The sequence below is a fragment of the Odocoileus virginianus genome, chromosome 15 (assembly GCF_023699985.2).
Source record: "Odocoileus virginianus isolate 20LAN1187 ecotype Illinois chromosome 15, Ovbor_1.2, whole genome shotgun sequence".
NCBI lineage: Eukaryota > Metazoa > Chordata > Mammalia > Artiodactyla > Cervidae > Odocoileus > Odocoileus virginianus.
Window position 1 is genome coordinate 19,921,761 of NC_069688.1, and position 72,089 is coordinate 19,993,849.

Sequence of the window (72,089 nt, forward strand, 5' to 3'; positions counted from 1 at the left end):
TGATCTTCTCTCCTGAGAAACGGGGCAGCTCGGGACTTGGCAGAGACAATGCTGGCCCTGCACACATCACGGTTGACCTGACCTCTGTGGTCAAGGACGGGACAGCCCTGGTGCTCGTCTGCCCTTCAGGAAGCTGAGTGTGAGCCTGAAAGTGTGAGACAATTGCTGTCAGGTTCCATCAGCTGGACATCCAGTGCCCTGATAACAGACGAGGTGGCCTGAAAATTGCTCCAGTTTCTCCACACACCCACACACGGGGTGAAATCTAGGCTGGACTCCAGTTTCCTCATAAATTAAGAAACCACTGACTTTATAAGTGGCTCCACCACTTAGTTTCTGTGTGACTGAGGATCAGTTGGTTAACATTGTGAAGCCTCAGTTTCCACCTCTTTAAAATGGGGGTAATATTGATAAAAGTCGGTTCTTTCATGGACTGGAGTATTAAGAAGAAAAGGGGGGACTTCCCTGGTGGTTCAGTGACTAAGACTCCATGATCCCAATGCAGGGGACCTGGGTTCGATCCCTGATCAGAGAACTAGATCCCACATGCCACAACTAATATTTCGCCAACCGAAAGTAAAGATTCTGAGTGCTGCAACTAAGACACGATGCAGCCAAATAAATAAATTTTAAAAAGAAAAAAAAAAGAATGTGGGAAGCTCTGCTCAATGCTTGGCACGTACTAAGTACTCAATAATTGTTAATGGTAATTAATAATGCAAACAGCAGAACAAAAATCTTAAAAGTGATGTGGAAAATCCAGCAGCTTACAGCCTTTATTCCTAGCTTGTCTTGAGGGCAGGAAGAGTGCAGCTGGTGTCACAGTATTAACCCTTGCACAGCATGGTCTTCCTTTTCCAGAAACCAGTTTAATCAGCATTCAATGGCCAGTGTCTCTTCCCTTTTGTATGTTTGTGCTAAGTCACTTCCCTCCTGTCCTACTCTTTGCAACCTCCCCTGGACTATAGCCTGCCAGGCTCTTCTGTCCATGGGATTCTCCAGGTGAGAATACTGGAGTGGGTTGCTATGGTCTTCTCCATCCTTTTGTACAGTTTACAGTATATGTCAAACTGTCCTTAGCTGTTTTGAAACAAATAAGCAAACACACAGAGCATGCCTACTTGCAGGAGCCTAACGGCCAAACCTATTGACAAAGAAAGCTGGCTTGTGGTCCGGATGAAATCTTCTGCTCAGTCACCATTCCTGCTCTTTGCCTGCTAGACTTGATGTTTAAATATGAAACAGAATGTGTACCATGAGGCCCAACAGAGATCCAAATATAACTGAAGTTTGGAAGTGACTCACCGCTGCTACAGACACTGCCTCTTCACCCCACGTGGCCCTGACAGGCTGTGTCACTGGGAGCCCTCTGTCTCCCTCTCTGCCCCATAGGCTGGCCCCGCCCCTGGTCTCCCTCCGAGCTGGTCCTGCTGGACATGACCCCACCCTCTCCCATCTGCTTTGCTGGGGTGTTGACACCTCCCCCTTACTCCTGTTCTTCCCAAACCTCCCCTGGCCCACAGATCAGCCCAGTTTCTCCAGGGCAACCTCTGTGTTTCTGCAGCTTGCACCATGCTTATAATTACTCGCTTAGAGCTCACCTTGCCTGGGAGGTGTGAATTCCGGCCCCAGGGACCATGTCTTACTGTTCTTGTTTGTATACCATATCTGGTGTTCCCTCCCATGACGGCAGACAGGATCCAGGGCCAGGCGTGGACTCAGGGCCCCTGTACAGTCCTACACACCTATATGGAACTGGGGCAGTGGGAGGAGAGGAGATGGTTAGGAGAGAAGGGCCAGTGAAATCAATCAGTTCAGTCATTGTTTGTCAGATGGGGTAATGGTACCAGTTTGCTGGATCTGCCAAACAAAGTACCATAAGCTGGATGGTTTGGACAAACTATTGTCTCATAGTTCTGGACCTAGAAAGCCAAGATCAGAGTGTCCGTGGCTCTGGTTCCTAGCCAGGCCATAAGGGGAGGGTCTGTTCCCTGTCTCTCTCCCAGACTCTGGGTTCTGTGGGTAGCCTTTTGCTTGTAGACACATCTCCTGATCTCTGCCTTCATCTTTATATCGTGTTCTCTATGAGGGCCCAGGACTGTCCAAATTTCCCTCTTATAAGGTCAGCAGTCATAATTGGGTTAGGACCCACCCTAGCACCTTGTTATAACTTGATCATGTGCAAAGACCCTGCTTTTACAGAAGGGACCGTCCACAGGTACTAGTGCTTGTGAGGACCCCATCAGTCCACAAGGATGGCCAAGATCATCACCTACTGTCCTCTCTGTTGAAGGGTGACGCTCCTTACACACCATTTTTAGAATCTGGAGCTTGCGTTATTTTCCTGGGTTTAGTCTTATTTGGTGTCTTTTGTGAGAAAGAATCATAAATCAGGAAAACTTGGGTTATAAACTAAGAGGCTAGTTTTCTTGGATAATTGAGCTTGTTTGGAAAATTGTCTTCACGTGGTGCTCTCGACAGACATTAGACCTCTTAGCTGCATACTTACCAAGAAGGGCAGTCACGGAGTTCCCTCCAGTCTCATGGATCAATAAACAGTTATTTAGGGAAAGTGACTTTGCCCATGATTTAATGAAAGTCACCCAACCTTTGAAATGAGAAGCAATGCAAGTTTTGCCACATCTTCGCTGTGTGGCCCCTGGCGAGTAACTTCATTGTCTGGATATCAGTGAGTCATCTGGAAAGTTCTGGCTTTAAGGACCCCTCTGACTGGAAGCTTCTTTGGAAGATGTGGCTCTTTTAGAGTGGGAAGCATTAACGTTCTGTAAGGAATTGGAACTGTGACCTTGATGCTTTTGAACTGTGGTGTTGGAGAAGACTTTTGAGAGTCCCTCGGACTGCAAGGAGATCAAACCAGTCAATCCTAAAGGAAATCAACCCAAAATATTCATTGGAAGGACTGATGCTGAAGCTGAAGCTCCAATACTTTGACCACCTGATGTGAAGAGTTAACTCATTGGAAAAGACCCTGATACTGGGAAAGATTGAGGGCAGGAGGAGAAGGGAGTGGCAGAGGATGAGATAGTTGGATGGCATCACTGACTCAATAGACATGAGTTTGAGCCAACTCCAGGAGATTGTGAAGGACAGGGGAGACTGGCGTGCCGCAGTCCAAGGGGTCACAAAGAGTTGGACACAACTGAGTGACTGAACATCAACAACAATAAAGTATAGGAAGGGATCAACCAAGCACTTTCCTGTCCATTATCTGCGGTGGACACGAGGTGGTTCTGACCTTAGCCAGAGGGAAGGGACTGGTCCCTGCCTTCGTCTGTTTTAACGTGCTCAGCATCTGCTCCTTGCATGGGACAGCCCAGCACAAGGGACACATGCCCTTTGCTAGGGTCACTGCCCCCTCACCCATCCCAGGGGTCACTCTCTGCTGGGCCTGTGGTGTCAGAATTCTCAGGGGTTGAATGTGTCATTTTCATCCTCACAATGACCAGCTTTTCCAAAGAGTTATTTCTGTAAGTATCTGATGACATGATGAACAGCCAGATCCGAGTTTTTACTTGTATTACGGAGCCTTCAGGGTGTCTTGATAATCTTGGCGTAAAAAGTCCTGCTAATAATAGCATCATTACTATAAATAGAGATTTAAGATGCCCTCTCCTTCTATTGTACTGCCTCTTACAATGCTCAATGCATCTTAACCTTTTTTCTTTATTTTGTCATAAAACTGTGACCCTTGATGGTTGGGAGCATACACAATAGACCAGATGTCTTAACCGTGTTTGGATAAATCAGTCATCACCTTCTTTTTCCAAAAAGAATGGGGCAGAGCTGCTTGAGTGAGGCGTCGACTCTGCTTTCCATTTGGTCTTTCCAAAGCAAACAGAAAAAAGACGTAACCGTCCTCTAGCTATGCCGGGTCAGTGGTAGGGAATCAGGGTTAAAGATTCGACCGTAGTTATCATGAAAAAAGAGGAAGGTCAATGTTTCGTCTCACTTAAAGTTGGGGCTGAAAATAACTAACTCAGGAGAAAGAGGATTGATTAATGGACTGAGTTCTAGTTTAAGGTTTGAGGGGAATAGAAATTTTATATGAAGCTAGAGAGACAAACTCTCAATACAGTAGCTTTTCCTTCAAATTGAAGAATGCTTACATTTGCATTTATTTTTATTAAATTTTTATTTATTTATTCACTTTTGACTGTGCCAGGTCTTTGTTGCTGTGAAGGTGCTTTCTCTAGTTGTGGCGGGCGGGGGTTACTCTTTGTTCCAGTGCTCGGATTTCTCACTGCAGTGGCTTCTCTTGTGGAACACAGGCTCTAGGGCGTGTGGGCTGGGTAGTTGTGTTGCATGGGCTTAGTTGCTCTATAGCGTGTGGGATCTTCCTGGACCAGGGATCAAACCTGTGTCCCCTGCATTGGCAGGCGGATTCTTAACCACTGGACTACCAGGGAAGTCCAGGGTGTGTGTTAGGAGTGTCCAACTCTTCTTGACCCTATGGACTTTAGCCCACCGGGCTCCTCTGTCCATGGGATTCTCCAGGCAAGAATACTGGGGTAGATCTGAAAGAGACACGTGCACCCCAATGTTCATCGCAGCACTGTTTATAATAGCCAGGACATGGAAGCAACCTAGATGCCCATCAGCAGACGAATGGATAAGGAAGCTGTGGTACATATACGCCATGGAATATTACTCAGCCATTATAAAGAATTCATTTGAATCAGTTCTAATGAGATGGATGAAACTGGAGCCCATTATACAAAGTGAAGTAAGCCAGAAAGATAAAGACCAATACAGTATACTAACACATATATATGGAATTTAGAAAGATGGTAACAATAACTCTATATGCAAAACAGAAAAAGAGACACAGATGTATAGAACAGACTTTTGGACTCTGTGGGAGAAGGCGAGGGTGGGATGTTTCAAGAGAACAGCATCGAAACATATATATTATCTAGGGTGAAACAGATCACCAGCCCAGGTTGGATGCATTAGACAAGTGCTCCGGCCTGGTGCACTGGGAAGACCCAGAGGGATCGGGTTGAGAGGGAGGTGGGAGGGGGGATCAGGATGGGGAATACATGTAAATCCATGGCTGATTCATGTCAATGTATGACCAAAAACCACTACAATATTGTAAAGTAATTAGCCTCTGACTAATAAAAATAAATGAAAAAAAAAAAAAAAAGAATACTGGGGTGGGTTGCCATTCCCTTCTCCAGGGGATCTTTCTGAACTGAAGGATGGTTAGGGGTCTGATAAGAAGAAATTCTGGTGGGAGATGGCTTTCCAAGCAGGGAGAATGATAAGCAAGAGGCATAAAAATTGAAGCCTTTTGGGAATTCCCTAGTAGTCCAGCAGTTAGGACTCAGTATGTTCACTACTGAGGGCCCAGGTTCCATCCCTGTTTGGGGAAATAGGATCCTGCAAACTTTGAGGTGAGGCCAAGTTATAAAAGATACAGTCCTGAGCTCATAGATTGGCCCTGGGAGCATTACCATGCAGGAATTTCAGACTTGGGTGCACAGCTCTGAGAAGCCTGGGAATGGACTTCACTTAGTCTGTGACGTTTTGTTGAAACTTTGAGTGTATGTCCATGTTTCGGATATTTACTGCTACATAACAATTCCAACGCTAACTAAGACACGAACTGGCCTAAAACAGCAGCAACTTACTGTTTCCCATGATTCTGCAATCTGGGATTGCTCAGTCAGGAAGTAGAAATTTGATCCCCAGCCTGGGGCTTGGGGCCTGGTTGTCTATTTTGGGGCCTCCTTTATGTTTAGTGTCTGCCCTCCTGCTGAGAGTTTGAAGCAACATCTACCCTGTCAAGGGATTCCTCATCAAAGACCAACTCTGGGGATTGTTCCACAATTCACACATAAGTCCCCATTGCTGTCAAGCACAGACTTTTTGGAAAAAAGTGGGCATCTTGACCACCACTTTGACTCAATATCAGTAAGAACTTTCTTATATATGAAATGAAAGTCGCTCAGTTGTGTCCGACTCTTTGTGACCCCATGAACTATTCAGTCCATGGAATTCTCCAGGCAAGAATACTGGAGTGGGTAGCCTTTCCCTTCTTCAGGGGATCTTCCCAACTCAGGGATTGAGCCCAGGTCTCCTGCATTGCAGGTGGATTCTTTACCAGCCAAGCCACGAGGGAAGCCCTTCTTACGTATAGAGCTGTCTAACCATGGGCTTTGTCCTAAGTCAATTCACCTCCACTCCTAGATGAAGTGAAGCAGTGGATGCACGACCCTGGCTCCTGGATTCCGCAGGATCAGTTCCACCATTCCAGGACTCTTTTTCACTGGATAGTGTCTTATGATGACTTGGAATTAGGGGTCCTGAGTTAGTTGTTCCCTGAAGTACGAAAGGGGCTTCCCAGGTGGCGCTAGTGGTAAAGAACCTGCCTGCCAATGCAGGAGACATAAGAGATCAGGTTTGATCCCTAGGTTGGGAAGATCCTCTGGAGGAGGGCATGGCAACTCACTCCGGTGTTCTTGCCTGGAGAATCCCATGGACAGAGGAGCTTGGCGGGCTACAGTCCATGGGGTCACAAAAGAGTCAGACATGACTATAGCAACTTAACACACAGAACACAGTGTACCAAAACCATGATGATGGAGAAAAGCCGATGAGGGGTCTGGAAAGTGAAGTGCACTTGACAACTGGAAGCACAGAAAATGTCTGTTTCCATAGCACTGTGATTAATTGGAAGGAGGGGAGTTCTTTCTCACCCGAGGGTGTGAACACAGAGAAGGAAGACTCGTTTCTCAATCACTCTTTGCAGCATTAGGAAGTTCTCAGCTTATGTGCTGTGTGCATGTCCTAAGGGGAAAATGAATGACTGAGTGTCAGCCTCTTACCACTGATCAATGCTGGTGATCAACCTGCAACAGCCACTGTCCTGACAACTTCATTAGCAGCCACGGAAGTACATTCTTGCTTCTCTTACATGACTAAGCAGCAACCTAATTGACACTGGGGCTTCTTTGGTAGCTCAGTGGCAAATAATCAGCCTGCTAATGCAAGAGATACAGTTTTGATCCCTGGGATAGGAAGATCTCCTGGGGAAGGAAATGGCAACCCACTCCAGTATTCTTGGCTGGGAAATCCCATGGACAGAGGAGCCTGGTGGGCTACTGTCCATGAGGTCACAAAAGAGTTGTGTATGACTCATCAACTAAACAACAATAACAACAAATTGACGCTGAACCTCTTCTCATGCTTTAAAGACATTCTTCAAAGGCATGTTCGGTACCACAAAAGTCATCGTCAGCTATGTTTAAAAAAAAAATGATGCCACATGGGTGACAATGACAAGATCCTACAGGCTCCCATTTTTGTTTGGGATAAGAGTATAATTGCTCATCTTTGTGATGGATGTGTGACACTTCTGGTCATATCCAAAACTGCAGGGAGAATGTTAGGAGTCTGGAAGTGAAAACATCGGGAAGTGATTTATTCCAGGGCCAGAGTTAATCTCTTTCCACTTTGGGTCCGGAAATTCACAGGCTTTGTTTCCTTGATAAGACTTGGGGCATCATGGGCCAGTAGGGATGTGGTCGTGAGGCAATCGAAGGTGTGGACGGTGTTATCAACGGCCCCAGGTTAAATGTGACAGACATTTCTGAAAACCCAACTTGATTCAACTGATCAGAATATGTTTTAGATTTCTTTGCAATGCTACTACTTCTAGTAGCTCTATTTACTCCTCTATAATTTTAAATATGAAATGAAAACTTTTTTAAATAAGAGAAAGCTATCTGAGTGGATGGGAAAACACTGCCTATTTTTGGTAGAAAATTTGTCTATCATTTACTTGTGATTTCCATGTAAGGGGGAAAATGTCACTGTCATTGTATTGACTAAAACATAAATGCTAGGAATAATGAATCTGCATTCAAAATTTATAGCCTGTGTGATTTTCTTTATATGAAAAAATACTTTTTTTTGCTTATGCAATGGTGAGAAAGAAGTATTATTAAATTCACATTCCCTTCTTACTTGGTACACATGTTACCAAACAGTCATAAATGTTGTAAGTTGCTTATTAATAATAATTTTGGCTAACATGATTCCTTAGTTGGTATTTTGACCTAGGGTTTCCCAGGTGGGCTTGGATGACCTCCTACTTGGATAAACTCCATCGATGAGAAGCTTTGTAGACATTTCCAGAAAGGAGAAGATGGCAGAATTTTCTAATTATAGAGAGAGGATTGGCTCCAAGTAATCAACTAATTTCTTAAAGCATCTTAGCTGCCACAGATTAGTGGGAATTGTACCAAAGCAATTCTGCATTCCATTTCTTTTGACCTCTGACTTTTGCTCTTGGAAATGAAGTATTTTAGAATTTCTAACCAGTATCCCAATATGCTGCTGCACTTTTCAAGTAAAAACGCCCTCTATTACAGCTTCGCAAAATGAGCTGCTGAGTTCTTGTGTCCTGTTAATCAAAGGACGGACTCTAGTTTGTTAAGCATAAGACACGGGGTTGTACACAAGTTACTTCATTGAAATCTTGCACGCACCATGTGAGCTGGTGTGAGTGTCCATATTTTGCTGGGAAAACAGCCTCAGGGTGGGTGGGATTCCAACTCTGCCACATGCCTTTCTTAGAAATAGACTTATTTTCCCTTGAAAAGTGAGGGAAAGACAATGATTTCCTCAAATAAGCAGATTCTTAATTAACCTTCCAATTCTGTCTCAGTGCTTCCTCTCAATAGTTGGGTTGTAAGTCCATGTGAGTTCCAACTCAGAATCTGTTGCATTTTGGAAAAGCTGCCTGGTGTGTTGTTTCAGGAACTGTTGATGTAATCAGTGTAGCTTTGTCTGGGAGGCTGGAATCCGGGCCCAAAGTGTCCAGATTTCCACCCTGTGTTATCTTGGTAGACATGCAGCTGTGAATCAGTAGTTCCAGGCAGGCTCCTTTGATGGTTATTGACGTTTCCAAATGAGGGGGGCATGATGCAAGCTGCTGATGAATTTAGTCAGCACATTCACTCACAGATTCCAGAAGCTGAAACGTAGGCTGAAGTCTGCAGGCTAGAGATCCAGGGGCAATCAATGACTCGCTCTCCTCCTAGGCTGGCTCCTGCCCTGTCACTGTGGTTAATGAAGGTTGGGTGTTGGGGAATTGTACCTCCCACATTGTTAAGTCTCAGGCATTTGGGATTATCAACTCAACTGTAGAAAGGAGTCCTAGCATTCCTCACAGGGCTTCCCAGGTGGCACTAGTGGTAAAGAACCCATCTGCCAGTGCAAGAGACATAAGAGATGCAAGTCTGATCCCTGGGTCAGGAAGATCCCTGGAGGAGGAAACAGCAATGCACTCCAATATCTTTGCCTGGAGAATCCCATGGACAGAGGAGCTTGGTGGGCTACAGTCTATGGGGTCGCACAGAATTGGACACGACTGAAGCGAGTTGGCATACAGGCACACAGTGCCCAGATCAGGGAGAAGTTCTGGGCCAGGTTCTTTAAAACCCCAGTCCATAGTCAGGACCCATGTTTGGTTCCTGCTTCAAAGCCCTGGAGGGCTCCAGGGTCCCTGAAGCCACCGTGGAGGGGTCAGCAGGCTATATGTGGTTGCTGAGTATCAAGTACAGTGCTTCTTCATCCTGCTTACTCCCCAGTTAGGGCAGCTGGGCTCTCTCTCCCTGACTTCATATCCCGGTGTCCACCAAGACTGCGTCTGGGTTCCTCATTCCTCTGAGTTAATGCCAGGCACCAGTGTCTTCAAAATCGGTTTGCAAGACTGCCCCTTTGAACCCCCAGAGCAGCGCATCTCCTGGGGAGCGTAGAGCTCTGTTGCCTTCTAACCTCACATTCTATCTGGTTCCAGAGATACCTGCTGTTTGGACAGGACCAGGTGCTGACCAGTGCGGTAGCGATCACAGCGTGCGGTAAGAAAAGCCAGGGTCCCGGCCAGGTGGACTTGACCGAGATATTGGCTCCAACCTGCCCTGAACTCGTTGTTGGACCACAGATGAGGCTGTTGACCCAGGGTTGTTTTAAGGTCAGAGTTGAAGTGTACAAAGCCCTGGTGTGATGTCTGGCAGGTGTTAGCTACTGCTAGCTGATAGTGTTGAGTCTTTCAATGAACTCTTTGCACAGTTACAAATACAACTTAGGCCTTCTTTTTCATTTCAGGTCTTAGCTGCGTCATGCAGGATCTTTCATTGCAGCCCATGGACTTTCTAATTACGGTTCAGTAGTTGTGGCGCACAGGCTTAGTTGCTCTGTCACATGTGGAATCTTTCCAGACCAGGGATCGAAGCTGCCTCCCCTGCATTGGCAGGCATATTCTCAACCACTGGACCGCCAGGGGAACCCCTAACTTAGATCTTCTTAAGTCTCTGGGATGGTTGGTAACATTGGAAACACAGAAGTCGGGACTCACATTCCGTACCTGCCCAGGGGATTGAGGGGGTCCCAAGGAAGCCAGTCATTACCTTAAGGTCAGAGTCAGGCATAGAAGAGTAGTTGCAATATTCTGATCTCACCAACGTAGAAAGCAGGACCAAAGAAGGAGCTGGACAACAGCCTTTGGCAAACAAAACTGCTTTGGCCACAAAACTGACATTTCAGTTTAGCATGAAGTTTTTTGCTTTCATTTATTTTCCTGAAATATGGTTGATTTATGATGTTGTGCTCATTTCTGCTCTACAACGAAGTGATTCAGTTACACATATTTGTTTCACATTCAAACCATTATGGTTTATCATGAGATATTCAGTATAGTTCCCTGTGCTGTAGAGTAGGTCTTTGTTGTTTATCCATTCTATATATATTAGTTTGCATCTGCTAATCCCAAACTCCCAGTCCATGCCTCCCCAAGCCTCCTACCCATTTAGCCTGTTAGATCAGAAGCTGGTGTCAGTAGTGGGAAGGTGCAGGTGCAGGTAGGTGAGAATGTTTGGGGAGCGTCCTGAAGGGGCATTCATGGGAACAAAGGCAGTTGCTTATTTTATAGCAGCTCCAGCTATAGGTCTATCTTGATTTTAGTACCCCTGGGTTTTCAGCTTTTATTCTGGATACTGGGTCTTCTGTCTGGAAAGGAAGATGAAAGAGAGCGAGACTAACCCTCATGAAATGTCTACTGTCTAAAAAGTACTTAGCTTGGCACTTTACACACACTCCTCATCTGCTGTTGCCCAGCCTATGAGACGCTTGTCTTTCCCTGTATTTCACAGAAGACAAGCTAGGTAAGTTCACCCTGGGGCACATGAGCGGCTAGTGGTGGGCTCTAGACTCACTGCAGGGTCTGCATGATTCTCACGTCCTGCTCTGTTTGGACTGCAAGGAGATCCAACCAGTCCATCCCAACGGAAATCAGTCCTGAATATTCATTGGAAGGACTGACGTTGAAGCTGAAACTCCAATACTTTGGCCACCTGATGCGAAGAGCTGACTCATTGGAAAAGACCCTGATGCTGGGAAAGATTGAAGGCGGGAGGAAAAGAGGGTGACAGGGTGAGATGGTTGGATGGCATCACCAACTCAATGGACACGAGTTTGAGTAAATTCTGAGAGTTGGTGATGGACAGGGAGGCCTGGTGTGCTGCAGTCCATGCGGTCGCAAAGAGCCGGACACAACTGAGCGACTGAACTGAACTGAACTGAACCTTGCTCTGCTGGCTGCAAAATAGGTCAATAAATCTGAGACACAGTGGTGAGGCAAGGAAGACAACTTTATTTGGGGAGCCAGCTGCCTGAGAAGATGACAGCCTAGCACCTCAAAATAACTATCCTGTGGGGTCTGGAAGCTGGGTTGCTTTGTAAAGTTAGAGGGAAAGAAGCAATGAGGAACTATAAAGTCAAAAGGCAGAAAGAAAGGGAGAGGCAGTGAGGAAGTAAATTGAAAGGATCTTCAGTCTTGCAAAACATCTCCAAGGAAATGGCCAGCCTTTGGAAGAGGTGTGTTAATCTGTTCACAGGTGGGCAGAGTCAGATCCTCTCTCTGAGCTGAACAAAGGCACTTTAGTTTATGGTTAGGCAGGGCCCAGGGCCCCCTGAGGCAGGCCATCATGTATGACTGTAATAACAAAAGCAATCAAAAGTAAGTCAAAGAAAACAATTCCAACATGGAGTCAGCATTGGCTTCTCCCTGTAACATGCTTGCCAGCTACAGGTTGCTTCCCTGAGTGTCTGGTGGCTCCAGCCATGAGCCCTGCACACAGCACCTCCCAGTATCACTACCTGGCTTCCAGTTCTTCTTTCTCCTTCTCCTACCAGTCTCTTAAAATCCTCCCCTCCCCCTACTTTTCTTATGCTTTAAAATAGACTTTACTTTTTAAGCACTGATGAACAGAAGGGACGGAGGTTTCTCATTCCTGCCCAGTATCTGCCATCCAAGGCCCTGGCTTCTGCTCCTGCTATTACCAGGGTGGTCTCACCACAGGGTCACCCTGAGTTCCTCACCAGAACAGCTGCAAGCCCCTCACCACCGCCTGGGGACCTAAACAGCCCGGGCGCCTCCTCTTCTTCCTCTGATGTTGCCTTCACTTTCCACTTGGTTCGTGTCTTTCAGCCTCTCTGCCCTTATTTCTGTCCCAGGGCCTTTGTTCATGCTACGCCTTCTTTTTGGGATATGTTTCTACTGCATCTGGGAATAGTTTATTCTCCTTCAGATTGTTTCACCTTAAACATCCCCTTCCCAGAGAGGACTTTCCCAAGAAACTGACTGGCTTTCATCACTTTTCTGCCAAATTACTGTACTTTGTGAGTGTACTCAGTCATCAGTCATGTCCGACTGTTTGCAACCCCATGGTCCGTAGCCCGCCAGGCCCCTTTGCCCATGGAATTCTCCAGACCAGAATACTGGAGTGGGTAGTTATTCCCTTCTCCAGGGTATCTTCCCAACCCAGGAATTGAACTCGAGTCTCCTGCGTCTCCCGCATTGGCAGGAGGATTCTTTTTTTTTTTTTTTTAAATTTTTATTAGTTGGAGGCTAATTACTTTACATCATTACAGTAGTTTTTGTTATACATTGATATGAATTAGCCATGGATTTACATGTATTCCCCATCCCAGTCCCCCCTCCCACCTCCCTCTCCACCCGATCCCTCTGGGTCTTCCCAGTGCACCAGGCCCGAGTACTTGTCTCATGTACCCAACCTGAGCTGGTTATCCGTTTCACCCTAGATAATATACATGTTTCAATGCTGTTCTCCTGAAACATCCCACCCTCTCCTTCTCCCAGAGTCCACAAGTCTGTTCCATACATCTGAGTCTCTTTTTCTGTTTTGCATATAGGGTTATCGTTACCATCTTTCTAAAGTCCATATATATGTGTTAGTATACTGTAATGGTCTTTATCTTTCTGGCTTACTTCGCTCTGTATAATGGGCTCCAGTTTCATCCATCTCATTAGAACTGATTCAAATGAATTCTTTTTAATGGCTGAGTAATATTCCATGGTGTATATGTACCACAGCTTCCTCATCCATTCGTCTGCTGATGGGCATCTGGGTTGCTTCCATGTCCTGGCTATTATAAACAGTGCTGTGATGAACATTGGGGTGCATGTGGCTCTTTCAGATCTGGTTTCCTTGGTGTGTATGCCCAGAAGTGGGATTGCTGGGTCATATGGCAGTTCTATTTCCAGCTTTTTAAGAAATCTCCACACTGTTTTCCATAGTGGCTGTACTAATTTGCATTCCCACCAACAGTGTAAGAGGGTTCCCTTTTCTCCACACCCTCTCCAGCATTTATTGCTTGTAGACTTTTGGATAGCAGCCATCCTGACTGGCGTGTAATGGTACCTCATTGTGGTTTTGATTTGCATTTCTCTGATAATGAGTGATGTTGAGCATCTTTTCATGTGTTTGTTAGCCATCTGTATGTCTTCCTTGGAGAAATGTCTGTTGAGTTCTTTGGCCCATTTTTTGATTGGGTCATTTATTTTTCTGGAGTTGAGCTGGAGGAGTTGCTTGTATATTTTTGAGATTAATCCTTTGTCTGTTGCTTCATTTGCTATTATTTTCTCCCAATCTGAGGGCTGTCTTTTCACCTTGCTTATAGTTTCCTTTGTTGTGCAAAAGCTTTTAAGTTTCATTAGGTCCCATTTGTTTATTTTTGCTTTTATTTCTGAAATTCTGGGATGTGGGTCATAGAGGATCCTGCTGTGATTTATGTCGGAGAGTGTTTTGCCTATGTTCTCCTCTAGGCAGGAGGATTCTTTACCATTGCACCACATGGGAAGCCCTACCCTACATTATATTTTTCAGATCACTTCTGTACCTGAAACTATTTTACTAATTTTTTTTTCTTTTTTTCCCCCTGTTGTATGTAGCTCCATCAGTTAGCTTTTACCACAAAAAAATCTTCCCCAAACTTAGTGGCCAAAACAAGTGTTTTAATTGAGCTTACAGTTCTTGGGTTGGACTAGGCCCAGAGGGGCGGGTTTTCTGGGCTAGGCTATGCTGCTGCTATGTCTGTGGTCAGGGAGGTGGCTCGGCTTCTGAGGGTCAGCTGACTGCAATGACTGGGTGCCTGGCCTACGTTTCTCGCATCATCTGTCAGGCCAGTCCGGCTTATTCACACGAGGTTTCCCGGAAGAACTGAGTGTACCTCTTCTTGGGGTTCAGTTTTGGTATTGTTATAACGTTACCCCACTTCATTCTATCATGCAAAGCCGCTCAGATTCAAGCGGTGAAGAAACAGACACGACCTGTGCTGGGAGGTGCTACAGATGACACTGTCAGGAATGTGAACATAGGGAAGGAGTCAATTTACTCATTTTTGTAAACCATCTACCATAACAGTGTATATTTGCAATTGACTTTAGATTATGTGCATCTGAGGGTTCTTCTGAGTTTGGGAGATTACCCACTTTATGAATCTTTGTAGACCAAAAAGAGTATTTCTTCCTGTAGAAGTCAAACAAGCTACTTATTTTCTATTTTTATTATGTGTAATATAATACACTGTACACCATCATTTTATTTCAGGCCGATTATTAAAGATTTGTTTCCATGCTGACCTGTTTCTGTGCTATATTTCTCTTCCTGATCTTTCCCATCCTTGTGTACATTACATTCTGCCACTAGAATATTATCTTGAATACCATTTTTGTCTTGTGCTTTTTCCTTCTCAAAAATCTGTATTAGTTATGTCATAGTAAACTCAAGCTTCCAGCCTAGGATGCAGCTCCTTGCACTAGCTGTTTGTTACCTCCTCACATCAGCATCTTAACTGGTAATCACTCCCCAATCGGCTAATCTCACGGCCACCTGGTGTCCGCGGCCATATCTGGGGTGTGCAGGGGACAGGCTGCAGTGATCCCTGGGATAAGGGCACAAGTCTGCACAGGGAAGGGAGTAAGCCAGATCTGATTCAGGGAAGACCCCCAGCTTTAGCACGGCTGCCATGCTGCTCTTTTGGAAGGGGTGGGCAGTCACCATTCACCTTGACCTTGTGTTTAGTCGGCAGTCTCCTCAGTAGAATTTCTATCAGACAGGAAGTCTGGTTGGGCTGCAGCAGGCAAAGGCCATCTTAGTCCAATCAGTGGGGTACACGGCAGTCTTTTTACCCCAGAGACGTGGAGCATGAACCAAGGTCAAGAACTGCAGATTGAAATACAGACTGGCCCACAGGGAAGCCTGAAGTTCAGGGCCATGCAGCTGAGTAGGCACTCAGCCATTCTTAATCCCTTGGAGAGGATGAGGCACTGGGCAGTCAGAGCGGGGAGGCTGAGTCTGCACTTTGCAGACTTTGGTGTCCAGACTGTGTCAGGCCAGGCTGGGGACTGGCAGCCTCATCTGCTGGCCTTCTTCACTCTACTTTGATGAGTGTTCCACTTTTTGCTAGAAACATATTCTTTGCTGCTGTGTTTAGAGGGAGACTCTGAAAACCCATGGTAGACAATTCTGATACCTCTCAATTTATTTGATGAAAAATAATTTGAACCATTTTTACAATAAAACATTACAGTTACAATATAAAATTGTCATGCTGTTTTTCAGGCAAAATTAAAATTTCAACTTCAGACTTTGATTCCAGCTCCAGTCTGTGATTATATATTCATTTCCCCCTCTCTTTAGAGGTACTAGGATGAGAAGAATTCAGAAACACAGAATCTTAAGGCAAATAAAGGGCCACTAGAAGCACTGCAATTATTATGAAGGTTAATTAAAGACATAAGTTTTCTGCACCCCAATGTTCATTGAAGCACTGTTTACAGTGGCCTAGACATGGCAGCACTCTAAATGTCCATTGACAGAGGAATGGATAAAGAATATACCGTGTGTGTATATATATATCAGAGAAGGCAATGGCAACCCACTCCAGTACTCTTGCCTGGAAAATCCCATGGGCAGAGTAGCCTGGCATAAAAAAGAATGAAATAATAGCCATTTGTAGCAACATGGATGGACCCAGACATTATCATACTAAATGAAGTAAGTCAGAGAAGGATAAATATCATATGATATCATATCTGGAATCTTAAAAAAAAGACATACAAATGAACTTACCTACAAAACAGAAATAGACTCACAGACATAGAAAATAAACCTGTGGTTACCAAAAGGGGAGGGGGAGAAGGATAAGTTAGGAGTTTGAGATTCTTTACCATCAGAGCCACCAGGGAAGCCCAATATACACACACTTAGTTCAGTTCAGTTCAGTTCAGTCGCTCAGGCGTGTCCGACTCTTTGCAACCCCATGAATCGCAGCACACCAGGCCTCCCTGTCCATCACCAACTCCCAGACCTTGCTCAAACTCATGTCCATTGAGTCGGTGATGCCATCCAACCATCTCATCCTCTATCATCCCTTTCTCCTCCTGCCCCCAATCCCTCCCAGCATCAGGGTCTTTTCCAATGAGTCAGCTCTTCGTAAGAGGTGGCCAAAGTATTGGAGTTCCAGCTTCAGCATCAGTCCTTCCAATGAACACCCAGGATTGATCTCCTTTAGGATGGACTGGTTGGATCTCCTTGCAGTCCAAGGGACTCTCAAGAGTCTTCTCTAACACCACAGTTCAGAAGCATCAATTCTTCAGTGCTCAGCTTTCTTCACAGTCCAGCTCTCACATCCATACATGACCACTGGAAAAACCATAGCCTTGACTAGACGGACCTTTGTTGGCAAAGTAATGTCTCTGCTTTTTAATATGCTACCTAGTTTGGTCATAACTTTCCTTCCAAGGAGTAAGCGTCTTTTAATTTCATGGCTGCAATCACCATCTGTAGTGATTTTGGAGCCCCCAAAAATAAAGTCAGCCACTGTTTACACTGTTTCCCCATCTATTTGCCATGAAGTGATGGGACCAGATGCCATGATCTTAGTTTTCTGAATGTTAAGCTTTAAGTCAACTTTTTCACTCTCCGCTTTCACTTTCATCAAGAGGCTTTTTAGTTCCTCTTCACTTTCTGCCATAAGGATGGTGTCATATCTGAGGTTATTGATATTTCTCCCGGCAATCTTAATTCCAGTTTGTGCTTCTTCCAGCCCAGCGTTTCTCATGATGTACTCTGCATATAAGTTAAATACACACACTACTGTATATAAAATACATAGCCAACAAGACCTACTGTCTAGCACAGGGGACTATATTCAATATTTTGTAATAACCTATAAGAGAAAAGAATCTGAAAACATATATATATATACACACACACACACATATACATAAGACTGATTCACTTTGCTGTATACCTGAAACTAACACAGCATTGTAAATTAATTATATTTCCATAAAAATTTTGCTCTAAATTCATAAAAAGTATGTTTTCACTTATATGTGGAATTTTTAAAAAGCAAACGTGAATCAACAAATATAATAAAATAGACTCACAGATACAGGGAGCATTATAGTAATTGTCAAAGGAGAGAGAGGTGGAGGGAGGGATATAGGTGAAGGTGACAAGCTACCAGTTATAAGAGAGATAAGTCACAGGGATGGAATGTACAGAACAGAAATTGGTGGCAGTATTTTATAATAACTTTGCATGGTGTGCAATCCCTGAAATACCAAATCACTATATTGTACATCTGAAACTAGTATAAGATTGTGAGTCAACTATAGTTCAATAAAAAATACATGTGCTAAAACTTCAGAAATTTCCGTTTTTAGAATGAGTTAAAAAGACCATGTTTGTGACTTTTAAAAATATTCTTTAACAGGAAAGGAAAGCTCTTGATGACAGGATTAGTGGTAAGGATTAGGATAAAACTACTATCTGGAGAGAATATCCAAATGTCTTCTTTTTTAAGGCAAAAGTGTCGTCAGTCTAAAAGAATTCCAAGGTGTTTTTCTCACTTTAAAAAAATAACCGACAACCATCTTAAAATAAGTAAATCCTTTTGCATAGTATGATTTTATTCAGGAAAGCCTATTTTCTCTAAGCAATAAAGATCTTCCAAACATTTTAGAATAACTTAGTCTAATCACACAAATGAAATGGAATTTTCCACTGTCATCTCTTCATAGAAAGTTGGAATCTTTGAACAGCTAAATATTTCCCCATGGCAGCATGCTAAGAACACTCCATGGTAGATTTACCCGAAATCACTTTTTAGAAACTGGCTGTTTCCAATAACTGATGTAAAATCCAAGAGCTGCTTATGAATGGAGAGAGAAAAGTATAAACTGAAAGTCTACTTACCTGATTTTTCTAAGCAGACATATTGTTTATTATGTTAAGAAGTTTGGGAATACTGTTTTTGAATTGACTGGCTTCTGACCTTAGCATGTGAAGTGAATCTCTGAGTCGTGTCTGACTTTTTCGACCCCATGGACCATACAGTCCATGGAGTTCTCAGGCCAGAGAATTCTCAGGGCAGCCTTTCCCTTCTCCAGGGGATCTTCCCAACCCAGGGCTCGAACCCAGGTCTCCCCCATTGCAGACGGATTCTTTTCCAGCTGAGCCACAGGGAAGCCCAAGAATACTGGAATGGGTAGCCTATCCCTTCTTCAGTGGGTCTTTCTGACTCATGAATCGAAACAGGGTCTTCTGCATTGCAGGCGGATTCTTTACCAGCTGAGCTACCAGGGAAGCAACCTCAGCATGATTATACATGTTTTGAGGATAGCTGAATTTTCTTTGACTAATAGTGAAGTTATTTCTTTTTTGGTAGAGTAAAACATATCTCTTTATAGTGTTTTGAACACTCTTGAAGACATTATACAAAAGATGGTTTATCTCCGACAGACACATTTTTTGGAGCAACTCATTTTTTCCCCCAGTTTTTCATTTAGTAAATAGTACTTACCAGATTCTGATCAAGTGATTATAACTCGTTAATTTGTCCTGAATTAAAAATAAGTATTAGTCACAGAAATGATGAATTTCATCTTGGTATAGTTTAAGAAATTCTTGGAATGTATAGCATTCTGTTTTAATAATACTATTTCTCCATAAGGCTATAATAGACTTGAAGATATTTTAATCTGGATCATTTTGAATTTTAATTTTTGGTATATCTAGGTCAGTTTCATCTGATCAGACAATGATGGAAATGTGAAATTCCATTGTGAAATTGGGGACTTTTGGTTATTTCACCATAATTCTGACTATTGTGTTGATTATAGGATTCTGTTCACATCACAACTGTAAATACTACATAACTTCCAGAGTCTGCCCATTTCATAATGTGAATAATAATATTCACTGCTTTCACAATTCTTTCTCTTGGTGATCCCGACACACAAATTATAGCCCCTCCTTGAATGCCTCTAAAATCTCTCTTTTATTCTGACCTCTCTCCCAATGTTCAATGTTATATTAATAACTGCTTTTTTGCACACCACTACCTGGATGTCCTTCTATGACCTCAAACTAAGTATTTAAAAATGGAATGGATTAGGACAATTCCTGACTTCACAGTCTCTCCTCTTATGTAGCTTGAACAACTCGAGTCATTCATTTAAATGAGGACACAGCAAGTATATTTGATAAAAGCCAATTCCTGTTGTCATCTTTGTTCAGCCTGCTTCATGCAATTTTGCTGAACTGTGCTCTGCACTGGCTTATTTAGTTATAGTAGATTATTCATTTAAAGGATTAAATAAATTACCTACCTCCTTGCCTTCCACAGTCGACCTATTGTTGTGTTATTTCAGGTTTACCTCTGAAACTTTTGGAAATAATTTCCTTCCTTTCTATTTCTATTCTCATTACTCTAAGTCAGGCCCTCAGGAGCTCTTGATTTAACTATTTTTAGGGCCACCCCCCCAGTTTCTGTCACCACAGTCTCCTCCCTGCAAGTCATCTGACATACAAAGTCAGTGAAAAGTTCAGTTCTGATGTCATTTCTGCTCAAAAACTTTCAGTGCATTTCCATGTTCTACAGAATAGAATCAAAACTCCTTAGCCAGGCATTTAAAAAATTCTTTTATTCAAGTATAGTTGATTTACAGTGTTGTGTTAATTTCTGCTACACAGCAAAGTGACTCAGTCATATATATATATATGGTTGCCTGTCACTACTCTGTAAATATACATTTCTTTATTGATTCAGTTGCCATGTCTGTGTGGATGGTGATGTTATAAATGGAGGTTTATAACTATCATTTCTCATATCTACCCTCCCTCCTTTCTTTCCTCCCTCCCTTTCTTACTCCTTTTTGCATTTTTAAAAATTTTAATTGGAGGATAGTTACAATATTGTGTTGGTTTCTGCCATATGTCAGCATGACTCAGCCGTAAGTATACCTAGGCCCTCTCCCTCCCACGTCCCACTCCATTCCAGCCCTCTAGGTGGTCACAGAGCACAGGATTTGAGCTCCCTGGACCATACAGCAAATTCCCACTTGCTATCTATTCTATGTATGGTAATGTATGTGTTTCAATACTTCTCCCTCAACTCCTTCCACCCTCTCCTTCCCTCACTGTGTCCACAAGTCTCTTCTCTGTGGCTGCCTCCCCTTTGCTTCCCTTGCAGTATAGGTTCATCAGTACCTTCTTTCTAGATTTCATATATATGTATTAATACATGATATTTGTTTTCTCCTTTTTCCTTTTAATTGGTCACTTGTTATAAAGTCAATATTTACAAGGCAAACTGTGCCATGTCATCACCTTCTTCCTTTAGTGATGTGTTTGGAGGTGACACTTAGGAGCACAGGGTTTGAACCAGGTCCTTCTTTCCCAGAGCACCCCTCCCGTTGTTTTTGAGGTTCAAAGCTGAGTTGAGAAGCCCGGTAAATCGATTAGGTGGGAGGCATCTTCAAATCAGATTAGACTGCAGGTAGCTGTTGGAGGCAGTATGTGTCATTTGGGGACTGCGTGTGTGACACAGTCCTGAAACACGCTCAAACCCCTGATGACTGAGCAGAGCAGTGGGAGAGGCAGGGTGTGTGGAGGCGTAGCACCCCTTCTGCGTGGCGCCTCTCGCACTGTGCTGTGCTGAGCAGATGGACTGTTACACTTACAGCCCTTTTTATAGAACTACATCGATGCCATAACACTCAGGAGTGCTTGCATTAAAAACAAAGGGCTTAGGCCCTTTTCTTTTTAATGACTACCATGAGTAAATACTAACTCAGAACTACTTATCAAAGAATGACAAAAATGTCATTTTTAGCAGCATAACAACTTTTTCTCTTTAATACAAATAAGTGATGACTTGAGGCTGTCTGGGAGGAAAATGCTTGTGAATTGGGGAAGTACTTTCCCCTGAGAATGATACTAGGGAAGCAGAAAGCAATGCAAGAGATACTAATTAGGAAGACTCAGGACTCTGGAGCATGATGGGAACTGGCTTGTCTCTGGCTGTGGTTCCCTTAAGGTGCAGTCTGCCTGGTGATTAGCATCGCCTCGGATTAAATTAATTGGCTGCCCTCAATCTCTGAGCGGCCCCACTCAGAATACACCCAAGGACACTAGTTTCTTTGCACGAAACGAACAGGTCACATATCCAGTAACGTTTGTGAGGATTATTGAATTTGAGCCATCTTTTAAAGGGAAGTTTCAAGTTCTGGTAAGTACAAAACTATTTAAAAAAACTTTACTGTGAAAATAATCTATTTTAGCTAGCTGTACTTTATTTTATATTTTATATCTAGACTACATATTTGTGTTCTATCTATAACCATTAGAAAAACCATAGCTATTGCTAATATTATATTTACCCAGATAAGCATGAAACCTTCTCAATATGCTGATATGGAAGTAGGAGGGAACTTTAACAACAGGAAATCAAGAAATTCAATTGTATTCAAATATGAGTAAAGGTTTTTTCCTGATTTAAAAGCTCTATTTACTCATTAGAGATATCTGTGCAATACGTCAAAGAAGGAGGGTGCCCGTGCTTCAGAAGAGTTGGGACCGCCACCGGAAATGTGCATGTGTGCTAAGCCACTGTAGTCATGTCTCTTTGCGACTCCATGGACTATAGCCCGCCAGGATCCTCTGTCTATGGGGTTCTCCAGGCAAGAATACTGGAGTGGGTTGCCATTTCCTTCTCTGGGGATCTTCCCCACCCAGGGATTGAACCTGTGTCTCTTACACCTCCTACATTGGCAGGCGGGTTCTTTACCATTAGTGCCCCCTGGGAAGCCATAGAGAATAAGTCCCATATTTCCTTTCTGAACTCCAACCCCCAGCCCCACTCCATAGAGTTATGACCTGTGAAATGAAATATTTTTTCTTACAACATCAGATCTCTGAATCACTACAGAACATAATGAATATACCCGCTTTATATTTTGTTTTCTACTTCATTTTTCTTTCTGAATGGCTTGCATTCTTACTATGTGCCAGAAAATTAAATTAAAAATACAATTAAGAAATGATGTGTCTGCAACATATAAACCTGTCATCTGTTGTCAAGTGAGTGGGGGAGAGAAGGAAGGGAGAGAAGAAGCCCTCTTGGTAGAGGCAACTATTTAGCTGTGAGCTGCACACAGGACTCAGACCAGTGACAGCACAGAGCAGTGTAACAATAGTTGCACCTAAGGAAACCAAGGGTGCTAAATTTGGTTAATCTTAAAAAGCTATGCAAGTATTCACAGCTTCATGGTCTGATTTGGCAATGAAGAGCATTCAAAGAAGAGGGGATGATATTGGTAGCAAGCTGTCATTAGAAGCAGATTTCAATATAATTTGGGGTCGGAGGCAAGAGATTTTTGTGTACTGGATGCTTTGCTACCTCTAGGGCAGTCAGTGGTGAGGACAGTGGAGGGCCTCAAGATCCTAGCTTCCTTGTGACCCCATGGACTGTAGCCCGCCAGGCTCTTCTGTCCATGGACTTCTCCAGGCAAGAATACTGGAGTGGGTAGCCATTCCCTTCCCCAGGGGATCTTCCTGACCCAGGGATTGAACTGAGGTCTTCCACATTGTTGGCAGATTCTTTGCTGTCTGAGCCACCAGGGAAGTCCCACTGTATGCACAGATATCCTTTTATTCAATAATAGTGGACTCTTCATTAGACTCTGCTGGGCTTGCCCACCTCACCATGGGCTCTGAAATCCCAGCCACACGTATGCAAAATATCAACACTCTCTCCAAAACTTCCTCCAATCACTTCCAGGAGTTTCCAGAGATCCTCTAGCAGCAGTGAGGACCAGAGGAACTTGTATTTTTTTTTTTTTTTTTTTTTGCTGTGGCCTCCTCTTCAAGGTGCCTGGCAACCACTCTGCTGCAGGTAATTGCTCTGCAGATGGTCCTCCTCTGCTGGGCATATGGCTTCTTCCCAGGACATGGTAACTCCAGCTTCTTCCTTCATGCATTAGATTCAAAACCAATGATCAGGACTGGGCAGCAGTCAGACCGGGACCATGGGGGCCATGTCTTCCCTCCCACGGACCCTATCTTCCATGGTCTCCTTTCTGGTCCCAGCACAAAATCTTCTTTCTCGTTTTTCAACCACAAACAAACAAAAACCAAAACACCTCCCCCCACCCCCCACTGCCAAACAAAACCCTAAGTGTATCAGCTCACATAACTGTGTTCCCAACATGACCAGCAGGTGAGCAGCTCTCTAAATAGTGAGATCCAGGCAGGACGCTACTGGAATTAAAAGCCTCACCAGGAACTTGGTGGGTTAAATGGTAAAGAATCTGCGTGCCAGTGCGGGAGCCCCATGTTCGATCCTTGGGTCAGGAAGATTCCTTGGAGAAGGGAGTGGCAATTCCCTCCCATATTCTTGCCTGGGAAATCCCATGGACAGAGGAGCCTGGCAGGCTACAGTCCATGGGGTCTCGAAGAGTTGGGCACGACTGAGCACGCACACATGAACTTACATATAGATGAATATGCTATTCAAATTTAGGTGAAAAATATGTCTTAAACACTATTCATGTAAAATAACTTCAAATAAATATTAATTAAACGAGCCTAAAAAGTGGTTGGAGGCAACGACTTCTGAAGTCTTTTGTTCAGATAATGAAGAAATTCATCCCTTTCATCACAACAGCATGGCACAGTTTGTCAGGTCAGACCACAGTTTATCAGCCGAGGATGAGCAGAGATTGAGGTTTTGCTGACACTGCAAAGCTGGATTCCCCAGCTCCTGCTACACTGCCTTTTGTGTCTTAAGTATTATAATTACTGTAAACTGCTTGAGAAGAGAGAAGGGGAGTCACATCTCATTTCTAGGCTGATCTTTGAACACATTATATTATGTTACATATAAATAATATTGGCAAGTCATATTGGGGATAAATGAAGAGTCTTAGATAACAGCTTGCAAACATTTAAGTAAGTGATTTGGCCCAGATTTATAGCTGATTTACAGTGCTGAACTTGCCTTATTCATCTGTATGATCTGATCATATTTATTTAGTTTGTCCAATTTGTCTTCAAGGCTGCAGGGCATTCTTACTCTGTCAAAAGACACTAATAATTACATTGATTTAGAACAACAGAAAGTAGCTGCAGTGTGCTACCAATGAAAAACAAGCCAAGCCTCAGATAAACCCTCCCACAAGCTGCTCACTTGTCAGTAAGACTCTTGGAATGTGGACAAGGAAAACCTCAGTGATTGGCTGAAACGGCTTTTAAATTCCGTTGGAAAATTTCACTTTCCAGGCTCTACTGGGAGCAGTAACCAGATTGCATCATTTGTAGCAGCCCATAGTAATGCCGTCATTCATTCTAAAAATATTTGTTTAGTGCAGCATTTTCCAACTTAGGATTAGTTGTGTGTAATTTAACTGCATTTTCTACAATCTGTAATGAAAACATCTTAAACTACCTTAATATGGCCCTTTTTTAAAGGGCCTTCCAGAATTTAATGTCATGAAACAACTTCCTCCAAATGAGTTCATTTGATTCCATCTAACAGACAATTTGAACTTTATAAACTTTTCCTGTGTTCTCCCTTTTCCTTGACTGCCAGGACATGCAGAACTAAACTGATAAGTTGCAAAGCTCTTTTCATTGGATGGTTTCTGATTTGTGTTCCTTTTATTTTTAAAATTGTTCAATAATACCCGTTAATTTTAAAGATTCACAAAATTTGGCAATGTATAAAGAACACAAATATTATCCACAGCTCTGCCATCAGAGATAACCACCATCAACACTGGGCTGTATATACATTTTCTTCTTCTAGTATAATAAATGTTATACACATTGGCAATGGCCTAGAGTGTGTATTCTACAAGCTGCTTTTTCGCTTAGTAATAAATGTCATGATCATTTCTCTATGCCAATAAGTACAGGCCAATAAAGCCCTCTTTAATGGTTGTGCAGTTTTCCATGGATGTATACCTCATGATTTATCTACCTGTGCCCAATTCAGTGGTGTCTTTAGGTTGTTTTTAATTTTTATTTATTTTACTTATTTATTTAGCTATGCTGGGTCTCAGTTGCAGCATGTCAGATTTCTAATTGTGGCATGTGGGATCTAGTTCCCTGAAAAAGGATGGAACCCAGGCTCCCTGCATGGGAAGAGCAGAGTCTTAGTCACTAGACCACCATAGATGTTCCTTTAGGCTGCTTTTAATCTTTCAATTATAAACGCCCTTACTTAACTGCTGCTTTTATATCTTTTTATTTTAAGCCCTGAAAGTTATCTTTCAAAACAGGAAGGTATAACGAATGAGTAAGTGAATGAATGAAATCCTAGGAACAGCTATCAGTAGCTGTGTTAGCATCAGCACGTATTCCTCTTGGTGCTGTTACCATGAAGATGAATAATTTCCTTCCCTCCCCAGGTCTCAACCAAAATGAGCGAAACTCCTTCCACCAGTTTCTCCATGGTTCGCCGGATCTCCTCTGAAGGTCAGCTTCCTTCTCCTCGCCAGTCGGGAATCACCCAGCCTGTCGTGGCCAAAAGGATCAGTTTCTACAAGAGTGGAGACCCGCAGTTCGGCGGGGTCCGGGTGGTGCTGAATCCTCGTTCCTTCAAGACATTCGATGCTCTGTTGGACAATCTGTCGGGCAAGGTGCCCCTGCCCTTCGGGGTGCGGAACATCAGCACCCCCCGGGGGAGGCACAGCATCACGCGCCTGGAGGAGCTGGAGGACGGTCAGTCGTACCTGTGCTCCCACGGCAGGAAAGTGCAGCCAGTGGACTTGGACAAGGCCCGGCGTCGCCCGCGGCCCTGGCTCAGCAGCCGAGCTCTCAGCACGCATGTGCAGCGAGGCCCCGCCCCTGCTGCTCCCGGCATGCTGCGCGTGCCGCGACGGCTCGTGGTCTTCAGGAATGGCGACCCCAAGACGAGGCGTGCAATCGTGCTCAACAGGAGGGTCACGCAGAGCTTCGAGGTCTTCCTGCAGTACCTGACACAGGTCATGCAGCGCCCGGTGACCAAGCTGTACGCCACAGACGGAAGGAAGGTGAGTGTTTGAGGGGACGGGGGCTCTTCACATCTGAGCTCGAGTAGTGAGTGATGTGATGGTGTTCCCCTCCCCCGAGAAGGTTTTTCCCACGTGCGTGCATGCATGTGTGAGAGCGTTCTTGCAGGCTCACAGTTGCATGCTAACATGCTTCAGTGTGCATGGCAGGGCACTGGCTCATCTGGGTGGATGTTCTTCTTTTTGAGGTCAGATTCGGATGAGGCATGGTCCAGGAGGACCTCTTTTTTCTCCTCCACTCTTTCCTCTCAGCCTTGACTTACAGAAGGTGTTGGCACATAATGTGTTACTGTAGGATAGGCCAGTACACCGTGAGATGAGGTGTTGAGGCAAGGAATAGGACTTGATTCAAAAGCTAGCAGACTGAGAGGACTAGTGTCCCCCAAAACCATCTTTTTGGAATCTGTATGCCAGTTTTTTTATAGAACAGAGAGGGGGAGGAGGTGAGGAAATAAAGTAAAATAGTCAGTAGTTTTGCAAAATATTGCCAGCCTGGGCCAGCCTGGGCCAGCCTGGGGTGGGGTCGTGTTAATTTTTTCTTTTCTGCAGCCATCCACAGGTGGGCAAGGTCAGATTGTCTCCCTATGAGCTGAACAAAGGCACTTTAGGTGAGCATTCTGGCAGAGGAGCTAGGTTCCCTGAGGCAACCATTATGTAATAATGGCTGATAATGTGATGATAATAACAAAAGCAACTGGAAAGCAAAGGTTAAAGTCAAAGAAACAGATCCAACATAGAGTCAGATTTTCTGTTCCCTGTTACATAATCTCAGTGATATTTCTTTAAAGAGAGTGGCCTAGGGTGCTATTCTGTCGGGGACAGAAGGCATTTTTCTGGGACCTGCGTGGCCCCAGTCACTTAATGTTGTGGTCTTGGAGTGACTGTCAGGCCCTTTCCCAGCTGGGTGCTTGGGTGGGTAGGACAGGGCAGTCTTGCATACCTTTTGAAGGTTTGTTTAGTTATGAGGGCAGAAGTCTGATCTGTCCCAGGCAGTTGTGGGCTGAATAAGGATGTTGGTCTAATGCCCCCTTCTCCCCCCGCCCCCCCCCCCCCCCATCGCCATTTGGTACTTCATTAGTTTGTATACATCATTGGTGCCCAACAGACAGTTGGTGAGTATCTCTTTCAAACTGTGGAGGTTGTTAAATTAATTCAATCTGTCATAAACTCAATGTATGGAAAGAACAAAACTTCATGTTGCTCGTGTCAGGACCACAACTCTTTGATTTTTTTCCCTAGGTTCCCAGTCTGCAGGCTGTGATCCTGAGCTCTGGAGCTGTGGTGGCAGCAGGAAGGGAACCGTTTAAACCAGGAAATTATGACATCCAAAAGTACTTGCTTCCTGCTAGATTACCAGGGATCTCTCGTCGTGTGTACCCCAAGGGAAATGCTAGGTCAGAAAGCAGAAAAAGTAAGTCACTTAAATATATAGCCCTTATTTTTAGCCCTAAGGTTTTTTTATTTTATCCTCAAAAACAACAACAGCAATTCATCTTAAATGACCAATTTCTTTCATCACAGAAAAAGAGAGGATCAAAACATTTTAAACTGAAATTGGTTCTATTTATAGCTGCAAAGAGTCAGAGAGATTAATAATTTTAAAAAGATTGTTTTTCAAATCAATGATATATTTATTTAAATTGATGAGTTTCTTTTTATTTCTTTTGTTTTGCACCTAATACCTAGATAAAAGATCAAAATGCCATCATTTCTTGATTTAGAGAGGAATTCTAAATTCTATGGGATATGAGTAAGCGACGCACCAATAGTTTTGGAGTTTTTTGTATATAATAAATACCATGTAGCACAGCTGAGCTCAGATTAATTGATTGACTTTAAAAAAATTCTCTTAATTACATACATGCTCCACTTTCTGAAGTTATTCCAGTAAAAACCATAGGCCCTTAGATTCACTTTTTATTAATTAAAAAAAATTCATATGGCCAGTTGCTAGTTAACAGTACTCTAGATTGACAGGTCCTTAAATATCATACAGTGTGACATTATCCTTTGGATAGGGGAGGACAAGGACCTCTTGATACCCATGAGTGTGGTATAGGCTGTAAGTTACCCTTTTCAGTCATAGCTGATCTCATTATTCATTGTGTGCAGCATTTTAACTCGGTGCTAAAGTGTTGATTGCCATTTACACTTCAATTTTAGTTTTTATTTTCTTTCAACATGCTATAATACACATTTTAAGTAGTGTTAATTCCTCTACCTATTGCTCAAATGGGCAGATTCAACTCTTACTTATTGTTGTTATTTAGTTATTTCATGTGTTCTGTTGGTTCAGTCGTGTCTGACTCTTTGTGACCCCATGTAGCCCTGTCAGGCTTCTCTGTCCATAGGATTCTCCAGGCACGAATAGTGGAGTGGGTTCTCATTTCCTCCTCCAGGGGATCTTCCTGAGCCAGGGATTGAACCTGTGTCCCCTGCATTGCAGGCAGATTCTTTATCATTGTGCCATGTGGGAAGTCCATGGGGATTGGGTACATAGGGTGTGCATGTGTGCAGCTAAATATCTATTTTGCCTAGGGTAGTATTGTTTCACCCTGGTCATTTTGTTAAACTGATTTTATTATCTTCTCTCTGATGTGGGTTTCTGAGCATAGTTTTTGATGGCTTCAGGGAATCTGAGGGCTTCAGTAAGTTTTTACTTTAAAACATAATGAGTGAAACATTTTCATTTATAATTTTGGTAAATATATTCCAAAAATAAGAGAAAGTATCTCTAGCCTTATACCCTGAAGCAAAAGGTGTTTAATTGATGGTAAGCATATGCATAGGGCTTCCCAGGTGTGACTCAGTGGTAAAGAATCCACCTGCCAGTACAGGAGACGACCGAGACCTGGCTTCAATCCCTGAGTCGAGAAGATCCCATGCAGGAGGGCTTGGCAACCCTCTCCAGTATTTTTGCCTGGAGAATCTCATGGACAAAGGAGCTTGGTGGACTACAGACACGACTGAATGGCTAAGTATAGCACAGCACAAGCATGTGCATGTCTATACAAGCTACAGATCGTAATTTGACTGAGTTGGGGAAGCATGAGTGCCAAGGTTATCGCTAGAGATGCATGTTAAAAAAAGACCTAGATATCTGGCTGTGTGATTGGCTTTCTTCTCTTTTGTGACTGACATTAAATTAAATGTACTTTTTATAGAAGATGATGTTAAATTAATAATTATTACTAAGTTAATCTTGCCTTTAAAATAAATTATAAAACTGTTTTTACTTTGGCAGTGCTATAGATACCTCTCTTTGATACATACTGATAGGAAGATGGATACCACCAAAAAACTATCCCTTGCTTGTATGGCTAGGTAAGCAGCACTGGATTACACCCCAAGTCCAGTACTGTGAAACAGAATAATACAGCAAAACCAAACCTCACAGAAACCTCTTTATTTTTGCTAGAATCTTTAGCAGTTTCTACTTTATACTTTCTGTATTAAAATTACCTTATTAAACTCATTAAGACTTAAGTACAATTCTGTGAATTTCCTCACTGAAGTAGAATTTAAGTTCTTTTTTAAAGAGTATGTTGTAGAAACGTACCAGATATTACCATGAATTAAAGTGACCAAATGATACATAGATGTGAGAAATTTAACAACATCTTACTATGACATTTAGAAAATAGGGTATTTTTCATACTAATTGTTCATTTTCTTTTTTTCTTTCTTTGCTGCCTCCTCTATTGGATATTTATGACTTCTCTCTCTTCCACGTTGTATTTTACTTTTAAAACCTTGAAAGTGAGCACGCATGTACCTTCAAGCCCAACGTCTCAGATTTATTCTCTTTCTTCTGAGAAAATGCAGAGTAATGATTGCTACTCGGATCATTCTTTTGCTTCTGAAAATTACTTGGCATTAGAAAAAAATGATTCTCAGAATTTATTGATATATCCTTCTGAAGATGATGTTGAGAAATCAATTATTTTTAATCAAGATGGCACTATGACAGTTGAGATGAAAATTCGATTCAAGATAAAGGAGGAAGAAACCATAAAATGGACAACCACTCTCTGTAGAGCTGATCTGTCCAATAATGGTGAAAAAAGTGAAATAAGCAGTCTCCCAGGGAGAATGGATGATCGATCATCTGGTGTAAAGATTACTGCATGTTCATTGTCCTCAGACATCTCACCTCTGGAGAAAGGTGGTAGTCAGGTAGACAGTCTAGCGGAGGAGGTGAACACTCAAGTAAAAGATCAAGATGTTGAAACTTGCAGTTCTACTAGCTGGGAGAACCCTACTATGGACACAGATGCCACCCAGGGAACTCAGGATCGAGTGAAGCATCGTTTCTACAGGCCCCCTACACCTGGACCAAGGAGAGTGAGGCAGAAGAAGTCTGTGATAGGGAGTGTGACCTTAGTATCTGAAACTGAGGTTCAAGAGAAAATGATTGGGCAGTTTTCCTACAATGAAGAAAGGAAAGATTGGGAAAACAAGTCTGAGTATCACATGGTCACACATTCTTGCAGTAAAATGTCATCTGTGTCCAACAGACCCATACTCGTTCAAGTTGATAATGATGAGCAGGTAGCATCATCTTTAGAAAGAAAAAAGGAAAGCAGATTGCTCAAATCAAGTGCAATAAGTGCTGGTGTTGTAGAAATTACAAGTCAGAAGATGTTAGAGATGTCCCATAATGGTGGCTTGCCACAGACTACATCAGAAAACTCAATTGTGGAGGAAGGTGTAGTTGATAATGTCACAGCAGACAACGAAGCTAGTGTTAAGAATTTAAGAACTTATGGTAACACAGATGATAGATCTGGCTCTTTCTTAGCAGATGCAGCTCACTCTTCAAGTAACAACCCTGGGACTGACAAAACTATTTCCAAGACCCCAGCTTCGGTAGGACCCTCTACTGTCACTACAAGAATTGACCAACTGCTCCATGCATTTTCTCAGTGTGGTTTAACAAAACTTCCAGAAAATGAAAAGCAGATTTCATCATCTGTTGCTAGCAAAAAAAAGATGAAATCTCAGCAGCATGTGATAAATTCTCAGCATCAGGCTGGAGAGATGGCAACTAAAAGAATCCCCAGGAAGAATAAGAGAATGAACACAAGAGGTAGAATTGCACAGGAAACCATATTGCAAGATTCATGTAGTCCCCTTAAAGGGGCCATACTTTGTGAAAAAGACCTCCATGCAAGTGATATGGTAATTGAATCAAATTATTTTTCTTCGAAAGGTAATAATCCTGTGAATTCCAGAAATTTACATAGAAATAAATTAAATGCTCTTCATAAACCTAAGGTTCAAGGACTTTTAGCCAGAAGAAAATCCAGACCACTAAACAAAGTAAACTTGGGAGGACCTACAAAAAGAGAAATTGGTCAAGGAGAGAAAGTGTTTTCCCACAATGATATTGGATATTGCAAAAATACTTTTGAAAATCAAAATTTATTTCATTTATTTAACTTCCTTGAGCAAAAACCTAATGCTTTTTGTGGGCCAGAGTCTCAGGCAGAAACAGCATCTTGGTATTTGAGAGGAACATCAAAGAGGAGTTTAGTTTCAAAAGTTAATAATTCACACATAACTTTAAGGAGCCAGAAAAAACCAAAAAGGGATAAGTTGAAATCAGATACTGCTGTAAGTAAGCAGCATGTCACAACCAGGGCAAATTCTTTGGCTTCTTTGGAAAAAGCTGTTTTTCCTGAGAATGTTACCCATCATTCAGTTCAAAGTTATGTACAAAGATGGTTGCAGAACTTAAGTCCACAAACAGCTTTGCAACTTGGCAAGTCAGCTCCAGTATACAAAAAGGAAAGGGGTGTGGCGAGTTACAAAAGTGGTTTTCTTCCAGGAAACAGTTCCTACACTAGTTCTGGAAAAGGAAATGATTCTGTTCTGGAAAGTAGTAGACACACAACTAAAAGTGCCACTTTGACAGGAGACAATCTAGGGAAGAAAGTAGGTATGTCTTTAGGCAAAGGTAGCAGTGAAGAACTCATCCAGGATCACTGTGACAGCCATACTGACTCCCTGAATGATACTTCCTTGCTTTCTATTCATGAATTCTGTACTTTGTCGCAGTCAGCTACTGATGATCCTAATGCTAAAAGTCAAGTGTCTGCTGTGAAGTCAGGGCAAGAGGTGAGCCTTGTTTACAAAGATATAAACCTTGCTGCAAAAGGGCCAAGCGTAGAGACTGCCGTACAAGTAGATCTGGAAGGGGACGCCCCACAGCACTTGTCGCCAGTCCAGCTGCTTCGCCAGCTGCAAGCTTTGGTTCCTAGTAGTCCCAAGGCTCAAAATGGAGTTGTTCAGATGCCAGGTCCACTTTCAGAAATTCCCTTCCCTTCTTTGATATGTAATTCCTCCACTAATGTACTTCTAGCTTGGCTTCTGGTGCTAAACCTAAAGGGAGGTATGAGTAGCTTCTGTCCAGGTGACGCTCTCAAGGCGACCAGTGGAAGTTCAGAAACACTTGCATTGTTGGAGGTGCTGAAGCACATTGCTGTCACAGAGGAAGCTGATGACTTGAAGGCCGCCGTGGCCAGCTTACTGGAATCAACCACGAATCACTTTGGACTCACTGAGAAAGAACAGGATGTGGTTCCAATAGGTCTTTCTGCAAATTGCTCTACACGCAACATTCAGATAGTTCCTCAGTGTGTTGAAAATGGGAAAACACAGAAAATCTCTTTAGATGGAAGCCATACTGCCGGTGAGGAAGTCTCTGAAGTCTGTGTTACAGCAGTGACTCGCTCTCCATGTAAAATGGGCACTGTAGTTAAGACTTACCCTCCAAAAGAGACTTGTCACCTCAGTGAAGATTCTTTCCCCAGTGATGACTGTACCATGGATCAGACTTCCATGAACAAGGCTTGTTTCTTAGAAGACATCTCTTCACTTACTGATGCTGTGTCTTCTCATGAGGCTTGTGCTTATGAGCAAAACCATATCTATGAGAGAGCTGATAATTTGGAATTGACTGAAGAGTTAGAAAGAGTTGATGAAGTTCAGAAAGACAGAAATATTTTGGCAGACCCTGGGTATAAACATGGCTCTAATATGTTGGTGTCACACCAAAGTATCGGTAATTTAAGCCACTGTGGCTCTTTCCAAAATACAACTGAATCAGAACTTCATGGAGAAAATAGTTTTTTAGATAAATTTGAAAGTTGTTCATTAAAGAAATTTCAGGATAAAAATGTATATACATCTTTTGATAAGGAGGATTCAAAGACTTCTGAAGAACCAGGCTCAACAACCAACAGCATGACATCAAGTGAAAGAAACGTCTCAGAATTGGAATCTTTTGAGGAATTAGAAAACCAGAACACTGTTATCTTTAATACAAAGGTAAATTCAGGGGAGCAAGTGACTGAAGAATTGATCCGAAAGGAGTTAGAGGCTAGTAAGAGTTTGGAATTGATCGAAGTGTCCAGCAGAAATGATGCAGAAGTAGGAAAGGATGGTGTAATTTGTGAGACAATCAGTAGGAGACTGGTGACTCCACCATCTTTAGTATTTTGCTATGATTCTAAGCAAAATATGGAAAAGGAGCCCAGTGATGGAGAAACTAAAACAAGAGTCAAAAAGATGGTGGAAAGCTTGGAAGCTGGAAGTTCTCAGAGTCCCCTCTTAATTTTAAAAACAGTCTAAGAAGGTCAGGAACTTCTGATTGGTCAGATTATAGACAAGACAGTGAGAATGAACAGTCATACAAAACACCCAGTGATGGCCCCAGTGACAGTGATGAGGAGATGATCCCAGAGAAAGAATGCAACAAAGGATTTGTTAAAAGGACAATAGAGAAACTTTATGGTAAAGCAGAGATGATGAGACCATCTTTTTTTGCTGGATCTACACACACATCTCAGGTTTATCCTTGTGATTCTGTGGAATTTCAGGGCACTGGGAAAGTAGGTCTTTATGATCCTCAAGGTCAGTCACTTGGCTCTTCAGAACGAGTATCTAGTAATTCAAGTGTGTTGCAGAAATTTCCAGAGCAAAAACGAGATAAATGTGATGTTAATAATGTGAGGGCCAGTTATCCCAGGGAAGATATTGCAGAACATGGTACAGAACAGAATGATCATAAAAGAATCCTCAGGGACGGGGAAGAGGGAGTACTGATCGACAAGGGCAAGTGGCTCCTGAAAGAAAATCATTTGCTAAGAGTGTCATCACCTGAATGTTCTGACCCATGTGGCCATGCAGACACCACATCAGTGGATACTCTACTGGATAATAACAGCAACGAGGTTCTGTATTCACATTTTGGAAACTTGGCTCCAGGCCCAAGCATGGCTGAACTATCCTCCTCAGAGCTAGAGGAACTGACTCAGCCTCCTGAGCTGAGATGCAATTATTTTAACATGCCTCATTGTACTGACTCGGAGCCCTTCTGTGATGATGAGCTAGATATTCAAGATGAAGCTTGTGCTCAGGAGAGAAAACCAAATCACCCAGCAGTGGAGAAGGGTAACCTTAGATCAGAGAGAGTGTGTACGTCTGCCACACATGTCTTCGCGTCTGCTGGTAACAAAGTCCATCCTGTCTCTGATAGTGCTGTTAGGAACCAACCATTGGCTAGTAGTAATGTAATTCATGGAGCCCTTCGGGAAGACGACTCTTTGGATAAACTCTATAATATCTGTGGTCAACATTGCCCAATACTAACTGTGATTAACCAGCCCATAAATGAGGAACACCGAGGATTTGCATATTGCACAGATTCTGATGTTGAAAATTCATTGAGTCTCCAGTTATGGATGAAAATACACCCATGTTTACAACAGTCAAGCAAAACCATGTTCAGAGATAAGAACAGTAAAACAAGAAGTAGAAGAACACTTACTGATAATGCCATTGCCAATACACACGATTGGCCTCATTTTAATAACACATTTGACTTGATGGACAGAAGGAGAAAATTAAAACGAAGTAACTGCATGGGCTTAGAGGAAGAAAATAATTTCAATAAATTTCAGTCATATTTAAAGAGTTTCTTGCACACGTTGTTGTTAGTTGTGGGTCAGGTGAATTCAAATACACAAGACCCCAGCAGTCAGACAAAGGATATCTTTGAAGTAATTGATGAGAACAATAACTTATTAAATAGCAGATTCCAGAACTCAGGAACCAATCTCAACCAAGTAGTCAGAGAACACAGCTCTCATTTGTCCTTTGAAATGCTTGGCCAAGACGAGACATTCTTAGGTATTAGCAACAGAAATATCTTAGAAATATTTTATATTTTTGAAGATGAAAATCTTTTCATTTGGGAAGAGGAAAACTAATTACATTGGACTGGTCTTGAAAGCCGTGATGAATGAGCAGATTTCCAATTTCAGTATCAGTGCAGCCTTTCATCAGTGTTTTCTCCTTATGAAAAGATGAAGCATATGGGATGGACGTGGATTAGATACTGCTAAAAATTTCCCACTTCTTCAGAATGAACTTACCCTAGAAATCTTGCCACTGGATAATCCAATTTGATGTTAATCACTCCTGTATTCTTCATTTTTCCAGCAGTTACAGACTTAGTGTCTATTCTTTTTGAACTTTTTATGCGTTTTTCTCTTGAACATGTGTAATTTCTTACTTCTCTTCTATTTCTAATTTCTATTTCTAAGATATCATAAATGCCCTGAGGATAGGAATTACATCTCTCCCTCCCTTTTTTTAAATGTCAACTTAGTGCAAAATGTGTACTGAAGGTATTGGTGAGTTACTGGAATAGGCATAGCTGAAGATTACTTTATTTATTAATTTTAACTACTGATTTGATGAAAGTATGATTAGAGTGTCACAACAATCTTGTAATGTTTGTGTGTGTCTTTGTGTGTGTGTGCCAAATGTATTGAATCTACTTTCCTCATAACATCTGTCTAATGAACTCGCAAGTATTTCTTTAGGACAGGACTCACCATTTTTCCTCATGAGCAGAAAATGATGCTGTACCACTCAGCTGGCTCTCCAGTACTTTGCCTAGAAATTATAATCTCTTTAACATTAGTAAGATGTCAAGAAATTTAAATAGGTCAGAGAAAATGAAAAAATTTAAGGCAAGGTTTGTGAAGAAAAATGAGAAGAACTGGAATGATTTAAGTTGGAAAAGAAAAGAGAAAGGTGGCTTCAGAGTTCTTAAATTTGAAAAAACTGCTGTGAAGAACTTTACAGATTTCTTTGCATGTCCATCTGTGTTAATAAAACATTTAATTAGATATAAATAAAAACATGTTGCTTAGAAGGAGAAATAAATTTGATTAGGCTGGGAACCATAAATTGCCTCTTGAATACTTGTGGTATTTTTGCCTCGGTCTTGACCAGAGAATCTTTTTAGGTTCTTGTTTTTCATTGTTTGATGGTATAGAAACAAGACTTATAAAATGTGGAAATCTATGTCTCTTGTCTGAAATTGACTCAAAATAGCAAAATTAATGGTTTTGGAGCCACACGTGGAGGTGCTAATATATAAATTTGGCATTGGGGAGCTAAAAGTAATTACTTACATAAAGAATACCTTGATTTTCTATTTCAGTTCATCTTGAGTCATAAATTCATAAAAAATTATGAGTTGCTATTTATTTAACCAGAGGAATATTACCTCTACATAGAGTATGATTTTTCTGCATTGAGTGATGCACTCTTCTAATTGAAATATGGAAATTGTAATGTTATGTAAGCTTCTTTAATGAGCAATGAGAAATTTTTGTGAAATAAAAGGGCTAAAATTGTGGAGACATACCTACACTTAGCTTTATTGTATTTTGCAGATACCACATTTTTTTTTTTTTAACAAATTGAAGATTTGTGGCAAGGTTGCAGAGCAGAGACACAGGGAAATTATTTTTGCTTTTAATTTGGAAGGAGTGATATTTGGGGTTTCCCTGGTGGCTTAGCAGGTAAAGAAGCCGCCTGCAAGAGATGCAAGAGACTAGGGTTCGATCCCTGGATCAGGGAAGACCCCCCGGGGTTGCATGGCAACTCACTCCAGTATTGTTGCCTGGGAAATCCCATGGATGGAAGAGCCTGGCGGGGTATAGTCCTTGGGGCCGCAACGAGTGGAACATGACCGAAGGGTCTTAGCATGCACACACCCATGTTATTTAGGCATACCAGGGGAATGGGGAAATCACTCATAACAACCAGGAGGTTTTAGAAAAATGTGGCACATAGCATACGGTTTTTAGTAATATGACATCAAATGTTGTCCTGGGAGGCCCAGATGATACTGGGAAGATAAATTGGGAGTGATGAACATGAATGAGAGGTGCTCGGCTGTGTAATGCACTTGTTTAAAACGAGCGTGTTCCGACGCACTGAAGTCTGAGACTGGGAGCTGAGTCTTTCTCACGTTTATATCCCAGATCTAGCATTTTACTTGATCGGGGGCATGGTGGGCGCCTGATAAACATGTGCTGGGTAGATACAAAGTGCTTGTCATGCTCTTGCTTTATTAACTCTGCATCCATATGTATGGGAAGATATGCAAAGATGCTGAGGGATAGAACTAAGTTTCTTGTATTTTATGAAGCCATATTTCAGTTGTATTTTATGAAGCCATGTCTATGAAAATCATTTTTTTTAAAGTGAATATACAATTTAACATTCAAACTTCATTAAGACGTGCAATATGGCAATTTTCATTTTTTTCTTTTAAACATTCAAAGGATTTTAACATTTTTCACAAATTTTACATTAAAATGTAAAGGCTTACATTAAAAAACGATCTCAAAACATTGGGAAATCTAGATTAAATGACATTAGGGGAAGTTTTAAGACTAGCACAGACCTGATGAAGTACTTGAGGACTGAGAAAGGGATCTAGCCTGTTGTGTTCAGGGGAATGCACAAGCAGGTGGGCTGGTGCAGTTACCACCTGTGGCCACCAGATGGCAGCTGTGCCACATGAGTCCAGGCGCTCAGGCCCCTCGGAGGGAGGCTGGTGGGCTCTCTGGAGCAGCTAAGGTTCAAGCCAGGCCTGGGCTGTGTGCCTCTGCTCCAGAGATCTGAGGACCCAGTTGTGCAGGCAGCCCCGAGTCTCAAACCCAGAAGGGATTAGCAGTGTTCAGAATTAGAGGAAATCCACTGTTAGCAAGGAGTGTAAGTTCACAAGTTGTGGGGATATGAAGGGAAGCGTCGGCTATCAGGGACCATCAGAGTTGATCCCCAGGAAAGATGAGGAGACTGGAGCAACCAAAACTCTAACTCAGGTTGAAGCTTAGTTAATGAGTTATGGGCTGGGCGGACAGGAGTGGTTTTTACAGGATGCTAGCGGGTGTTTTCCAGAGGATGATGAAGCACAGGGAAGCCTGGTGTGCTGCAGTCCGTGGGGTCGCAGTCAGACACAACTTAGCAACTGAACAACAGTCAGGAGTTCTGGGCTTCCCAGGTGGCGCAAGTGGTAAAGAACCCAATTTGCCAATGCAGGAGACATATGAGACATGGCTTCTATCCCTGGGTCAGGAAGACCCTTTCGAAGAAAGGCATGGTAACCCACTCTAGTATTCTTGTCTAGAGAATCCCGTGGACAGAGGAACCTGGCAGGCAATAGTCCGTGGGGTCACAAAGAGTCAGATACGACCGAAGCGACTTAGCATGCACACACGCGCATCAGGTGTTCTCCCTCTTCACCTTCAGGGCCATACATGTGTCCCATTTTCAAGGGTTAAACTGCGATGCTGAAGCCATGTTCCACGCGGTCAGCACTCATTTTCTCGGTTTTCTCATCCACCACATGGGGCCCCCGTGAGGAGCTGCCTCAGCAGAAGGTTGAGAGATGAGCTGGAGAGGATGTGAGGCTTGCAGCACAGAGTTTGCCCATCACACTGGACGCACATTGCCTGTGCCTGAAGGCGGTTCTCCACCCCTGCCCCCAGCACGCACCTTCAGTCACCCCTAGTCAGTGAAGCTCCTTGTATGACCTGGCGCTTGTCAAGCTGCCGCCTCTTCTGGGGCGTAGATCGAGTCAGGTTGGGCACAAGATCTTCAAGAGCAGAGTCTCGGTTTCTCCTGTATGTCAACTCTGCTGTTTATTGTTTTTTAAAGTCAGACCTTGTGAGAACTTGCTTCCTGGTGCAGTTTCCCTGGACTGGGGAGCTGGACATGGGGCTTGAACCTTTTGCTCCTCAGAGGGGAGACCTTCATGGCCATGATATCCTGCACGCTGTGGGTCACTGCACATGGGCTGGGGGTGTGGAATCTGATGAGACCACAAGTACAGGTACAAGTCTTTTTACAGGACATACATTTTTATATCTCCTAGGTAAACATCTAGCAGTGAAATTGCTAGGTTGCATGGTAATCGTATATTTAACTCTTATCAGAAATTGCAAGTTGCTTCTGCAAGTAGCTGTGCTGTTTCACATCCCATCAGCAGCTTATGAGAATTCCAGAGCCTCTGTATTCCTGCTTGCACTCGGCATTATCATCTTTTAAATTTTAGTCATTCTGGTGTCTGTTTGGTACCTCTTTGTGGTTTTAATTGGCATTTCCCTAGTAACTACTGGTGTTTGTCATTGATGTGTCTTTTATGGCACAGTGTCTTTTCAAATCTTATTTTCTGTTGGATCTTTGCAATCTTAGAGTAGTAAGAGTTCTTTGTATGTTGTGAATATAACGTATTCAGATATATGTTTTACACATTTTCTCCCAGTCTGTTGTTCAGTTGCTAAGTCTTGTCCGACTCTTTGGAACCCCATGGACTGCAGCACACCAGGCTTTCCTGTTCTTCATGATCTACCAGAGTTTGCTCAAATTCATGTCCATTGAGTCAGTGATGCCATCCAACCATCTCATCCTCTGTTGCCCCCTTCTCCTCCTGCCCTCAGTCTTTCCCAGCATCAGGGTCTTTTGCAATGAGTCGGCTCTACACGTTGGGTGGCCAAAGTATTGGAGCTTCAGCTTCAGCACTAGTCCTTCCAGTAAATATTCAGGATTGATTTCCTTTGGAATTGACTGGTTTGATCTTCTTGCAGTCCAGGGGACTCTGAGAGTCTTCTCTAGCACCACAGTTTGAAAGCGTCAGTTCTTCAGTCCTCAACCTTCCTTATGGTCCAACTCTCACATCTGTACATACCTTGCTTTTTAATTTTCTTATTGATGAGACTTTCAATTAGCAAAAGTTTAAAATATGATAAAATTCTATTTTTATATCTTCTGTAAGATATAAGGTTTATATCTTTCAAGTCCCATCTAAGAAATCTCTGCCTAGCCCAATAACAGGACTGTCTATGTATTCTTGTAGGAGTTTTATAGTTTCAGTGCTTACCTTGCATGTATTTGACTCATTTGTGGTTATTTTTTGTATATGATAGTAGGTAAGGGCCAAGCCTCATTTTATTTCAGGTGGATGTACAATTATTCCATCACCCTTTGTTGAAAAGACTTTTCTTTTCTCATTGAAATACTCTCAATTGAAAAGACTAGACTTTTGTTGAAAATCGTTCAGCCATATATGTGTGGGAGTATTTCTGTTCTCTCTATTTTATTTCATTGATCGGGGTGTCTATTTGTATGCCAAAACATACCATCTTGATTACTGTAGCCTTATAATAAGTCTTAAAAGCAGATAGTGCAGAATTTTCCAACTCCATTCTCTTTCAAAATTGCTGTTATTCTATCTCCTCTTGTTTCCCTCTTCTTCAAATATTGCTCAACCAGCTGGAGACCAAAGCCTTGAATGACTTGCTGGGAGTTTTCAGCACAGCCTGGAAGTAGCCATGGACTTTATGCTCCTGGGTGATAGAAGCCAGGACAAGATGTGTGAGTCCAGTCAGCTTGGTGCTTAGAGGCCTTGTGCAGAGGAGTGCTGCGAGAACCAAACACAACAGCCCATTTGTAAAGCCGTCAGTCATTGTCTTGGACTCTCAACGTTGGCATTTTGCTACTTTGGGGTGGAAAGCGAAAAGAAAGACTTCTCTGGCAGGATTAGAGAAGCGGTTCTCTTCCATTAGTTCTAAGTCTCTGCTACTCACAAGTTTTTTATTTTACGACCACTTTTGATTTCACACAATCAATCTTCAAACAGTGGTAGCTGCAATGCAACACTTTTTTTTTTTTTTTTGCCTTGCTTGGAATACAATGACCAGTGGTTTCATCCCAAGTATTCATGGTTTCCCCGATGATGGCTCAGCAGATAAAAAAACCCACCTGCCAAGGCAGGAGATGCAGGTTCGATTCTTGGGTTGGGAAGATCCCCTGGAGGAGGGCATGGCAACACTCTGGTATTCTTGCCTGGGGAATCCCATGGACAGAAGAGCCTGGTGGGTTATAGTCCATGGGATCACAAAGAGTCAGACACTTTGCGGCTGAGCTCACTAGTGGTTTATATTTGGCTAGCACCCACCAATTTAAAAAAAGGAAAAAATGGAATTTATTCTGCCTTGTGGCTATAGTCTGAATTCTTTGGCTTGCAGCTGCGTATTTCCAATCTCTGTTCTCAGTCTTCCTTCTGTCTCTGTCTCTTCTCTTTTTACAGGACACCAGCGCTACTCAAGTGTGTCTTTACCTTAGCTAATCACAGCCACAGTAGTCGTGTCCCCACGTAAGGTCACATGCACAGGACTCAGGAGTGAGAGCTTGAACATGGCTTTCTGGGGACTTAACGCACAATAGTTTTCCTGTCCCAGAAAATTCATGCCAAATGTATTTATCACATCCCAGCATTCCCCAAAGTCTTAATCATTTCAGCATCAACTTTAAGTCCAAAATATCCTTTACCATATAATATCATATAGTCATCTCAAAAAATGTGGAAGCCCCTCTTCGAGAGCATGTAAGTCAGGTATGGGTGAGACACCGGCTGTGATCTCCCTTGGGTCCAGAGCCCTGTGAAGCCACATACAGACCTGATGTGTGCTCGGTCGCTCAGTCATATGCGACTCTTCTCAGCCCCATGGACTGCAGCCCGCCAGGCTCCTCTGTCCATGGGATTCTCCAGGCAAGAATACTGGAGCGAGTTGCCATTTCTTCCTCCAGGGGATCTTCCCCACCCAGGGATGGAGCCCACGTCTCCTGCATCTCCTGCATTGGCAGGCAGGTTCTTTACCACTGCGGCACCTGGGAAGCCCAATGAATTACACTGATTAATTTTTAAATGTCAAAAATCTTTGCATTCCTGAGATCAACCTAAAGGTTGTGGTTGATTTCACTTCCACATATTTTTGTCGAGAATATTTCAGTTATGTTCATAAGGGTTATTGCTCTGTAGCTTTCTAATTGTACCTTAGTCTGGTTTTGGTATCAGAGTAATGCTCATCTCACATGCTAATTTGGGAGCTGTTCCAAAGGATTTGTGTAGGATTGGCATTATTTGTTTCTTAAAGTTTTGGTAGAAAATTCACCATCTGGGGCCTGTAGTTCTTCATTAAAATGACTTAACTACCAATTTTAATTATTCTTTTTTAAAAGATAAAGGGCTTTTGAAAATTTCTAGTTATTTTGTGTATGTTATAGTAATTTGAATCTTTTATCAAACTATTTGTCCATTTGTCCATTCTCTGCATTCCATTTCTATCCAGCCCATCTACTCACCTTTCAACCTGCTGTTTCAAACTAGGGCCTAATAGGGTATGAATGGGCTTCCCTTGTGGCTCAGTGGTAAAGAATCCATCTGCTAATGCAGGAGACGTGGGTTTGATCTCTGTGTCAGGAAGATCCCTCGAGAAGGAAATGGCAGCCCACTCCAGTATTCTTCCTGGGAAATCCCAGTGGACAGGAAATCCCTTGTAGCCTGGTGGACTATAGTCCTTGGGGTCACAAAGAGTTGAAAACAACTGAGTGACTTAACAACAACAGTAACAACAAGGGTATGAATATTAAGGTTTTTAGAATTTTATTTACTCACCTTCTTCCTCCCATAATGTTGCTGAGCAAGCCAGGTTAGCTGCCCTATAAATTCCTGAAATCATGTCTCACTGTTCTCTTGACTTCTGTTTTACAAAGATTATAGCACAAGGTTTTATACCATCTTTGTTTAATTTCTGTTGATTTTGGGGGCCAGTTTTTTTTTTTTAATTAAAAAATTTTTATTTTGCTAGCTTTTCTGTAACATTACCTCACTTCGTCAACATCCTACCTTAAGAATGTTCTGTTCTGGTATTTTTTTCCTCTTTGGTGTGTTGGCCTTCCTGCTTCATCTAGATTATAGACTGTAAGAGGACCAAGACGTCATTCTATGATTTCCATCTACTCCTCCCTGTGACCCTGGAGGCCCAGTAGTACTCAGTGACTTGTGGGGTGTTGATTGATTGAAGTTATAAACTAAAAGATGAATCTCAGTTCATGATCTTTAGATTCTACTCTAGTTTTTACAACACTCCCTTCCAAGGTTAAGGTTTTAATGATTTAAAGAGGTGCAAAAACATGGTAAACAGACATCATATTTCATTATTTTCAGTTTTATTTCTGTTCCTATACCTTTCATCTTTTCCCATCGTAGTTGTTGGAAAAGGCAATTTCTTTCCCTATTGATTTGGTCCTTGTACATTTAGCAAGTATTGATCTCCCTGAACTCTTTGGTGCATTTCTAAGGCAGCAAACGCTGAAGAGCTTTCTTTCATTTTATTTAAACAAGTGCTAACATACTAGTTACTTTACAGAAAACAGCTAGGGTTTTCCCAGCTCTGTAGTTTGTAATTACCATTTAGTTGCTTCTGCCATTGTTAAAGACAGCCAGCCTGTCGATCTTTCAGTTTTTTAAAACAGCGTTTTTGTTTACTAACTGATTGTCTACCAAGATGATTTGGTAGCCTAAAATGCCTTTTTACTGTTGGAAAAATTAAGTAGAATTTTTTGTTTTAAAGTAGCTTTTAAAAAATAGACATTCATTTAACATATATTTATTGTACCATGTAAGTAAAATTTAAATCTAGAATTTGATTGTTATTTGAATGATCAAGATAGGAAATATACTTTAGGTCAAATATGGGTGAGAGTAATTGACACTCTAGAGTAGAATATTACTTAAGTTCACAGTTTTGAATTTTACTGCCTAATTTTCTCTCTTTTTTGATAAAATTTTGAGTGTGTTTCCCTGATTTTTCATTACTTCAGTTTTCTTGTTAATCAATTCTTGATGTTTACTTCAAGGAAACCTGGCAAAATTAGATGAATATCATACTACTGTCGATATGTTTAGTTTATCTCAGTTATGTTCACCAGGAACTGTATATAGTCTAGCACTGTTTTTATTTGTTGCTGGGTGGTACAAAATTTACCTAACATCTGTGGAACTTAGTTACTTTAATTAGGAATACTTAATAAGTGAAGAAATTGTATCAGGTGACTTTTGAAATTCCTTTAAATTATCTGATTCCAATTTTATGTTTATGTAAATTATTACATAATTTTTATTTTGGAAAATAAACATCTGAACTCAAAAGATCTTAAAAGATATAATTATGAGGGTATATATTATATGTCAGAGCTAAGACTATTGGGGACATTTTGTTAAAATTCTGGGAACTTAGGAGAACTTATATAGTGACTCTTGGAGTCCAGGCATGATCAACTGTGACAACCTTATTAAAGATCTTGTAGGAAATATTCTCCCAGTTACACTGTAGGAAGCATTTTCTTGAGTATTTAAAAAATCAGCTCTAAGTCCTGCGTTACAGCAGTTTTCTGGAGGAGATGGGAGAAAAGTCAGTTACGTCATCCTGAACTCTCAGCTTCACTATGACCTGCTCTTCCCAGGCTCCGTTACATAAGTGGTTGTAAGTCTCTGTCTTTGTCCCTGTATAGGTGGTAACTGGAAAGTTTCCATAATCACCAGTGACTTGCCAAATGCCGGGACCAGCTCACAGATTTATATTACACTGTATGGACAACATAGAAGTTCAGCCCCCATATATCTTTATGGAACAGACGGAGCCCGATTTCAGGAAGGCTGTGAAGACACATTTACTGTGAGTAGCAAAACTAAGTACAACCTGATAACGTAAGGGATGCATCTAGTAGGTATTAATACTTTGGAATGAATGCAGTCTATCGAATTGGGTGCCTCTTATCATAACAACACGTGTCTTGCAGAAGCTCAGTTAAAAGTAATTCGTAAAAAAACAAACAAAAAAAAAGTAATTCGTGGCAATTTTTTTGCTCCAGTGGATTGCACACAAGTTAAAACTATGATATGGTAAGAGACAATAGCTAGAGAGAAATACTGGATGACCAGCATTTGTTGTTTTTATACTCTTGGCCGTCAGGGGCAAGGCTGTGCCTTTCTGTGTGAGGCTTTAACAGATAAGCCTAAAAGTCAAGGTCAAAAGGGAAAAATGATCAAATAAAGGAAACCACAGAAGTTGTCATCAAGTGATTAGGTCTTGGCTAGACCCACTGAGATCAAGATATAGGGAGAAACAGGTAGCAAAGATGCAGCCGGGGAGACCAGCAGTGGGGTTGTTTTCGTTTCTGCGCTCACGTGGCTCAGTAGTTTTGGCATGTGGGTTTCGTTGCCAAACAGCACATGGCATCTTAGTTCCCCCACTGGAATCGAACCCACGTTTCCTGTATTGAAAGGCAGATTCTTAACCACTAAACCTCCAGGGATGTCCCCTCCACTATGTTTTTTGTATGTTATTTTCATCCATCTCAAAGTGTTTTTAAATTTCCCTTGCAATTTCTTTGACTCATTCATTGCTGGAATATGTAGTTTAATTTACACATATGTGGGGATTTTCCAGTTTTCTTTCTAGTAATTACTTCTAGTTTCATTCCATTATAGTTATAAAAGATACTCAATTGTCAAAGCCTACTTTGTGACATGACATATAATCTATCCTGAAGAACATTCTATGTGCATTTGAGAAAACTCTATATTACTATTTTTAAAAATTATTTATTTTTAATTGATGGAGAATTGCTTTGCAGTATTACATTGATTCTACCAAACATCAACATTAATCAGCCATAGTAAAACTCTGTATTCTTGCTTGTTGGAGTGGAACCTTCTGTCTGTTAGATCTAGTTGGTGTGTAATGTTGTTCAAGTCCTCTGTTTCCTTACTGATCTTCTGTTTAGTTGTTCTATAGTTATTCAAAGAGGGGAGTTATTTGAATTGTCTCCGACAATTTTTGTAGACTATTTCTTCATTCAGTTCTGTCCATTTTTGCTTCATGTATTTTGGCACTCTGTTACTAGGTGTGTAAATTTGTATAATTCTAAGATCTTGTTGATTGATTAGTCTATCAATATATAATATTGTAATATAAGGTTTTAAAAATGGATTTTATGAAATTTTATGAAATTACATGGAAAGACATTCTCGTGGTTCCTTTACAGATCACGGTTGGAGACATTGGGACGCTCTTTAAGATCCGTATTGGTCACACCAACTCCGGGCTCTCCCCTTCCTGGCACTGTAAAGAGGTACCCACACTTCCATCCTTTGCCAGATCCTTGTAAATCCTGCTTGGGAATCAGACTTTGTACTGTGAGCTGATGGAATCAAATGTGGGCCTTTTAGTCAGTGTATTCCTCAAGGGAGCAGTATCATGTGCCATTAATAATTTAACACCTGATTAATTGAGAGAAGCACCTCAACCAAAGAGTCCTCTCACCTCTTTGCAAAGAAAACACTTGGCACTCTGTAAAAACTCACATTACTTCTTGAAACGGTTGTGCACTAAGTCGCCTCTGTCATGTCCAACTCTGTGACCCCGCCAGGCTCCTTTGTCCATGGGATTTTCCAGGCAAGAATGCTGGAGCAGGTTGCCATGCCCTCCTCCAGGGGGATCTTCCCCATCCAGGGATTGAACCCACGTCTCTTACGTCTCCTGCATTGGCAGGCGGGTTCTTTACCACTAGCACCACCTGGTTTTAATAGTGATGGAAACATGACTAGGTGGATGTTACCTGCTTCAGAAGAGTTGTAAAACTAGTTCCTTTCCCTTGGTGACATAATTTTCTACTAGACTGGAATGCCACCCCTCAAATTTAGTTTACTCATGCTAAGTGACATAATGCTCCCTGAGTACTTTCAGGAGCAAAAGAAGGCTTACATTTTCTACATTGTTCAGAATGAAAAATTTTACTTATTCCAGTGACTACAGAAATGCACTTCTTTAACACTGGAAGTCACACAACTTGTCATCCATTTTTATGTATGGTGTATCTACATCTTTTGTCATTTCAGAATAAATAATCTTTAAGCAAGTTCTCAAAAGGCAAAGAATGCCCAGTCAAACCCCTGGGTTTGAAGAAGCTTGGCAAACTTCTTCTACAGTTTTATAATATATGAGAAAGTTAATGAAAAATTAATGGAAGATGAGTAAATATCTTTTATTTCATTAGCATAAATATATATTTATCAATAATACCATTCTTTTACATTAAGGACACAAAAGATCCTGAAACAGAATGCAAAAATGAAATTTACTTTATGAAAACACAGAGTGTAGAAGTCAGATTTCAAAATTCAGGGTTACTGCCTGGCTTCTATAGAAGATACTTTTTCTCTTTTATGCTATTTAGAACTTTCGAAGTATGATATTCACATTAATATGTAAATGATTATATATGATAATAACTATCTTTTATTTTTCTCTCCCAGTGAGCTAAACTAATTTATGAAAGTGATCACTAACTCATTTGGTTAGTAACCAGTAAGCAATATTATGTGGATTATGAAGCTGGGATGCTGAGACAGTGGTTAAGTGATCTGAAAAAGTTATTTAATATTGCCGAGGAAAAACAAAAGCGTCAGGCCGAAAGCTCTTAGTGTCTTTTTGTCTATGGCGATTCCTCTGTCATTGCAAGGCCGCATGTTTGCCTGAGGTTTACCTCACCTGTCCTTCAGCACCAGTGAAGAGATGTTCTTGATCCAAGGTCTTATCCTGAGTATATAACACCCTTACATAACTAGCTAATCAAGATGCTAGATAATGGGTAGAGGATTTTCTGTTGAATTTTTATAGTACGGTATAAAAGTTTGAAATTTGAATTTTTAAGTAAGCTAACTTGTGCCTATAACTTGAAGGGGTTTGAATGAAAACACAGAGCCCTTATAGCAATAATGATTGCTATAATTGCAATAATGACATGTCCACAGCCCATAAAATAATCATGTTGCTTTTCTGAACTTTATCTCGTGTCTTACAGTTTATTTAAGGAAGGTTACAGAATAAAGCATTTCAAATGGTGATTTATTTTGTATTTCTCAAATGATCTTCCTTGGACTGTAATTAAAAACCTGACCAAATAGTGGTGGCAGAAGGGAATGGACTCTGTTTTTGAGGAGCCTTGCTTAAACTGCGATGGGATTTTATGAATACAGGTTTCTGGGGTTTACCAGGGCCCACAGAGACAGTAGGTTTAGGAATCAACATTCTACCTTTATTATAACGTGATTTTCTAAGCACATTAAAGTTGAAAATCTCTGATTGAAGGCATTTTAAAGATAGGAAGATTAATTTAACCAATAAAACAAGAGCTCATTGAAGCTTCTAAAAGAATAATAGTACCCTACTCATCAAAGTCTAGATTTTAGAATCGGAAAACATATTTTTACTTTTCAGTGATTTGGGGCATTCATCTGACCCTACCAGAATTTATTAACATCTTTGTTTAAGTCCAAGATGAATAGATTAGATAAAATATGGTATGGAAAGTGTTAGTTCCTCATTTGTGTCTGACTATTTACTACCTCATGGACTGCAGCCCGCCAGGCTCCTCTGTCCCTGGGATTCTCCAGGCAAGAATACTGGCATGAGTAGTCATTCCCTTCTCCAGGGGATTTTCCTGACCTGAGTCTCTTGTATTGCAGGCAGAGTCTTTACCATCTGAGCCACTGGGGAAGCCCTAATATGGTGTAATAGGTACCCAAATAAAGAATGATACCTTGAATGTCAGTAATTGCTAGGAACCTGAAGAAGGAGCTATATTGATCTGAATCTGTAGTGCATGAAATCTAAGCTTATGCTAGTGTTGTTAGAAAATCACTTTAAAATAAAAAAAAAGTCATTGCTAAGAGGTTGGAACAAGGAAGTAATAGATTTTTTTAAATTGTAATTATCTTTCCAAATAGGAAAATATGGATGACGCTTAGAAAATTTAGGAGGAAATTGGCATGTTTGGCATTTCAATGTAGAGAAATAAGAAATTGAAAAATTTCAAATTAGAGAAAAGAAATGCCACTGTACTTGAGATAGCAATAAAAGAAGAAATTAGCACTTTTCTTGTCAGGTGTTCAACAGCTTTTACTAAAAGAAAGTTGAAAGCCTTCTTCAGTGTCAGGCTTGGACCCAAAATTGTATTTTACTCTTTGATAATGTATTATGTTCTTAGAAGTCATGCTGTTTCTGTTATAGATAAAATTGTGGGACCTGAATGCCGGCAGACAGTTTCACATACCTGTTCAACGATGGTTGGCACGAGATCAAGAGGATGGGGAAGTCTGTCGAGAATTTCCTGTTTTGAACAAGGGTCAGCCCATCCTTCCAGGTAGGGCAGATCCACTCCAGGTAGCATGAATAACACTTGCTTGCCTAAATGTTGAAGGGCAGGGAAGCTCAACACATGTCGAGTAAGTAAATAAGTGAATGATTAAGAAACTGCTTGCTTCTCACAAATTGCCTCTGCAGGAATGACAGCTGCATCTGAATATTTTTTAGTTGTTTCATGTACTGGCATTCAGGAATATGTTCTTGTCAACAGTTAAGCCTGTAGGAAGGTCAGCTGAAATGCCTCTTAATCAAAAAAGGAAAATTTATTCTTAGAAGGTCATGAGAGAATTGAATGGCCAATGAAGTTATTCCTGGGCTGAAAACTACAAGTAAATGTATGCTTTGCTTATCAGGCTCAGCCTTATTTTTGAAGATTTATCTATTTGATTTGGAAATGAAAACAGAATGGCTCAATGACTTTCTGAGCATTTGGCCAAAAGCAGGGGTGCAATCAGGACTTGTGTAAATGTGGATGAGAAGTAGGATGTGTTTAGAGTTTGATACTCACTGCTTATGGCCACATGAGTTCAGGGTGATTCTGTCCATTATATATGTTTGCTCTTGTGTCTTCTGGCTTCTGCCTTTGAGGAGAACAGGAAAAGGGTTTAAGAGAATTATTAGATGGGCAATTGATTAAAAACAGATTTTTCTCCAGTTCAGAACATTTTCTATTAAAAATGTGATATCTTAATTTTCTAAAGAAATAAATGATAACATGTATTATGTGAAGTTGAAGAAGAGCTCCACAATGTCATAGAATCTAATACTAGGTTTAGGTATATAATAACTTGGGCTTCCCTCTTGGTCAGACAGTGAAGAATCTGTCTGCAATGTGGGAGACCTAGGTTTGATCCCTGGGTCAGAAAGATCCCCTGAAGACGAGAATGGCAACTCACTCCAGTATTCTTGCCTGGAAAAGTCTATGGACAGAGATGTTTGGTGGGTTCCAGTTCATGGGGTCACAAAGAGTTGGACGTGACTGAGGGAGTAACACTTTTAACATAATAACTTGTATAACTCAATAGGGAGCATGAGTTACTGAAAAATTTGCAGAGACCGATAATTCCTTTGTGGTTTATAAATATGGTGTAATGCAGCCCAGGTTGGGTGCATGAGACAAGTGCTCGGGCCTGGTGCACTGGGAAGACCCAGAGGGATCGGGTGGAGAGGGAGGTGGGAGGGGGGACCGGGATGGGGAATACATGTAAATCCATGGCTAATTCATTTCAATGTATGACAAAAACTACTGTAATGATGTAAAGTAATTAGCCTCCAACTAATAAAAATAAATGGAAAAAAAAATAAATATGGTGTAATGAACTCTTTGTTAAGTTCCTGAAGTTAAAATATTTTTGATAAGATATGAACAGTTCTGTTTGCTGAAAAGTGAAGGCTTGTGTGAGCTTTGTTCTCACCTTTCAGAAGCCTTTCCCTCAACACTTTTGAGTATTCTTCTCAAAACTCTTCCTCCTCAGCCCACCCTTCACCTGGCGGGGGAGACATTCGCCAGGCCCTGTCCCACCCATGGTTAGTAATGATGTGGAGATCACGTCTGCTTCTTTGTCTCTCATTTTAATTGTAAAATTGCTCAAAGGAGGCATATTCTGCAAATACATACTGGTCTTCCTTGCCTTCCCTATGGTAATTGTTGTGTGTGCTAAGTTGCTTAAGTTGTGTCTTATTCTGTGTGACCTTATGGAGTATAGCCTGCCAAGCTCCTCTTTCCATGGGATTCTTCAGGCAAGAATAGTGGATTGCCGTTTACTTCTCCAGGGGATCTTCCCGACCCAGGGATTGATATATATACATACATACATATCAATGTAATATGCATGTATATATATATTTTATTGTGGTAACAAATACATAACATTAAATTTACTGTCCTGAACATTTGAAAATGTACATTTCAGTAAGTATATTCACATTGTTGTGCAACAGATCTCTAGAACTCTTTCAGCTTACAAAGCTGAAATTCTGTTTCTTCTTGTGAGAGTTTGGGCAGCTTGTGTTTTTCAAGGAATTGGTTCATTTCATCTAGGTTATCAAATTTGTGGAAATAAAATTTTCCATAATGTTCTTTTATTATCATTTAAAACTTCCACAGGATCTGTAGTGGTTCTACCTGTTTCATTTCTACTATTTGTAACTTGTGTCCTCTCTCTTTTTTTGCTTAGTTAGCCTGGATTGAGGCTTATCAATTTTATTGATCTTTTTAAAGAACCAGCTTTTGGTTTCATTGATTTTTTTTTCTATTGATTTACTGTTTTCAGTTTCATTGATTTCTGCTCTAAGTCTTATTTCTTTTCTTCTTGCTTTCTTTGGATTTAATTTGTTCTTCTTTTTCTAGTTTCCAAAACTTAGATGATTAATTTTAGATCTTTTTTTTCTAAGGTATGCATTCAATGCTATAATTTTCTCTAGGCATTGCTTTTGTCTGCATCCCACAGATTTTGATAAGTTGTATTTTCATTTTCATTTAGTTCATAACATTTAAAAATTTCTCCTGAGAGTTCTTCTTTGACCCATGTGTTATTTAGAAGTGTGTTATTTAGTCTCCATATGTTATGGGATTTTCTAGTTATCTTTCTGTTATTGATTTCTAGTTTTAATTCCACTGTGATCTGAGAGCAGATAATGTATGATTTCTGTTCTAAGTTTGTTAGGTGTGTTTTATGGCCCAGACTCTGGTCTATCCTGGCGACTATCCCGTGTGAGCTTGGGAAGAATGTGTATTCTGCTGTTGTTGTATGAAATAATCTATTGATGTGTATTATAAACTGTTGATCAATAGTGTTATTGAGTTCACCTATGTCCTTAATGATTTTCTGCCTATGGGATCTGTCCATTTCTGAGAGAAGTGTTGAAGCCTCCACTATGGTAGTGGATATATCTCTTTCTCCCTGCAGTTCTATCAGTTTTATCTTATATAGTTTGATGCTCTGTTAGGATTATCACTATCTATCATAACATTAAGGATTATCATATCTTCTTGGGGAATTGACCCTTTTATTATTATGAAATGCTCTATTCCTAATAGCTTTTCCTGTTTGACATGTGCTCTGTTTGAAATTAATACAGCTACTCCTGTTTTCTTTAGGTTAGTGTTAGCAGGCTATGTTTTATCCATCAATTTACTTTTAATTTATGTGTATACTTACTTTTAAACTGGTTTTCTTGTAGACAACATATGTGTGTGTGTACTAAGTTGCTTCAGTCATGTTCATCTCTGTGTGACCCCATGGACCGTAGCCTACCAGGCTCCTCTGTCCATGAGATTCTCCAGGCAAGAATACTGGAGTGGGTTCCCATGTCCTCCTACAGGGGATCTTCCTGACCCAGGATCAAACCCGCATCTCTTACATCTCCTACATTGGCAGATGGGTCCTTTACCACTAGCACCACCTGGGAAGCCCAACAACATATAGTTGGGTCTTATTTTTGGATTCGCTCTGACAATCTCTGTTTTTTAACTGGATTTTTAAAATCATGATGTTCAAAGTGGTAATTGATATAATCAGATTAATGTCTACTACATTTGCTACTGTTTTTGTTACTCTTATTCTTTATTCTGATTTTTATCTTTTACTCTTTTTCTGTCTTTTGTGGCTTCAAGTGAACATTCAATTGAGAAGCTCATTCTGTTTCTCTGTTTTTTTTTTAGCATATCTGTGACACTTTAAAAAAAAACTTTATTTAGTGGTTTCCCTAGAGTTTACATTTACAGCTAATCCAAGACCACTCCAAATCACACTATATGTTTTCATGAGTAGTATGAATCAGGACCAGAAGCTGACTATGAATTGTTCTACCAGGAGCTGACTGTGGCTCAGGTCATGAACTCCTTATTGCAAAATTCAGACTTAAATTGAAGAAAGTAGGGAAAACCTCTAGACCATTCAGGTGTGACCTAAATAAAATCCCTTGTGATTATACAGTGGAAGTGACAAATAGATTTAAGGGATTAGATCTGATAGACAGAGTGCCTGAAGAACCATGGATGGAGGTTCGTGATATTGTACAGGACACAGTGATCAAGACCATCCCCAAGAAAAAGAACTGAAAAAAGGCAAAATGATTGTCTGAGGAGGCCTTACAAATAGCAGAGAAAAGAATAAAAGCTAAAGGCAAAGGAGAAAAGGAAAAATATACCCTTTGAACTTTGAATGCAGAGTTCCAAAGAATAGCAAGGAGAGATAAGAAAGACTTCCTCAGTGATCAATGCAAAGAAATAGAGGAAAACAATAGAATGGAAAAGACTAGAGATCTCTTCGAGAAAATTAGAGATACCAAGGGAATATTTCATGCACAGATGGGCACAATAAAGGACAGAAATGGTATGGACCTAAAAGAAGCAAAATATGTTAAGAAGAGGTGGCAAGAATACACAGAAGAACTATACAAAAAAGATCTTCATGATCCAGATAATCATGATGGTGTGATCACTCACCTAGAGCCAGACACCCAGTAATGCAAAGTCAAGTGGGCCTTAGGAAGCATCACTACAAACCAACCTAGTGGCAATGATGGAATTCCAGTTGAGCTATTTCAAATCCTAAAAGATGATGCTGTGAAAGTGCTGCACTCAGTATGCCAGCAAATTTGGAAAACTCAGCAGTGGCCACAGGACTGGAAAAGGTCAATTTTCATTCCAATCCCAAAGAAAGGCAGTGCCAAAGAGTGTTCAAACTACTGCACAATTGCACTCACCTCGCATGCTAGGAAAGTAATGCCTAAAATCCTCCAAGTCAGGCTTCAACAATATGTGAACTGTGAACTTTCAGAAGTTTAAACTAGATTTGAAAAAGGCAGAGGAACCAGAGATCAAATTGCCAACATTTGTTGGATCACTGAAAAAGTAAGAGAGTTCCAGAAAAACATCTGCTTTATTGACCACACCAAAGCCTTTGACTATGTGGATCACAACAAACTGCGGAACATTCTGAAAGAGATGGGAATACCAGACCACCTCACCTGCCTCTTGAGAAATCTGTATGCAGGTCATGAAGCAACAGTTAAAACCAGACATGGAAAAACAGACTGGTTCCAAATCAGTAAAGGAGTACAAGACTGTATATTGTCACCCTGCTTATTTAACTTATATGCAGAGTACATCATGCAGAATGCCAGGCTGGATGAAGCACAAGCTGGAATCAAGATTGACAGGAGAAATATCAATAGCCTCAGATATGCAGATGACACCATCCTTATGGCAGAAAGCAAAGAACTAAAAAGTCTCTTGATGAAAGTGAAAGAGGAGAGTGAAAAAGTTGTTTTAAAACTCGCCATTCAGAAAATTAAAATCATGGCATCTGGTCCCATCACTTCATGACAAATAGATGGGGAAACAGTGAAAACAGTGGCTGACTTTATTTTGGGGGGCTCCAAAATCACTGCAAATGTGACTGCAGCCATGAAATGAAAAGACATTTGCTCCTTGGAAGTAAAGCCATGACCAACCTAGACAGTGTATTAAAAAGCAGAGACATTACTTTGCCAACCAAGGTCCTTCTAGTCAAAGCTATATTTTTTCCCGTGGTCATGTATGGATGTGAGAGTTGGACTATAAAGAAAGCTGAGTGCTGAAGAATTGATGCTTTTGAACTGTGATGTTGGAGAAGACTTTTGAGAGTCCCTTGGACAGCAAGGAGATCCAACCAGTCCATCCTAAAGGAAATCAGTCCTGAATGTTCATTGGAAGGACTGATGTTGAAGCTGAAACTCCAATACTTTGGCCACTTGATTGAAAAACTGACTCACTGGAAAAGACCCTGATGTTGGGAAAGATTGAAGGCAGGAGGAGAGGGGGGTGACAGAGGATGAGATGGCTGGATGGCATCACTGACTTGATGGACATGAGTTTGAGCAAGGTCTGGGAGTTGGTGATGGACAGGGAAGCCTGGTGTGCTGCAGTCCACGGGGTCGTAAAGCGTTGGATACGACTGAGCAACTGAACTGAACTGAGTCCAAGACCACTTCAAATCACACTATATGTTTTCATGAGTAGTATGAATACCTTTTTAAAAATTTATTTATTTATTTTAATTGGAGGCTAATTACTTTACAGTATTGTAGTGGTTTTTGCCATATATTGACATGAATCAGCCATGGGTGTACATGTGTCCCCCATTTTGAACCCCGCCTCCCACCTCCATCCCCATCCCATCCCTTAGGGTCGTCCCAGTGCACCAGCCCTGAGTGCCCTTTCTCATGCATCTAACCTGGACTGGTGGTCTATTTCATATATGGTAATATACATGTTTTAATGTTATTCTCAAATCATCCCACCCTCGCCTTCCCACAGAGTCCAAAAGTCTGTTCTTTATCTCTGTGTCTCTTTTGCTATCTTGCATATTGGGTCATCATTACCATCTTTCTAAATTTCATGTATATGCATTAATTTACTGTATTGGTGTTTTTCCTTTGACTTATTTCACTCTGTATGATAGGCTCCAGTTTCATCCACCTCATTAGAACTGATTCAAATGCATTCTTTTTGATAGCTGAGTAATATTCCATTGTGTATGTGTACCACAGTTTTCTCATCCATTCGTCTGCTGATGGACATCTAGGTTGCTTCCATGTCCTGGCTATTATAAACAGTGCTGCGATGAACATTGGGGTACATGTGTCTCTTTCAATTCTGGTTTCCTTGGTGTGTATGCCCAGCAGCGGGTTTGCTGGGTCATATGGCAGTTCTATTTCCAGTTTTTTAAGGAATCTCCACACTGTTCTTCATAGTGGCTGTACTAGTTTGCATTCCCACAAACAGTGTAAGAGGGTTCCCTTTTCTCCACACCCTCTCCAGAATTTATTGCTTGTAGACTTTTGGATAGCAGCCATCCTGACTGGCGTGTAATGGTGCCTCATTGTGGTTTTGATTTGCATTTCTCTGATAATGAGTGATGTTGAGCATCTTTTCATGTGTTTGTTAGCCATCTTTATGTCTTCTTTGGAGAAATGTCTGTTTAGTTCTTTGGCCCATTTTTTGATTGGGTCATTTATTTTTCTGGTATTGAGCTGCATGAGCTGCTTGCATATTTTTGAGATTAATTCTTTGTCAGTTGCTTCATTTGCTATTATTTTCTCCCATTCTGAAGGCTGTCTCTTCACCTTACTTATAGTTTCCTTCACTGTGCAAAAGCTTTTAAGTTTAATTAGGCCCCCTTTGTTTATTTTTGCTTTTATTTCCATTACTCTGGGAGGTGGGTCATAGAGGATTCTGCTGTGATTTATGTCAGAGTGTTTTGCCTATGTTTTCCTCTAGGAGTTTTATATTTTCTGGTCTTACGTTTAGATCTTTAATCCATTTTGAGTTTATTTTTGTGTATGGTGTTAGAAAATGTTCTAGCCTCATTCGTTTACAAGTGGTTGACTAATTTTCCTAGCACTACTTGTTAAAGAGATTGTCTTTTCTCCATTGTATATTCTTGCCTCCTTTGTCAAAGATAAGGTGTCCATAAGTGCATGGGTTTATCTCTGGGCTTTCTATTTTGTTCTGTTGATCTATATTTCTGTCTTTGTGCCAGTACCATACTGTCTAAATGACTGTAGCTTTGTAGTATAGCCCAAAGTCAGGCAGGTTGATTTTTTCAGTTCATTCTTTTTTCTCAAGATTGTTTTGGCTATTTGAGGTTTTTTGTGTTTCCATAAAAATTGTGAAATTATTTGTTCTAGTTATGTGAAAAATATAGTTGGTAGCTTGATAGGGATTGAATCTATAGATTGCATTGAATCTATTGAATCTATAGATTGCATTGAATCTATAGATTGCTTTGGGTCGTATACTCATTTTCACTATATTGATTCTTCCAATTCGTGAGCATGGTATATTTCTCCAACTATTTGTGTCATGTTTGATTTCTTTCATCAGTGTTCTATAGTTTTCTATATACAGATCTTTTGTTTCTTTAGGTAGATTTATTCCTAAGTATTTTATTCTTTTCATTGCAATGGTGGATGGTACTGTTTCCTTAATTTCTCTTTCTGTTTTCTCATTGCTAGTGTATAGGTATGCAAGGGATTTCTCTATGTTAATTTTATATCCTGCAACTTTACTATATTCATTGATTAGCTCTAGTAATTTTCTGGTGGAGTCTTTAGGGTATTCTATGTAGAGGATCATGTCATCTGCAAACAGTGAGAATTTAACTGCTTCTTTTCCAATCTGAATTCCTTTCATTTTGTTTTTTTTTTCTTCTCTGATTGCTGTGGCTAAAACTTCCAAAACTATGTTGAATAGTAGTGGTGAGAGTGGGCACCCTAGTCTTGTTCCTGACTTTAGGGGAAATGCTTTCAGTTTTTCACTATTTAGGATAATGTTTGCTGTGTGTTTATCATATATGGATTTTATTATGTTGAGGTATGTTCCTTCTATGCCTTCTTTCTGGAGGGTTTTTGATCATAAATGGATGTTGAGTTTTGTCAAAGGCTTTCTCCGCATCTATTGAGATAAACTTATAGTTTTTATCTTTCAATTTGTTAATGTGGTGTATCACATTGATTGATTTGCAAATATTGAAGAATCCATGCATCCCTGGGGTAAAGCCCACTTGGTCATGATGTATGATCTTTTTACTATGTTGTTGGATTCTGTTTGCTAGGATTTTGTTGAGGATTTTTGCACCTAAGTTCATCAGTGATATTGGTCTGTAGTTTTCTTTTTTTGTGGCATCTTTGGTTTTGGTATGAGGGTGATGGTGGCCTCATAGAATGAGTTTGGCAGTTTACTTTCCTCTGCAGTTTTCTGGAAGAGTTTGAGTAGGATAGGTGTTAGCTCTTCTCTAAATTTTTGGTAGAATTCACCTGTGAAGCCATCTGGTCCTGGGCTTTTGTTTATTGGAAGATTTTTTATTACAGTTTCAATTTCTGTGCTTGTGATGAGTCTGTTAAGATTTTCTATTTCTTCCTGGTTCAGTTTTGGAAGGTTATACTTTTCTAGAATTTGTCCATTTCTTCCAAGTTGTCCATTTTATTATATAGTTGCTGATTGTAGTCTCTAATGATCCTTTGTATTTCTGTGTTGTCTGTTGTGATTTCTCCATTTTCATTTCTAATTTTGTTGATTTGATTCTTCTCCCTTTTTTCCTTGATGAGTCTGGCTAATGGTTTGTCTGTTTTGCCTATCTTCTCAAAGAACCAGCTTTTAGTTTTGTTGCTTTTTGCTGTACTCTCCTTTGTTACTTTTTCATTTATTTCTGCCCTAATTTTTGTGATTTCTTTCCTTCTACTAACCCTGGGGTGCTTCATTTCTTCTTTTTCTAGTTGCTTTAGGTGTAAAGTTAGGTTATTTATTTGATTTCCCTCTTGTTTCTTGAGATAAGCTTGTATTGCGCTGCTTTTACTGAATCCCATAGTTTTGGGTTGTTGTGTTTTCATTTTCATTTGTTTCTATGCATATTTTGATTTCTTCTGTGATTTGTTGGTTATTCAGAGTGTGTTGTTTAGCCTCCATATGTTTGTATTTTTAATAGTTTTTTTTCCCTGTAGTTGATATCTAATCTTACTGCATTGTGATCAGAAAAGATGCTTGAAATGATTTCAATTTTTTGAATTTACCAAAGCTAGATTTGTGGCCCAGGATGTGATCTATCCTGGAGAATCTTCCCTGTGCACTTGAGAGAAAGGTGAAATTCATTGTTTTGGGGTGAAATGTCCTATAGATATCAATTAGGTCTAAATGGTCCATTGTATCATATAAAGTTTGTGTTTCCTTGCTAATTTTCTATTTGGTTGATCTATCCATATTGTGAGTGGGGTATTAAAATAAAGTCTCCCACTATTATTGTGTTACTTGTTAATTTCCCCTTTCATACTTGTCAGCACTTGCCTTACATATTGTGATGCTCCTATGTTGGGTGCATATATATTTATAATTGTTATATCTTCTTCTTGGGTTGATCCTTTGATCATTATGTAGTGTCCTTCTTTGTCTCTTTTCATGGCCTTTATTTCAAAGTCTATTTTATCTGATATGAGTATTGCTCTGCCTACTTTCTTTTGATCTCCATTTGCATGAAGTATCTTTTTCCAGCCCTTCACTTTCAGTCTGTATGCGTCCCTTATTTTGAGGTGGGTCTCTTGTATACAGGATATATAGGGGTCTTGTTTTTGTATCCATTCAGCCAGTCTTTTCTGGTTGGAGCATTCAACTCATTTACATTTAAGGTGATTACTAATAAGTATGATACGATTGCCATTTACTTTGTTGTTTTGTGTTTGCGTTTATAAACCTTTTTTGTATTTCCTGTCTAGAGAAGATCCTTTAGTATTTGTTGAAGAGCTGGTTTGGTGGTGCTGCATTCTCTCAGCTTTTGCTTGTCTGTAAAGCTTTTGATTTCTCCTTCATATATGAATGAGATCCTTGCTGGGTATAGTAATCTGGGTTGTAAGTTTTTCTCTTTCATCACTTTAAGTATGTCCTGCCATTCCCTTCTGGCCTGAAGAGTTTCTATTGAACGACCAGCTGTTATCCTTATGGGAGTTCCCTTGTGTGTTATTTGTTGTTTTTATCCCTTGCTGCTTTTAATATTTGCTCTTTGTCTTTGATCTTTATTAATTTGATTAATATGTGTCTTGGGGTGTTTTGCCTTGGGTTTACACTGTTTGGGACTCTCTGGGTTTCTTGGACTTGGGTGACTATTTCCTTCCCCATTTTAGGGAAATTTTCAACTATTATCTCCTCGAGTATTTTCTCATGCCCTTTCTTTCTGTCTTCTTCTGGGACTCTTACGATTTGAATGTTGGGGTGTTTAACATTGTCCCAGACGTGTCTGCAGTTGTTCTTATTTCTTTTAGTTCTTTTTTTCTTTTTTCCTTTTTGCTATATTTATCTCCACCATTATGTCTTCCACTTCACTTATCCTATCTTCTGCCTCAGTTATTCTATTGTTGCTTCCATCCAGAGTGCTTTTGATCTCAGTTATTGCACTATTCATTATTGACTGACTCTTTTTTATTTCTTCTAGGTCCTTGTTAAACATTTCTTGCATCTTCTCAATCCTTGTCTCTAGTCTGTTTATCTGTAGCTCCATTTTGTTTTCAAGATTTTGGATCATCTTTACTATCATTATGAATTCTTTTTCAGGTAGACTCCCTATCTCCTATTCTTTTGTTTGATTTGGTGGGCATTTATCATGTTCCTTTACCTGCTGAATATTTCTCTGCCTTTTCATTTTGTTTAGATTGCTGTGTTTGGGGTGGCCTTCCTGTAGGCTGAAAATTTGTGGTTTCTTTTTATTGTGGAGGTTGCTCCCTATTATGGATGGGATTGGACTACTGTCTTGTTTCTTGGTTAGAGAAGCTTGCGTCTGTGTTCTGGTGGGTGGAGCTGGATCTCTTCTCTATGGAGTGCATTGAAGTGTCCAGTAGTGAGTTTTGGGTCATCTGTGGGTTTGGTGTGACTTTGAGCAGCCTGTATTTTAATGTTAAGGGCTGTGTTCCTGCGTTGCTAGAGAATTAGCATGGTATGTCTTGCTGTGGAACTTCTTGGCTCTTGGGTGGAGCTTGGTTTCAGTGTATGTATGGAGGCTTTTGGATGAGCTCTTGTCAATTAATGTTCCTTGGAGTCGAGTTTTCTGGTGTTCTCAAGTTTTTAATTTAAGCCTCCTACCTCTGGCTTTCAGTCTTACTCTTACAGTAGCCTCAAGACTTCTCCATCCATACAGCACAGATAATAAAATATCTAGGTTAATGGTGAAAAGATCTCCACAGAGAGGGCCACCCAGAGAGGTTCATAGGGTTACATGGAGAAGAGAAGAGGGAGGAGGGAGATAGAGGTGACCAAGAGGAGAAGAAGGGGAGTCAAAAGGTGAGAGACCAATCTAGCCAGTAATCAGTTCCCTAAGTGTTCTCCACAGCCCAGACACCCAGAGACATTCACGATGTTAAGTAGAGAAGAGAAAGGGGAATGAGGAGATAGAGGTGATCTGGGGGAGAAAAGGGAGAATCAAAAGGGGAGAGAGCAATCAAGCCAGTGATCACAGTTCAGTTCAGTTCAGTCACTCAGTAGTGTCCGACTCTTTGCAGCCCCATGGACTGCAGCACGCCAGGCCTCCCTGTCCATCACCAACTCCTGGACTTTACTCAGACTCATGCCCACTGAGTCAGTGATGCCATCCAACCATCTCATCCTCTGTTGTCCCCTTCTCTTCCTGCCTTCAATCTTTCTCAGCATCAGGTTCTCTTCAAATGAGTCAGTTCTTTGCATCAGGTGGCCAAAGTATTGGAGTTTCAGCTTCAACATCAGTCCTTCCAATGAACATTCAGGACTGATTTCCTTTAGGATGGACTGGTTGGACCTCCTTGCAGTCCAAGAGACTTTCAAGAGTCTTCTCCAACACCACATTTCAAAAGCATCAATTCTTTGGCACTCAGCTTTCTTTTATAGTCCAACTCTCACATCCATACATGACCACTGAAAAAACCATAGCTTTGACTAGAAGGATCTTTGTTGGCAAAGTAGTGTCTCTGCTTTTTAAAATGCTCTCTAGGTTGTTCATAACTTTTCTTCCAAGGAGCAAGCGTCTTTTCATTTCATGGCTGCAGTCACCATCTGCAGTGATTTTGGAGCCCCCCAAAATAAAGTCAGCCACTGTTTCCACTGTTTCTCCATCTATCTGCCATGAAGTGATGGGACTGGATGCCATGATCTTTGTTTTCTGAATGTTGAGCTTTAAGCCAGCTTTTTCACTCTCCTCTTTACTTTCATCAAAGGGCTCTTTAGCTCTTCTTCACTTTCTGCCATAAGGGTGGTGTTATCTGCATATCTGAGGTTATTGATATTTCTCCCAGAAATCTTGATTCCAGTTTGTGTTTCATCCAGCCCAGAGTTTCTCATGATGTACTCTGCATATAAGTTAAATAAGCAGGGTGAAAATATACAGCCTTGACGTACTCGTTTTCCTATTTGGAACCAGTCTGTTGTTCCATGTCTGGTTCTAACTGTTGCTTCTTGACCTGCATACAGATTTCTCAAGAGGCAGGTGAGGTGGTTTGGTATTCCCATCTCTTGAAGAATTTTCCACAGTTTGTTGTACTTCAGACAGTCAAAGGCTTTGGCATAGTCAATAAAGCAGAAATAGATGTTCTTCTGGAACTCTCTTGCTTTTTCGATGATCCAGCAGATGTTGGCAATTTGATCTCTGCCTCCCCTGCCTTATCTAAAACCAGCTTGAACATATGGAAGTTCATGGTTCACATATTGTTGAAGCCTGGTTTGGAGAATTTTGAGCATTACTTTATTAGCATGTGAGATGAGTGCAATTGTGTGGTAGTTTGAGCATTCTTTGGCATTGCCTTTCTTTGGGATTGGAATGAAAACTGGCCTTTTCCAGTCCTGTGGCCACTGCTGAGTTTTCCATATTTGCTGCTGTTTTGAGTGTAGCACTTTCACAGCATCATCTTTTAGGATTTGAAATAGCTCAACTGGAATTCCATCACCTCCACTAGCTTTGTTTGTAGTGATGCTTCCTAAGGCCCACTTGACTTCACATTCCAGGATGTCTGGTTCTAGGTGAGTGATCACACCATCATGATTATCTGGGTCATGAAGATCATTTTTGTACAGTTCTTCTGTGTATTCTTGCCATGTCTTTTTAATATCTTCTGCTTCTGTTAGGTCCATACCATTTCTGTCCTTTTGTGCCCATCTTCACATGAAATGGTCCCTTGGTATCTCTAATTTTCTTGAAGAGATCTCTAGTCTTTCCCATTCTATTGTTTTCCTCTATTTCTTTGCATTGATCACTGAGGAAGGCTTTCTTATCTCTCCTTGCTAGTCTTTGGAACTCTGCATTCAAATAGGTATATCTTTCCTTTTCTCCTTTGTTTTTGCTTCTCTTCTTTTCACAGCTATTTGTAAGGCCTCCTCAGACAGCCATTTTGCTTTTTTGCAGTTCTTTTTCTTGGGGATGGTCTTGATCCCTGTCTCCTGTACAATTTCATGAACCTCCATCCATAATTCATCAGGCAATCTTTCTATCAGATCTGGTCCCTTAAATCTATTTCTCCCTTCTATTCTATAATCATTAGGGATTTCATTTAAGTCATACCTGAATGGTTTAGTGGTTTTCCCTACTTTCTTCAATTTAAGTCTGAATTTTGCAATAAGGAGTTCATGATCTGAGCCACAGTGAGGTCCTGGTAATCACACCTCTAAGCAAAAACGGGTACTGAAGATTAGATTCTTAAAGGTACAAAATTGATAACAAATATCAAAAAGCAAAGATTAAAAATCTAGCATGGAGGTTAGACTCTCAGACATATAATATTAAAAATACAAAACAAAATCAATCACAAAAATTATAAAAATATATATGAAATTTTCTTTAAAATAGGGTGTCTTTTTTGCAAGGTAATAGTAGGTTATAAAAATGAAAATTAAAGGAGTAATAAAGAACTTAAAAATTAAAAAATGATAATAGTAAAAATATATCTAGGAATTTCTCTGGAGCTGTTGAGGGCAGTGTGGGGTCAGTTCAGTTTCAGATAGTTCCTTGTTCCAGCTTATATTTTTTCTCAAGTTCTATAGGCCCCTTCCAGCATTAGTCAGTTAGTCAATGCTAAGTACAGGGTTTTAATCTGTTGCATCTGTCACTTCCAAAAGGGTTCCCCCCTCTTTGTTTATTTTGGCTTCTTCTGTCTGCAAGTCTCTTCAGTGTCTAATTTCCACCCTGACACAAGGGAGCGAAGGTGGTCACTCATTTAGGCTCACTTGTTCAGTGGTGTTGTGGGGAGGGAGGAATACTGCAAGCAAATATCACTGGCTTGTGTGGGGAGTGCTCGCAGTATAGGGACCACACTGGGTTTGCCCCAGCTCACGGAGGCGTGTGCTTTCCTGATCTACACTGCTCAGGCTCCAAGTTGCTCTGCTGGGTGTACTGTCCAAAGTCGGCCCTGCCTTTCATGCACTTTCCAGGTATAAGCTGCTCAGGTTCAGGTTCTCGCACACTCCACAAAGGCACAGACTCAGTTTGGTGTGCGTGTGATGCCCTTCCCAGATCCGAGCAGCTCAGGTGACTAGGTACTTGGCCAGCTCACTGTCCCAGGTGGGCCGTGCATCTTAATCACCTCCCTGGTCCTGGCTGCTTGGTTTCCCAGGTGCGCCGTGAGAGCACTGTCTCAGGTGTGCTGTGTGTCTCCTCTGGGTAGCTGATCTCAGGCTGCGACCCTCCTGGCAGATATCAACTGCCCAGGATCCCAGGAAGACGTGGTTAGCAACTGGGAGCCTGCTCACAGTTTGGTGCAGGATTCCCCCTCTGGGGCTGAGACTGCCCCTTGCCTTCTGGCTCTGGCTGTTGCCCACCTGCCTCTCTGCCTCCAGTGAGGGTGATGGGCCGGTCCGCAGCCCGCTAGCTCTCCTTTGGTATTTGCTCAATCCTTTGTTCTGTGAGCAGGCCAGGCTGCGCCTTAGGTTAGAGCTTTATGTGGGAAAGTTCTCTGTCTTTCTTTTTTTTTCTCTCGCTGGCTATCCCACAGTTTGGGTTGCTATCTCACATTTGCTCCCTCAGATTGTCCTGGGCATTCTGGCCCAGTCCTTAGCCTAGGCATGCAGCCCATGCCTCCCTGTCCAGCCCCGACTTGGGTGGCAGATGGGAGCATCTGGGCTACTTCTCCTTTGGGAGTTGCAGTTAGGTGCATATACTGTGGTGGTTTTTTTTTCCCCTCCTGGTTATGTTGCCCTCTGAGATTCCAAAACTCCCCACAGACCTGCTGGTGAGAGGGTTTCCTGCTCTTTGGAAACTTCTCCTCCTTCACAACTCCCTCCCCAGGACAGGTCTCCATCCCTAACTCTTCTGTCTCTCTTTTTGTCTTTTATATTTTGTCCTACCTCCTTTTGAATATAATGGGCCGCCTTTCTGGGTGCCTGGTGTCCTCCTCCAGCATTCAGAAGTTGTTTTGTGGAAGTTGCTCAGCATTCAGATGATCCTCTGATGAATTTGTGGGGGAGAAAGTGGTCTCCCCATCCTATTCCTCTGCCATCTTCTGAATACCTTTTGACAAAATAAATATTCTTCCCCTTTTACCCACTGTATCATTGCTATAATTATTTTATATATAAGCAAATGTTATATATACATAAATACATAATTCTGCTAAATCCCCATTCTCCTGCTACTATTTACTATTCAGAGCCTTCATATAGCTGCTGGATGCATTCTGTCAAGATTTTGTAGCTGTATTCAGTGAGAGAGACTGAGTGGGGTATGTTGCTCCATCTTACCTGGACCTGGAGCTCTTGATTAGAAATGTGTAATTTTTCTATCATATGAGTGATGGTTGTTGTTTAGTCACTCAGTTGTATCTGACTCTTTGTGACTCCACAGACTGTAGCCCTCCAGGCTTCTCTGTCCATGGGATTTCCCAGGCACCAATACTGGAGCAGGTTGCCATTTCATTCTCCAGGGGATCTTCCGGTGCTTGGCAGTAAGGCTTGTTTTTTGTTGTTGTTGTTGTCAGTGACAGTGTATGAAGTGCACGTGGCAACAGGTGAACTTTGGAATGCCGGAACAGTAGCAAACATTTACATTTCTGTCTATGGGGAAAAGGGAGATACAGGATCCAGACAACTATTTCGATCAAAGAGCACCTTGAATTTTTTAAGAGGACAAGTAAGTAACAAAAAGTCTTTTGTCTGAGTTTTAAGTTTTTATGGTTAAAAAAATAAAATGTGCCATCTTTACTACAGTTCATCATTGAATAACCCAGGGGTTAGAGACCTGCACATGCCATGTATGAGCCATGTAAAAAGTTACAAACTTTCCTGTCTCTTTTGATGGAGTTCCTGCTTCATTCTGCATGGGACTCGTGCTACAGCTTCTTTCATGGTGTTCAGGGTTGTCCCAGAAATATTCTAGTCCACATGCTGTCATTAAAATGGTGCCTCCATGAGGAACAAGGGCTTGGTTCTCCCTGTCCACCATCATTCTGAAGTCACTACCAATTGTCTGATTTTCAACACCTATGTATTGTTAAATAAGGATTACTATGTACAGTTGACCCATGAACAACACAGGAGGTTAGGAACTCTGGCCCCATACAGTTGAAAATGTGCATATAGCTTTACAGTTGACCTTCCACATCCATTGTTCTGCATCCTAGGATTCAGCCAACCTCGCTGATAATATAATGCTGTAGTACATATTTATTGGAAAAAATCCACATAGAAGTGTACCTGTATAAGTTCAAACCTGTGTTATTCACTGACCGACTGTATAGCATCTTTCATTGTCAAATATAGAAACTGAATGTATTACATTATATTTACTATTACTGATACTAATATGTAAGTAATACTTCTTAAAACTGATTAATTTATAGACAACCCGTTATAGTTATCTCAGATGTGTTTTGAGGATGCAAATAGCCTTTGAGTATGTCAACATATTTTCATTGTTTCCCCTTTTTTCTTAGAGTTCTGTATGTCAATCATTATAAATATTATAACACATGATTTTCTTTGCTAGTATTTCTGTCACTGCATAGAAAATCTTCCTTTTCTAGCAGATTTCATTCATGAATAAAGAGATGGCAGTATTACTTATTTACCATTACCAGGCATTGACCGTATTTTAGTAAATAAATGCTAATGGCTTTATCTGTTATTTATATTTTTATAGTCCATTTATGTAGAGGTAGAGTGATGGCAAAGGAAGGTGTTAATAGTATTCATAAATATCAGAGAATCTGAGCTCTAACACTGGTTCTCCACCTCCCTGCTTTTATCTGTAGAGTGGATATGTTTTTTTCTCACCTAGTGACTTTTAAGGATAAAATATATGTGAAAATATTTCAAAATGTATAAAATATGTATCTTTTGTCGTTGAATTATTTTTCAGCTGATACAGTAAATCGTGTATTTTTCTTGCTCTTCAATCTGTATCCTTAGCTTAGGTTTTAGTGAAAGAACTCTGGGCTCTTCACTTTTACCTGTATTCTGAATACACAAACCACTGGAGCGCAAACATGCTCAGTTTTGATGGTAGCAGTGCACTGAGACTTCAGGCAAAATGTTTTAAGTGTTCAATAATTTTTGCATCAATATTCTAAAATTACTTTAGAAACATTTTTGTGAATGATCCCTAATCATTGCTAAAACATTTCATTCAGGACAGATGAGAGTTTGTTATAGGCAAATAAATGGAAACTTACAGTGTATTTTATAACTATTTCATTTATGTTATTATTATTTGAAAACATAATTGTAGAGAGCCCACAAATGTATGCCTTTGTAATGCAATTGGCAGGAAGGAAAAATGAGAAAACTTGTTATTATGTCCTATAAATTAATATTGCTGTTTCATCTTTACTTTTTTTGCAGGAGGAAACACTTTTTAATAATCAATGAAGGCTGAAAATAATGCATTCAATACTTATCTTTCTTAGGAAAACAACTAAATGTTTATCTCTAAATAGTAAGACAGTGGTAAAATACAACCATCACTTTTTTATTTTTTATTTTTTATTTTTTTTTTTTAATTTTTATTAGTTGGAGGCTAATTACTTTACATCATTACAGTAGTTTTTGTTATACATTGATATGAATTAGCCATGGATTTACATGTATTCCCCATCCCAGTCCCCCCTCCCACCTCCCTCTCCACCCGATCCCTCTGGGTCTTCCCAGTGCACCAGGCCCGAGCACTTGTCTCATGTACCCAACCTGAGCTGGTTATCTGTTTCACCCTAGATAATATACATGTTTCAATGCTCTTCTCCTGAAACATCCCACCCTCTCCTTCTCCCAGAGTCCACAAGTCTGTTCCATACATCTGAGTCTCTTTTTCTGTTTTGCATATAGGGTTATCGTTACCATCTTTCTAAAGTCCATATATACGCGTTAGTATACTGTAATGTTCTTTATCTTTCTGGCGTACTTCGCTCTGTATAATGGGCTCCAGTTTCATCCATCTCATTAGAACTGATTCAAATGAATTCTTTTTAATGGCTGAGTAATATTCCATGGTGTATATGTACCACAGCTTCCTTATCCATTCATCTGCTCATGGGCATCTAGGTTGCTTCCATGTCCTGGCTATTATAAACAGTGCTGCGATGCACATTAGGGTGCACATGTCTCTTTCAGTTCTGGTTTCTTCAGTGTGTATGACCCAGGAATTACTGGGTCATATGGCAGTTCTATTTCCAGTTTGTTAAGGAATCTCCACACTGTTCTCCATAGTGGCTGTACTAGTTTGCATTCCCACCAACAGTGTAAGAGGGTTCCCTTTTCTCCACACCCTCTCCAGCATTTATTGCTTGTAGACTTTTGGATAGCAGCCATCCTGACTGGCGTGTAATGGTACCTCATTGTGGTTTTGATTTGCATTTCTCTGATAATGAGTGATGTTGAGCATCTTTTCATGTGTTTGTTAGCCATCTGTATGTCTTCCTTGGAGAAATGTCTGTTGAGTTCTTTGGCCCATTTTTTGATTGGGTCATTTATTTTTCTGGAGTTGAGCTGGAGGAGTTGCTTGTATATTTTTGAGATTAATCCTTTGTCTGTTGCTTCGTTTGCTATTATTTTCTCCCAATCTGAGGGCTGTCTTTTCACCTTGCTTATAGTTTCCTTTGTTGAGCAAAAGCTTTTAAGTTTCATTAGGTCCCATTTGTTTATTTTTGCTTTTATTTCTGAAATTCTGGGATGTGGGTCATAGAGGATCCTGCTGTGATTTATGTCGGAGAGTGTTTTGCCTATGTTCTCCTCTAGGAGTCTTATAGTTTCTGGTCTTACATTTAGATCTTTAATCCATTTTGAGTTTATTTTTGTGTATGGTGTTAGAAAGTGTTCTAGTTTCATTCTTTTACAGGTGGTTGACCAGTTTTCCCAGCACCACTTGTTAAAGAGGTTATCTTTTTTCCATTGTATATCCTTGCCTCCTTTGTCGAAGATAAGGTGACCATAGGTTCGTGGAACCATCACTTTTTTAAATAATAGGTCCTTATTGGTTATATATTTTAAATATATTAATAGTAATGTGTGCATACCTTTACTTTCTTAATGTAGAGGTGTGTATTTATTGAATGAACCTAATTCTTTCACAGTGAATTTTTGCTGTATCTTAATTTGTACTCTTATTAGAAATCAGCTCATGGTCTAGATCTAACTGTACTTTTTTGGTTTGTTACAGGTTGACAGCTTCCTCCTGGAAGCTGTGCATCTGGGGAATTTGTACAAGATTGTCATAGCCCATGATGGGCTTGGACCAGGTAAGAGTCTTCCACAGGTAGATAATCAAGGTGCGGCTCTGCTCTATTCTTGTGATGCCTCGTATAAATCTGGAAAAAACTGTGGAAGACTCGTAATGAAGTGGTTTCTCTGAGGCATGTGGCAGTGCTCCAGGCATGCCCCTGGTGGATTCCGTGTCTGCATGCGGTGACAGGGACTGTCCGTCACGCCAACAGCGGCACCTTCAGGAAGCTGTCCGGGCAGCCTTGCTGTTTCCTGTGGCGTCCTGTCTCAGCTGTGTGTTCTGCTGCCGTTTTTGTTCTCACTTCTTCCTCAGGTTTCCCATCACTTTTGTGACTTGACCCACGTCTTCATTTTCTGCTGAAATCCTTTAACGAAAGACACGAGTAAAGTGCACATACCACAAAAAGGATAAAAAAAATCCCAAAGCATCAAAGAAGATGATAAACTCTTTTGCTTAAAAATGTCAACCTTTAAAACGTTAAGAACGGAGTTCTCATACCAATATGTAGTGGATATGTGTTTAAATAATTAATGAGGGACCCAGTCAGGTGACAAAGCTAGTTCAAAAGATGTTACACGAAAATAAAAAATATACATTTGTAATCAGTGAAAACAGGAAGAATGATAAATTTGACTGACAAATTAAAAGTATGGCTAATGTCCTAAGATAATAAAAACATACCTTTGAGACTATTTTCCCTTTTGGACAAAATTCACTTACATTTTTGTCAGATCAGAGGCTATTGCATCTTATTTTTCTGCCAGTTGACAACTGATTTTACAGAGTCTGGGCTCTGATCTATGGTCAGTACTAAGTCAGGTAATATTCCATTTCTGCAGCGAGTCAGATGACTGCCCAGCAGGCTTATTGGACAGTGAATGCTCTGGTAGGATTCTGAAAGGACATGCTAATATGCCCAAGTAACATACACAGCAAATTCAATTCGAGAAATGTATGTGGTGGACCTGCTATGTACAGAGTGCTGTGCTGAGTATTTTCTATATGTGTTAGTATACTGTAATGGTCTTTATCTTTCTGGCTTACTTCGCTCTGTATAATGGGCTCCAGTTTCATCCATCTCATTAGAACTGATTCAAATGAATTCTTTTTAATGGCTGAGTAATATTCCATGGTGTATATGTACCACAGCTTCCTCATCCATTCGTCTGCTGATGGGCATCTGGGTTGCTTCCATGTCCTGGCTATTATAAACAGTGCTGCGATGAACATTGGGGTGCATGTGGCTCTTTCAGATCTGGTTTCCTTGGTGTGTATGCCCAGAAGTGGGATTGCTGGGTCATATGGCAGTTCTATTTCCAGCTTTTTAAGAAATCTCCACACTGTTTTCCATAGTGGCTGTACTAATTTGCATTCCCACCAACAGTGTAAGAGGGTTCCCTTTTCTCCACACCCTCTCCAGCATTTATTGCTTGTAGACTTTTGGATAGCAGCCATCCTGACTGGCGTATAATGGTACCTCATTGTGAGTGATGTTGAGCATCTATGTGCTGAGTATTTTCTATGGTAAATATGAAAATACTTTTCTGTTGTTTAAAAGCTGCCGCGACTGTGGTATTTCCTTACAGCAGCCCAAGCAGACAAAGACAATATTTTAATTTGACAGTTAATTTTCCTATTTTGTCCTGTTCCAAATACCCAAATAAAATGGGATTTGTGTTATCTGTGAGGATTTTCACGGTTGCTGGCACAATGTGAGTATCCCATGGAGCCTGCATTCTC

At 40.9% G+C, this 72,089-nt stretch overlaps 1 protein-coding gene across 1 annotated transcript; it reads left to right on the plus strand.

Moving 5' to 3' along the window:
• The first annotated feature begins 26,095 nt into the window (after nucleotides 1-26,095).
• On the plus strand, nucleotides 26,096-36,982 carry RP1 (RP1 axonemal microtubule associated). The gene is given in 4 exon segments (XM_020916495.2): nucleotides 26,096-26,716; nucleotides 27,974-28,145; nucleotides 30,495-34,331; nucleotides 34,334-36,982. Coding segments are annotated over 4 exon segments (6,333 nt in total). The 5' UTR covers nucleotides 26,096-26,104; the 3' UTR covers nucleotides 36,046-36,982.
• The last annotated feature ends 35,107 nt before the right edge of the window (nucleotides 36,983-72,089 follow it).